Here is a 64,993-nt window from a genome sequence, read left to right as displayed (position 1 = left end):
ATAATAGTGAAGTCAGCAAAACTACAAATCAAGTTTCTCAAAAAATAAAAGCATATTAATTGTTTAGTGGCCAAAATAAACATTCTGAAAGGAATAATTGCTTAACACTTAATGAATGTTGCATGTGCAGTAGATTATATTGTATACTGCTTTCATCTTTACATTCAATTTTTGTCACATGACCTCTTATTTTGTTACTTAGTAACAATTACTTAACACTTGAAATTTAGCTTTGGCCAGTCCATACTACGATTGACACTAACATTTATACCATTTAGAAATAGTGTGAATATGCTGTGCCATTATGGATTCTGCAGTAATCTGATTAATCCAAATAAAGACTTAAAGACATTTGCTACATATACTACAATTTGAGATGGCCTGTTAGTTGTCTGTATGATTTTGTACGCATGCATGTGTTTGTCCATTTGTATGAATGTCTATGGAACTTTTTTATAGTATGTTGTATAACTTAAATTTTAAAAAGTGACTAAAAAACATTTTTAAACAGTACAGCTATTTTTATTTATGCATCATTGCATCAGCATTGTGTATATTGCATAAAGAAGTCTACAGTGCTTAGTATGTTTTGTTTGCTCTTTTAGAGCAGCAGGTTTCTTGACCCAGTATACACTAAGCGTGAGCATCAGGTCTCCATGTGCATGAAAGCAGCAGGGTGCCTCAGAGGTTAGCAGACAACCATACACCACTTCTTAACATGAACACGTTAAGCAGTCCTAATTAAATTTCTCATTTTCTTTCCCTATGGACCATTTACGCTTCCTTTTCCCTCTCTCTCCATCTTTCCCATTGCCGTTCATTCATCTGCTCTGCCCATTGGTGGAGGAGCATGGCTGAGGTGTTAGCTCATTCCCCTTCTGGGTGGCTTTCCTGCAGTATTTCACTGTCATCTACTGGCAAATTGATTTTGGCATAGAAACCAGCTGGGGTGGAAATGGGGAGGGGGTATACGTATGCACACATTTCCCACATACATACGCATTGGAACACACTGGCATACGTGTGCACGCAAATGCATGTGCACTACTTGGTCGCCCCTCGAATAAGTTTGGCTCAACAGTGAGGCCCTTTGGTTCTGGAAAAAGGATACAAGCCCACTGACGAAAGGCGAAGGGTGGAGGTGTGGGGTGATTTATAACGCAATTCAGAGCAAATGGAGAGGCAGAGCGGCACAAGTTTTGCCAGGAAAAGCACATGCGTGTGTGTGGTGCTCATGAAAGTGTGTGTGAGCAGAACTGGTCATTTATGTGACATCAATGGCTACATAGTGCTGACATCACACAACATCTTAGTCTTCCCTGTCATTAAGGATATGCTCTGGTCACTCTGTCCTAGTCTCTTGTAGTAGATCATTATTGTCCTTTTAAAGGGCAATGTTGCCGCGTCAGATTATAAAAACACCTGGTATTAACATCCATCTCTGGTGAGCCGATCACAAGTGGACAGCTGAGACAGATTGCTGTTTACACTGGGTGTTTTCATGCATCTCAAATGTGTCTCCTGTGAGCACTTGTGATCAGATTTCATTGAGGGGAGGGTCTTGGACATTTTAATATGTCAGTGTGTTGCTTCTAGTTGATAAAGCACCAAAAGCCGACAATTTGTTGCTTATCATTGTATTGTTTCAGTTGAGCACCTAGAATTTTGTATTGTAATGGATCAAAAGAGAGTGTGTTCTGTGATTGAACAAGGATCTTTGAGAAAATTTGAGATCTAGTTTCAGCAACAACAAAAAAATCCTTCAATGTAAAACCAGTCTCAAATCTGATTATCTGATCACTGACCTGCCTAATTCCATACAAGCAGTCTTTAGCCATTTTCAAGAAACAGCTAAAGACCACGTCTCTTTCGTGAACACCTGACCCATTAACACACAACCTTTACCTTTCTGAAAAGAAATCCTTGCTGTGTGCACTGCGCTAAACTTGTTTTTCCTATTCTTTAAGTCGATTTGGATAGAGTCTGCTAAATGAATAAATGTAAATGCTTTGAAATACAACTTTTCTAAATTGAGTCGTCTTATTTCCAGGAAATAGTTTTTATATTTAAAAAAAAAAATTGTTCCCCAATAAAGGAGCAAATAACCAAACCAAACAGCTCCAAGAATCGTATTTGATTATAAACTTTCATTTTAAACTAAACAATAAATCATGTTGGAACGGTCAGCGTGTTGCCGGTCGACACACAGTAAGTTGGAACACTGGTCTATAGAGCGGCCAAATGTGGCATCTATACAGACTCCATTAAGTAATTTGCAGTGCTTCATGGGAGTGGGGGGAGCTAAGGAGACCTTTTTGACACGTTTTGCTTGTTTCTACTGATTGGTGTAATTTTCTGTATAGCATCATGGGTAATGTAGTTTTTCACCGAAAATTCAAACTCTTTCCCCCCATAGACAGAAATTTCCATAATTTATGTGACGCTTCTTGCCATTGATGGAATTTTCTAGCTTTCCATGTTTCACTGTTATACGGTAGGTGGCGCTATTACGCATCTTCTGAAAGAGTATGAAACTCCTGATGAAAACACAGGCAAAAAAGAAGCAGAAACAAAATGATATCATAATGTAAGCGGATTCATAATTAAAATAATACGATCATCAACATTAAACATACCGTTTTCAGTGTTTTTTTTTAGTGTGTGTGTGTTTTGTACGCAGATATTTCTTGAGAGGACGGCGTGTTTACTTGTTGAAAAAAAAATCGGATTGGGAACGCACCGGCTTTGCGTGGACGTGGTCTGAGTGGAGGCGGGGATAATTTGCATATCCATAGAACTAAATGAGGCAAAGGTGTAGTTACATTCACGCTATTTTAAGTCATGACGAATTTATTTTCCAAGTAAAATATACGTTTTAAGGGATAAAATTATTGGCTACAGGGGGACTTTAACATTTAAATGTGATCAAAAGAAGTGACTAGTTTTATCTCATTGAATCATTTTATTACCTTTGCTTGCAGCTCAAACATAACAAAATAGTCCTACACCTCGGTAAAATGATGAGGGAACAGAATTTCCCTCTTCAGGAAGCTGCTTGGTTGGAAGAAGACTATATCCCACAGAGAACCGCTACAACTCTGCGTCTTTGTTTTGCGTGATTGGAGAACTGCACGAGCTGGTACAGGCTTTGAGGAATGATTTTAACCATCCTGTTTAACTTGGCGTGAGGAAACAGAGGAAAGCGCCTCTCGGGTCAGGTACAAGCAGACCTTTAAACCGAACCTGCTCGTTCTTTCCCTTGTAAAAGCAAACCGTATAGGGGGGTAAAATATGAATTATAATGCATCATCGCTAATAAGCTCGGGACTCATGCGAGCGATCGCGCTGGCAGCACTGCTGAGGGTGTCACATAAATAGCTATTCATCACAATCACAATATTATTAACATGCTTAATGTGACACTGATGGAGCGTGAAGTGGAGTTTTCACAGATGACGTATTCAATTTCAGACCACAAATGTAGGGTTTATTATGATTTCTGTCTTCGTACATGAAATGCCTTTATTTTGTTTTAAGTTATGGGTCTTATATAGGCCTACGACTGTTTGACTAGGGAAAGTATAATCTTGCAGATTGTTTTTGAGAAAAACAAACTAACAGATGGGAAAGACGCCCTTAAGCAAGATGTGGGAGCTGGGTCACACATATGCTGTGATGGTCATTGTAGAAATAAATATTTGTCTCTACATCACTGCTGGGACGCGGCTAAATAAAGGCAGTTATTCAAAGCCAACAACAGTGGAATCGTTCTGTGGGCGATCTAAAGACAGCTGTACACATTAACACTAGTGAATTTTCTTGTGCTCACACACTCACTAAAGACACACTCTTTTGTTTCCTTTATTTTGTCAGGTGCAGGGAATTCAATCTCAGGTTGGCCTTATAACTTTGGTTTTGGCTTTAAACGCTTGTTTGTATCTCTCTCTCTCAAATATTAATCCAGTGCATTTAGTTACCAAGCTCTTTGTGCAATCATTTAAATAAAGAGAAAGGAAGATGTCAAACACCACACACCACAGTTCAATGCCCTAAGTGTATTATCATGTCAGAAAATGAACGGGGAGATATTTTTATTGACTCAACTTTCCAAAAGGAACGCTGATTTATAGTGCAATATAAAACAGACACAAATTAATCATTTCTGTCCAGCTGATATTACAGACATCTGGCGTTTTATTCACATAAAAAGAAAATATTACTTTAAATGACGGGACTACCATTTGTGACCAGTCTTAACTGTTTTATGAAGCAAAGCTCCTCACTGGCATGGGACGACGGGTATCGAACAGACAACAGGATTAAAGCACGTGATTCCATGAGTTGAGATGAATTCCCCCCATCATGGCAGGACGGCACATCAAATCATGAGCTTGCATTACAAGGCTATTTAGTGAAACCGCACACACACTCAATTTATGAAGGATGCTAAATGTAGCATGCGTGACATTTCCCCCTCTCTCTCTTTATGTTTTGCTGTTACTTAGCTACCGTAATGTTTTTGTTTTATTTACAATATATTCAAAAAATCGCGAGATAAAAGTGTGTCAGCTTTATAAAATATTGGCGATTAAACTTCGACTTTTAACTAAAAATCATGTTAATGTGACTTTGAATTCACCATTCTGCAACATAAAAATGCATAGGCCTATAGCCATAGCTACTTTATAAATAGACCATTTTAATTTAACAAAATGTCGAATTTCTTTAAAAACTCATTTTAGGCGCCATTTCATTAACTTAATAATAATAATATAGTAGTGGTAGGAGTTAATATCAGTCAAATTCATTAATGCATACACTCAGCAAGATGTGAAGCACCGAAATAAATATTAATATATTTAGATAAACACATAGGCCTTTTAACTCCTTTCCCCCAAAGACACTCTGACCAAATTTTCTTTATTGGCTTCAGCTGGAAGTACCATGAGCTTCTTTTCTTTCCATCGCCATATGTGTACCTATGAGCAATTTGACATAATAGCCAGTCTATAGAATAAAAAGCGCATTACACTCTTAATAATAAAGGTTCCAATTTGTTTTAGCATCCAAAGCATTCATGGAACCGTCAATGCCAATAAAGAACCTTTTTTTTTTTTTTTTTTTTTTAAAGAAGTGCACATAAAATAAAATCAGCGCACAAAAAGTTGTCGTTAGTCTATTGTTTCCCGGTAGAAACTTCTTAATCATTTTGCGAATGGTGACAAAACGATTTGATCATTATGAAATCATACAACAACAAGAATATGTAAAATAATTTCAAGAAATAAAAGCAGGCCTCATGCCTCCTTTTGACTAATTCAGGACTAATAATGGACTTCCGAAAGTTGAAATTGAAAGGGGTCAAATGATTTTCCAGACTATACACCTGAGCATGCGCATATGCAGCTGTCAAGACTCTACTGAGCGTTTCGAGATGATTATTTACAGTGTGTGTTCAGATGGAAATCTGCTCATGCTCAGGAAAGATACTGTGTATTTGTAAAGTGCATTTGAGACTGATCTGGTTGATTATTTCCTTTTAACAAGCTTAAACAAATAAACCAACAGGAGAGGACACTTATTGAGATAATTTATGATGGAGAGAGGCTATAAATGAACATTCATTTAGTATAATCAGTTTGGTCAGAAATGATAAAATTTCCCCCTGAAGATGATTTTCAGAGAAATTTTACGTCTATGAGGTCGTCATTTTATCCATAGAAAACAGCATGCCATCCATTTATTTTGAACGCTAAATTAAATTAGTTCAGTGAAAGAAATTCTAAATCTAAATAATTATGGCTTACAAAATTAAATACAAAAGGTGTTGTAATGCAAAATATACCATAACAAAAACCCTCCAATAAATAATACAAACCCATATTCCATTTAACATCCCTATTTCCCCTATTAAATCATTCCTATTATTCACTTTTGATAATTGTGTTGTTAAATATATAAGGCCTGATTATAATTTTTATGAATCGAAACTGAAAGAAAAGCTCTTTGTCACTTTCTAAGCCCTGGTTTTAATTCTGATACACAATGTATTTGAAAATGTATATGCGTCTCAGAATTGCCTATTTTATGAATGAGAATTCATATTACTGAGAATGAGATTATTCATAATAAAATCGATTTCTTACCTGATACCTTTTTTGGGGGGTGACTGCTTATTTATTTGTTTGATCCTGCGTGTGACACGTCTGCAAAATAGTACAAATTTGTGTAAATTCAGCCAGTAAATCAAAATGTATTTAATCAAGAGAGAAATCACACATTTGACGTTTTGTTGATGTTTGTAGCTTATAAAGAAACATTGTCCTTGCCACATTTAATAAATAACGAATCATGACGTTTATTGTGCATTTAAAAATGTCAGTTTTATTTCCGTCAAAACTCGAAAAGGAAATTCGTCATTTAAATAGGCTATAGCTGAATCATTCGATATTTAATCATTCCAACAAAATAACATGCATCAATAATCATGTTCAGCATGTAACAGAAATACATTCACTGAATGGTTTCCTGACAGAAAATAAACTCGTTAAAAGTTCGTTAAAATGTTTGCAAACATTCGACGCGATGCTCTGGATATATGAAGTAATTCCTGAGAAAAAAATAGGCCTATAGTTTTGTGTCCAAATATGCGATGAATTAGTCATTGACGCTAGCCAGGTGTCTGTGTTTAGTGGACAAATCCACGTGGCTGTGCACATTTTGTAGTTTCTGGTACTCGTACTGAAAATTGAGGACCCGAGGATAGCCCACTGGATTAAACAGTGCTGAGGACGCGTATGGAGAGGTCGGGGCCAATGCGCAGGCGAGGCCAGGAGAGACAGGCTCGATGGCCACTGATTGGGACTGCGGGAAAGACTTGGCTGCCACAGAGTTCCTCGAGAAAAGCGTGGATAGAGCCGGTAAAATGCCGCCAACAGGTGGAACCCCGATGGGTTGATGGAAGCCAAACGGGTATATATCCAGGCCCGGTACTAAATGCGCGCAGGACGAGCTGAACCCGTACGCGCCGTAGCCGAGGTTCGGGAAAGCGCTCGGCTGCAGCGCTTGTTCTCTGAACACCCCAAATTTGAAGTGCTGCCGTTTAAATCGCTTCCTCCTCCTCAGGAAACTTCCGTTCTCAAACATATCCGATGAATTGGGATCCAGAGTCCAGTAATTCCCTTTCCCGGGATTACCCGGCTCGCGTGGCATTTTTACGAAGCAGTCGTTTAGGGAGAGATTGTGTCGGATGGAGTTCTGCCAGGCTGGGAACTTCTCTCGGTAGTACACGAACCGGTGGCTGATGAAGTCGCATATCTCGCTGAGGGTGAGACGCTTCTTTGGGCTTTGGAGAATCGCCATGGTGATCAAAGCGATGTAAGAATAGGGCGGTTTCACCGAAGGGCTTTTGCTCGAACTTGAGGGACATATGGAAGAGGGGACGTGGTCCTTATCCCCCTCGTTATGCACCTGGTCGGATGCAGAAAGAGACGAGGTCGAAAGATGTTCGTCTCCAGACTCCTTGCCACCTTCTCCAACCACGTCGACAAAAAGGTCATCCATTAAATCTGTGTCCAGGGTCATAATCCACAAGCTGGAGACGCGATACTGGTTCTAAACAAACAGATGCCACGCGCGAGTCTTAAACTCTCTCTCTCTCTCTCTCTCTCTCTCTCTCACTCACTCGGAAAGGTCTGTTCCTGGTTCCTCAGATCACTCTGGAAGATTGATTATAAAGAGACGAGCACGCTGACAACTCGAGATTGAATCCGGCCACACAGGAATCTTCAATATTCGAGCGCAGGAGGTCTGGAGAGCTGCGCGCACATGCAATGTCCATCGTCCACTCCAACGCAACTGGATTCCTGCAGCTGTTCGGGAATCAGATGACGATGATGTCATGACGAAGTTCTCAGGAAGAAGCTCCACTCCAATGAAAACAGGGCAACTTTACCAGGTTCTGCCCGCAGAAAGAACCATGATTGATATCATGTCACTGAAGTGCATTATCTGTTTAAAAAAGACAGACTCCTCTGCTCCTTTGAGCTTTGAATGCTCGACGACATCAGATATGTTAGATATCTTTTTTTCATTAGGCTACTAGAAATAAATTACAATTCACCAACACAAAAAGATGATAGTTTATGTATCTCTTTACATAGATTTTACGTAAATCGAATCAGTTTAATGAAAGATGCCGAACTCGGACAAGAAATATAACATTACAGAATAATTATACATGGTCATTTTGTATGCCATCATTCTAGGCTATACTAACGTGTCTTTTTTAGCCAAGCAGTTGACTTTACAAAATTCATAAAGTGGGATAATGTATTACATTTTTAATAGGCTAGCTACAATCAACTTGGATGCTTAAGTCATTTCAAGTTAAATTGCATTAAACTGACTTAAAAAAATTTAGTTGAATCTTTTATAACTTAAAAAAAAATAATTTGCTCAACTTATTTTTATGAGTTAAAGCCATGTAAACGCTATGTTGTTATTTATTGACCATATGTTTTACATTGTAACTGGTAGTTTAATTGTCGTAATTTGTTAGCCAATGTATTTAATGTCTGGTTTTGACAACATTAACACTTTTTTATCACAATAATTGAAAAAAAAGTGACTATAATGGAGAGCATAAAAAAGATAAATAAACAGATAAATGTTGTCTTTGAAGCAACGAGTCCAATAAGAAACAGATTTATAATAGGCTATAGCTATCATATTATCGCACATATGTTTGCTCTTTACAAATAATATCTCGCATTTCCCATGCATTGCGCTTAATGACATGGTGAAAATTAGGTAGGCCTATATCACATAAAACTGTCAGGTCGTTCAGATGAAAGAGAAACATTTTTTTTTTCGCTCGCATTTGGCTGCTGAAGGCGGTTTGTTCAATGTTGAAGCTCTTTGTTGAGGATTTCTACATTTCCTGTCCATATAATCTTATTGATACCGGAGCCCACCGAGCACAGAGATGAGGTGGGTGGGCATGATTTCACAAATCTATCACGTATGTCCTCGGATTGGAAACAGGCCCAGCGAGAGAGATGAATGAAGGATGGGTTGGACGTGAAAACGGGATATTACAAACCCGACGTCGCAGTTCCACAGATGATGTGTTTTAATGTGGTATTCGTGATGATGTGGTGTAGCCTAGAGACGACAATAGCACAGGTTGCAAATGCTACGACTTATATGCTATGTTGGGATTGCAAAAGATTTGTTCTAGGCTATATATTAATAGGCCTACGATTAATATTTTGGTTTTATATTCATAGGCTTCTATAAAAGTTTTTTTTACCCCCAAAAAGTTTTCTAGATGCTTTCTAAAGTCAGAGACAAAATTAACACCTACCTAAAAAGAATAATTTTGTCCTCCAAACTTATAGGCCTAACAATATATTTTGAAATATCTGTTGGGTAAAAACAATGAAACAAAATTCTCAGAACTCGTAGGCTATAGCCTATAAGTTGTCAACACGTTATAAATTTACTATAGCTACAGCCTAAAATCAAACATGATTTAATAAAGTTACCAGAAAGAAAATTATTTTGAAAACACACTAAAGAAATATTAATTGGACTAGAAGGTGTGATAGCTAGCATATCCATAGACAGTAAAAGAAAGATCCCACTTTAAAAATACAGATAATTCATTTTTGGTATCGGGGTGGCGGGAACCATATTATTATTATTTTTTTATAATGAAAACGAGGCTTGAAGGAAGATTATTAAATCTAGGGTGCCGACATAAACATCAGCTGACGTAAACATTATCTTTACAAAAATTAAAACCTGCTGAAAAAGCTTACATTCACGATAAAACGCCACACAACAAAAAAAGCATGGCGTCTTCCCTGGACAAGGACGTAGGCCTGTTTGTTTTATAGACTTAGTTTAGTTTAGTTAGCAGATTAGTTAACGTTTTTCTTATTAGGCCTACAACAACTACAACACGAATGACTATCATTTTTCTAGCCTAACGTTACATTTGATAAGCCAGAAATGACGGCCCATATTTTTTTTAGGCTACTTGTGTGTTAAAAACAACTTAGGCCTACTAACCGTTGGCCATGTTGCCCATTCTTGCCCTCAAAGACATGTCTGTTTGCAGATGGTGTGAATGTTGGAATAATGACTGGACTACAAGTGCTGGCTGCTGACCTCACCTTAGAGCTCGATCAGACGAGACGATCACTGCTCTTCTGTGAAGGAACTGGAAGCCTTGAATGAAAAACTCCACACAGACTGAACGCACAGCGTCACCTTGTGGTAAAATTCAGATGTTCTCCTGCTGTGGAAAATGATTTTTTATCTTATTTGAGTTATTACATAAACAAATGAACGTTATTCTTCTAAAATCTGCGTTAATGCCAAAATCTACCTCAAATTTGTTCAAATAAATGGATCTGAATAGAGACAAAAAAGTCTTATTTCTTAAGTAGTAGTACACCAAAAAATTCTGTCATCATTTACTCACCCTTAAGTTGTTCCAAACCTTTATGTTTTTTTTCTCTCCTGCTGAACACAAAAGAGAATTTTGAAGAATGTCTGTAACCAAACAGTTGACTTCCATAGGCTAGTATTTATTCATTTATTTCCTCCTGTGAAGTCAAGTCCATGTTTGTTTACCCACATTCTTCAAAATATCCTCTTTTGTGTTCAGCAGAAGAACGATGTTCATACAGGTTTGGAACAACTTGAGGGCAAGTAAGTTCTGACAGAAGTGCCATTTTTGGGGTGAACTATCCCTTTAATATAAAAACCAAGAAATGTTCACATTCATGTCATATCATGTCTCATTCTGGGCTACTGAAGATAGCAGACAAACCTGTCCAGCTTAGTCATACTGCTTCTACACCTTTTTAAAGACAAGGAAATGGGTGTAACATCACATAATGTGACCAAATAATAACAAATAATGTTAACAAGCCCTTGACATATTGAATAAACTATTATGTCTTGGGTTTTTTCTATGCAGTAGTTTATAATGTTTGGGACAAAACTGAAGATTATGAATGTGAATGATGGATATCCATTAATGCAGCTCCAGCTAAAATATCTTTACTGAAATAAAGACATAATGCATGCTATTTATTTGTTTGGTTTTCATAAACTCTCATGTTACGAAACACCCTATATTGTTACATTTACCCACAATTTTAAATCTAATGATATGGATATCAAATGTCTGCTAATGTCACTTGTATGGCCTCTTTCTCTCCATGTTCACCTCATTTTCTGGAACATTGTCATAAAAAGATTGTCACTCTTTTATTTATTTATGCTGGTATTTCCTTGAGAGAAATTTTCCTTGATTTAGAAATTTCTAACTAGTTATGATAATGTATTGCCTTTCATGTTGTTCATTAAACTCACCAGAAGGGGTCACCAAAACACCACCGTTGAAACTACTGGCCGATGTCATTAGGAGAGCACGTAGTCCTTATAAAGTCTTTTATTTTATTTATTTTATTTGGGGTACTTATTTTATTTGGGGTAGATTTATATAGGTATAATGAATGTAAAAATATACCATGAATATTCAATAATGCTGCTATAGCTAAAATACCTTGTTACCCTACTGAAACAAAGACCTTATTTTTTTTTTATAAACTCCTGTTTTATTTTAATACACATTTGTTTGTTTGTTTGTTCATTTATTTATTTCAACATTGACAATGTGCAGCAAAAAAAAATATTAATTATAGGTGCTTTGCACCAGATTTAGCTTAAGCTAGTTTCCAGCAGGTGAATTAGAATACAAAAAATACAATATAAAGTATAATAATAATATATAAAAAATAATAATGAGTCAGTTGTGCTCACTGTCGTTTAGCAATCGAAAGAAAAAAACTGTAAATAGTGTTAGAACAACAGTTTCCTTGTCATCTATCCAAAAACTTACTTGCATTTGTAAATTCTGCTCCTGGAGGATCTTGCACTAATCATTCACACATGACATATTAATCTGACCCACCCAATTCAAGGAGTGTGTTAGAGGAGGAAGACATCAATAATGCGCAATGCAGCAGTTTTCATATTTGAAAAGATGACACACAACTCCCACAGCTGTGCTTTTCACACTCACAATCAAGTGTGACAGGTGACAGTTTCAGACGGATTTTTAACCCCACCTCTTGTTAAACTACGTGCTCACGTCTTGATTTGCTGCTTCAGGCTTTCCTCATTTACCTGACAACTGTTAACAGCCCACACACGATTCACACTCAACTTCCGCTCTCGGCTGCTCTCTGAACTCTCCCATTGTTGCTCAAAGTCCTCCTGGGTTGAAGAGAGAGTTTAATCAGACATCAGTCACTATGAAATGTGGTCTTGCATTATTCTATACACACAGACACACATACACACGCACACACTCACTCACTAACTGCAGAGACACACCTTATTGTATTTAACATAAATACTAAGCACTTAATGGTATAATGGTAGAAAATAGGGCCTGGAAAATAACAGTTAAGTCATTACTGTAAAAAAAAAAAATGTTTTTTTTTTTTTTTTTTTTAAACAAAGCAGGGGTAGCCTATACTTGTGATAATCACTTTTGGGTGACAAATGAAATATTTGTAATTACTTAATACTAAATATTTTATAAGTTTAGCTATATTATTTATCATTTTGTTTCTATTTTTCGTGCAATAAAACATCAATATACATTTATATAGGCATGTATAAATATATTGGGTAACACTTTAGATCAGGTACACTTATTCACTATTAAATTAGCATGCTTATACTAACATATCGTAGAATGTAAAGCAGATATTAATGCCATATTCTTCATGACCATATTCTTCCCTTAACCCCATACCCAATATCTAAACGTAACCACTACAATAACTTAGGCCTACCATAAGCAGCTAATAAGGAGTTAATTGAGGGAAAACTCCTAGTTGATAGTGAACCAATCCAAATTGACCATCAATTTTAAATGACATTAATTCAAGAAAATTCACGAATGCAGCCAACACTACAATAATTATGTAAACACGTACTTCATTTTTGTAATGAGGCAAAATGGAGTAAAATGTGGTATGATGTCATTGTAAGACATGGGACTGTTGAGTATGCGATACAATGGTGAATTTCAGTGACAATGTGTAATTGTGATCCTGGTTCCAGAGGAAGGTCCAGGGCAATGATTATAGGATAGTGTTACCTCTGTCGATGGACAGAGCGATGTATGCATGAAATGGATGGATGGATAGTTTTAGATAGTTCTAGAGGAAGGCTCTAGGGGTTGACCTTTCAATGCATCAATAAAAATGTCCAAAATATTTTAATATTGCATAAGATTGAATAATATTGTAATTTATAATATTGTAAACTCTTTGTGAATTACTTGCCTTCAGAGAAGACATTTTTCTATAGAAATGCATACTCTATCTGTAATCTACATCCAGTGGAGTCCTATTCATCAACCCCGATCCATGTAAACCTTAAGAACATCGTTGGTGGAGCAGATTTCAAGCATCAGGGTTGTGAGTGAATGTGATAACAGCAGTTGTGGGTAGCGGTTATCAGACACGCACTCAAGATGTTGATGAACCAGATACGACAATCTGTCATGCTGGTCCGGCTGTAAGGTTTATAGACAATGGCACTATCAAAAATATATTTTGGTATTTTACCTAAAAAGTGAGCTTCGTTATTATAATATATATATATATATATATAATAAAAATATCAGTATATAAATGAATGATAACATTATTATACTATATAAATAATTTTTCATTTATATATTATACATTTTATCATAATGTAAAATATAATATAATGTTATTATTATGTATGATGGTAAATTTTGCAGATTAGCAACATTATAAAACAATATTTGCCTGTAGAATGCAGCGATTGACCAATCAGAATCAAGTATTCCAGAGAGCCCAATAACGTTTTTATGTAAGCAAATATAAAAAAAAACTAAAACTTAAAGTGTCCAACATGCATTCATTTTTTATGTAACAATTATTGTCATTGTGAGTGTGGCCAGTGCAACCCTTGACAAGGACAAGTGTCAGCTGCTATCAGTGTGTGTCAAAGGTCATGACCCCAGGGCAGGGTGGTTGAGCAGAGGTCAGTATCCGATAGTGGAGTCTGGTTGATTCTCTCCTTAGCTCAGCATAGTGTCTTTCAACATGGCCAAAACAACTGCTCCTGCCCCCCGTTCACCTGTGCTTCCATATCGCTCATACAACTGTTATCCAGCGAGAAGATCCACTCAGCAGTCCATCGCTTTAAATCACTCGTTGTGCGCTGTTTATGAGTGCATCACTGAATCTGTGCAGTCAGGTCAGGGGAATCACACATTATTAAAGTAATCAGTCTGATTCAGGGAAGGCAGATAGCCGTCAAAGTCTTGAAATGACCCTCACTGAGGAAAGTGTGTTGAGGCCTTCGGGCACTTCTGCAGTGTGAGAACATCAGTCTGTTTGGCTGTGTCTGTGATTAATTGAAGTTTACTTAGCAGCTTTTCTTGTGAGTCAGAAGGGTTGTTCTCATGCTGCCTGAGAACAAAGCAGAGAAAGCTTGAAAAAAAAAAAACTTAATTAACCTTTACATTTACTTTTGCTTAGGCAAGCATTACTATTACTATTGCTCATAGTTCAGGTTGGTGATTTGAAAAAAAAAAAACTCCTAACCGTAAGTATTAAACTCACGCAACATTTTATGATTTATGATGAACAGATGAAAACATCAGATGTATACTGAGGGAGGAACTTGTGCCTTGCCTGAGAATTTGTGATTTAATGAGGAAAGACTGAAATTTCAAAAGCAGTTCATTTCAGACATTACATTTTATACAATGGTCTCATAAATATTGCTTTTTAGCTCAATGTATGTCAAATTGGCCCAGCTAATGTATTAGAGAGAGAAAAACAGACCAAAAAGTAACTAAATTGTGAACTTGCTTATTATGGAAATGTATTTTTTAAAATATTAAAATAGTATAATATAACATAATAATATAATAATATTATATAATATAAGTTCACTTTTTTATAACACAATATAATATAATAATAGACTATAATATAAGTTAACTTTTTATAACATAATATAATAATATAATATAAGTTAACTTTTTTGTTTTTATAACATAATATAATATAATAATATATAATAATATAAGTTAACTTTTTTGTTATATAATATAACTTTTATATAATATAATCTAATATAATGTAATATAATCTAATATAATATAATATCACTTTTTATATTATAAGTTAACTTTTTTGTTTTTTTAATATATAATAATATATTATAATATAAGTTAACTTTTTGTTTTTTATAATATAATACAATATAATATAATATAATATAAGTTCACTTTTTTATAACACAATATAATAATATACTATAATATAAGTTAACTTTTTATAACATAATATAATAATATAATATAAGTTCACTTTTTTGTTTTTTATAACATAATATAATATAATAATATATTATAATATAAGTTAATGTTTTGTTATATAATCTAACTTTTATATAATATAATGTAATATAATATAATATCACTTTTTATATTATAAGTTAACTTTTTTGTTTTTTTAATATATAATAATATATTATAATATAAGTTAACTTTTTGTTTTTTAATAATATAATATAATATAATATAATATAATATAATATAATATAATATAATATAATATAATATAATATAATATAATATAATATAATATAATATAATATAATATAATATAATATAATATAATATAATCAATCTGGGTCAATCTTGATTGTGTCTTCAATGCCAACACACAATACTGCACACAACCACTTTACTTTCATAATGTAATGTATTTCCAGCTGAAACAGGATAAATAAAAAAAAGAAAAGAAATGAGGTCAGCACCTTTAGGTGAGGTTTTATTATTATTCGGCTGTTGGTTAACATTATCCACTAGCTTGCGTGGCCTATATAATGTCAGCCACAATAGAAAAGTGGAATGAATTGTTGCATTTTGCTAAGATTAGAAAGGCAAGCAGGTTTTTCTTTAGAATAATGTGCACTGGTGAATTACGAGTCAATGTTCATGCAATGTTGAAAAGCACACTGGCCACATTTCTTTAAATGTCCGTGAAATGTCAAGTTTCTCCACAAAGCAAACCTTACTTTTAATACATTTGTCATTTAAACCACAAAAGATAACAACAACAAAAGGTAATGATAAATTTAACTTCTTTACCCAGAACCCTGGGACAGGTCAGAACAAGCTAAGCACCATCTCAACCAAGGCTTTGTTTAATCAACTTGCCCTGCGACTCTATCTATTCATGGGAATTCACACAAAACCTCCTGGCAGCAGATCATGGTTATGCTAAAACAGGTTTGAAATGACACAGCTGATAGCATGTGGGAAAGTGGTTAAGTGGTAAGTGAATTGAAATGAATCAGTCAGTCATGTTGTCCTCCTACAGCCACTACTATTCAGTTTCAGTGCATCAAGGAGGCCTCTCAAAAACATCTCAAAACAGACGCAATGGACCGGCACGTCTCATCGCAGTGTTTCGATTAACCCATGCCTTCTAGCGAAGGAGAACTCGTGGAGAGATGTGTTTTACAGCTGCATGTTCACCAGCCATTCATCATGTAATTTCATGACGGCTCTGACAAGTTAACAACATGGTGAGCTCCAGAAAGCAAACAAATCATGTCATATAAATCAAGGTGTATTTTACACTGGAAAAATGTTTTGTTAGATATATAACCTTTTAATAGGTACTTCAAAGCCCAATTATTTGAATTATTCCTAAATTCCATGAAGGGATTAATTGTTTCCACCCATTTTAATTTTCCTAATGTCAGTAATTAAAGCAGCATTATGACATTTTTTAATTTTTCTCTCGGGGTCCCCCCACAGTTGGGAAACAGTATTGTCTTCAATACTACTGTCGTAAAATCTGGTTACACCAGGGAATACACGCGTGCATTTGTTGAAGCGATATCCCCGAACTCTCACATCTTGGCCAGACTCCAGTGTTGCGTGTGAAATGTCTATCCCAGGTACACGTTTACAAGCCAGCGTCTTTATAGTAACGTTAGCCTATTGGCTACTGTTTTACATAATGGATATGCTAATTCAATTCAATGTTTGTTGGTAGATAATAGCCATGTCGTCAATTTTATAATATCAAGCTGCCATAGATGAATCTGCAAATTTGAAAAATCGATTTGAATTATAGCCTCAGGCAAGACACTTTCACCAGAAAAATAAGTAACAAACATAACTTATCAGCCTGCAGACATAGGATAGTTATCCTGATCGATTATTTTGTTCGTCTAATCGTGTATTATTTACTTCCAAGAATGTAGCCCCTACCAAACTCAGTAATCAGTATATTTTCACGTATCGAGCTGGCACGAGCAACCCGTCCCGGCTCTACAGGGATGTTTAGTGTGTTAAGCACCCTCAAAAGAAAGCAATGCAGTCTACACTGGATGCGGCGAGGGGCAAAGCTACACAACATATTACCAACAGTAAACTGATCGCCCGCACGCTCTGTTTCTGACGCACTTCACATTTGGTTTTACTTGCTGCTTCAGCCATGACAACAGTCAGAGGTAAAAAAAAAAAAAACGCTCGTTGGGCTCTCGCCTCGAAATTTGAGGAAGTGGGGGAAGTGACGTATGCCGCAAAGCAGTCGAATTTTGTAGTTCTTTTTGTGCTCGGGTTCCTACCCGCTCCCCGAAGTTACAGAGTGCCAGTTAAAGCGATACAGACACCATCAGGCTATGGCAGACCTGTCATTCAACCTATTGTAAGTCGATGTACCATCTCAAGGGTTTTGGAAAAATATTATAAAGGTTGAAAAAATGACATAAAAAAGCATTTCTAATAAATTGAAATTATAAAAAAAGGTTCAACAACAATTTATTAAAGCTGCAGTCCGCAACTTTTTTGAGTTAAAAATAATCCAAAATAATTAGGCCTATTTTTATATATATATATATATTCAGCCCGTGTTCAAAACTATCTGCTTGCCGTAGCTTGATTCAAAGCGGTAAGCTTGTAATAAATGTTTTTAAATCCAGTGGTACTGGTGGATTTCCGCGGGAGATTCGAGCATGTCTTTGCGACATTACGTCACATCTGTACATGAGTCTCGGCTAGCCGGAGATTTATAGCCTTTTCTCGCAGCATATTTCTTCCGCGAATAACTGCAATTGCAGATTTTGAACAGAGATGGCGATAAAGAGGAAAAACGACGGACTGGTAGCTATAAGCTGATTAAGCTTTATTAAGCTGGCCCAATGAAATACATTTAAATTAAAATCCAAAATCTGTCTTTTCCATTTTCATTTAGATTCCATTTTAATAAATTAATTGAAAAATAATAATAATCAGAAATAATGTAAAAAAAAATCCATAGTTTTTACAAAATAAAACTTCCAGCAGTGATTGCCAGAATATTTGTGTATACAGTACAAATGTAAAGATATATTTACAGAACAACTGGTAAATTTGACAATTTAAAACTTAATTTAAGATTGTAAAACATATATACATATTTTAATCCAGGATAATTCAACATTCTTTTCTGCTGAATTAGCAAGGCCACAATGCCACTAAAATCTGTTATTTACATAAACTGACATCCACCATAATAAACTGAGGAGGTCAACAGAAACCCACATGATGAATCAAAGTTCATCAAAATAGCTTTTCCACAAGATGAGGTAAATATATAGAGGCTGCACAAAACATGGTAACATACATGACACTAAAACATTCATTAAACAACTGGAGATGGACCATAAAACCCTGACGTACATAACTAATAAGAAAAAAAAAACTATGAAGAAACAATTATTATACAACGGCATTTACGGCTTTTCTCATCCCAAGACGTCATACAACTGACACTTTTGACCATAGTCAACATCCACCATTTTAGGGTACCCTTAAACGTCGGTTAGATGACGTTATCTAATCCTAACCCTACCCCAGACCTAAACCTACCCCGTCACCTATAACTGACGTTAAAGGTAAAGCCTTTTAAGGGTCAAATCAGGCAAAATTGTCTCCTTGAGGTAAAAACTCCACACATTCACTTTACAGCATGTAAACATTTCCCTGGAAGAGCCTGAGAATTGTGGGAAGAGCTGAGTGAGTGGACCAATTCTTTGAAAGTAAATAATGAGGAGTGAACTTGCCAAAACACTTTAGCATTCTCAATAATTTCTAAATTATTCCTGACAATTGGGTCTTAAGCTTATCCACATGGATTGATCTGGCAGCAAAGTAGAAAAGAAATTTGCATAGAAGTTTTGAGATGGGCTTAAACTGTCTACAGCAGCTTTGCAATGTGCCAAATGGCAGATTTATGAGGGCAGGATATACCGCACAGTGTCTTCATTGTGTTTTGAGCATGTGTTGAGGTAGCTTAGGTTAGAGGAGAATTTCATCATGTTCGCCCTAGAGGAAAAAATTAAACCCATAACTTTCACACACTTGAAAAGCATGCAAATGCAAACAACTCTTGCTAAAGCTATTGATCATATGGCTGGTTAGTGATTGGAACAAACCCCTTATTTAGCTATTAAAGTGGTCCCATTGTGCCCTTTCATAAAGTCTTTATTTTGTTTTTTTGGGGTGTACAAGAATATGTTTTCATGCTTGATTGTTATAAAAAGCATTATTTTTCACATATTTTACATATTACAGCTCCTCTCTTCCCAGTCTGGTTGAACGCATCTTTTTCGATGAAGTCCCTCCTTACGTAATATGAAATGTGCTGTGATTGGTTAGCTGGCCCAGTGTGTTGTGGCAGTGCATAACGCGTGTTCGGAAAATGTCACACCCCTTCATAACCGAGAGCTCTACTAAGATGTGAATATCAACAATGTTAATATTCACATCTTAGGGGGAGGGTTTATGTAAATTTTAGGGGAGTTATTTTCACCAACTTTGGAAGAAGCTTTTTGTAGTCCTTACCAGCTGTTTGTTGTATCACTTCCGGGCGCTTTCCGACGCTTGCGCAGACCGAAGCGCCGTGCCTTCAGATCACTTGGACGTGGCTGTAATTACAAGAAGGCAAAACGATATAAATACTGTTTGTTTTTTCACACAAACTGCTAGTTTCGTGTCTTAGGCCATCAATGTGTTAGCCTGGATGCCAGCCCGAACTCCGCCCACAAAATTTTTTGGTCGGGAAGTTCGGTCTGGACTAGATCCATTGAGGAGTAGTTATGATCAGACAAGAAACGTTCGGGCCAATCAAATTCCCAGGGCGGGCTTTATATGGACAGGTGATCTGCAAGGACGTAACTGGTTTCCCTCAAAGATGACTGATGTCGCGTCTGTTGTAAAATAAATCGACAGCGCATTAATTTTAATAGACAAACAGAAAACTGCAATCAAGGCATTTGTCGATCGGAAAGATATTTTTGGCGTCTTTCCTACATGATTCGGCAAAAGTGTAACTTATCAGCTGGCTCTGACGGTCGCTAAGAAGATGGGACGTAATGAAAAGCCTGTGGTCGTTGTGGTTTCTCCTTTGGTGGCACTAATGGAGAAGTAAGTAAAAGAAGCAACTTAGAAGTTTAACTTCTAAAATAAGTAAGTTCTGTAGTTGAAAACTGCGCTATGCAAAGTAGTTGACTTACTGCGTTGCTCTGATTGGTTGTAGGTTTACCGACTATCCAATTGAGTGCAGAGGGTTTTTTTTTTTCCTGGTTAAGTTAAGACACGCCTCATAATCAAAGCCCTACGGAGCGGTTTCAGACTCATATTCTCACTAGAATATGAGTATGATGAAGCCAGGCTATCAATGTGTACTTACATTCACAAAGAATGCTTTCAGAACCTTGTTGAATCAATGCCACATAGAATTAAGGCAGTTCTGAAGGCGAGTATTGGTCAAAAACAGTATTAGTATGGTGTTCCTAATAATCCTTTAGGTGAGTCTATATATATAACTATAAATATATATATATACTGTATAAATATATATATACTGTATAACTCATTTTAAAACTGTGAAACCAATCTAAGATCCACCCTTATTATTAGTGATGTTAGTTTAACTTGTATAAGGCAGCCAGTAGCTCTTTTCATCACTCTTGCTGTTGCTGCTGGATCTTATGATTCTGTCTTTGAAAACAATAATTGGGATTGGTATGACAAATGATTTGAGGATTATTTTACACAGCCAAGCCTGATTCATGTGGACATGGGCGCCTGTCCTAAAGTCTGAAAACGGGGAGAAATTACATCAAAGTCTTGAGTATAATGACTGATGTTGACTAGTGAGTTTGGAGGCTTTCCTTGGCAGCTCCTCTCTCTTCTTTTCTCAGTATTTTTCTTTATTACTCTTTCCTTTTTCTTTCTCCATCCGCCCACACATCCTTTCACGGGCTTACCAGGCCTTGGCAAAAAGCAACCACTTCAAAACTAACAGCCTGGGCCTGTTTGTCTGCCCAGTAAGGTAGGAATCATATTTCCAGAAAAAATGACAGATGAAAAACTGCCTCGGATACACAAACACTCAATTCTATTGTTTTGAAAGTCTGAGGTTCAGGGCCATATCGCTCAAGGAGCTGCAAAAATATTTTAAATACCGGTGCGCCTTTGCTCCAGGGTTGGCCGGTGGTAAAGTCTGCTGTAGTGCACGATGATGGTGGTCTAGTTACTGAAATTATAGAAGATACACAGTATTTGAGCTCTGTGAATTTGAGATGTTTGTCTTTGGTTTTCAGAAATCTGAGAAAATTCCTGAACCTGCATAACAAGATTTTAATAGTTCACACAAAATGTTCATTAAAAGTTTTGTCATTTACTCACTCTCTTGTCACTCCAAAACCTTTATGACTTTCTCTCATTCATAAAACACAAATGGAGCTGTTAGATACAGTTTCTCAGTAATGGGGACAAAAAAGAAACAAAAGCATGTTAATTAAAGCAACACTATGCAGTTTTTTTCTTTTTTTTTACCTTAACTGAATAGCTTCGTAGTTATTGCAATGGTTATATGACTATTTTCGGGTTGAATGTTGGGCGTCTCCAAGAAGATAGTCTTTCACTTGGAAATATTTTACATAATGAAAATGGTATAGGCTGTCACAACATGACATCATGACTTTTGCGTAAACATACACGCTAGGGGTGGCACGGTACATGAAAAAACACCCGAACCGTTCGGTTCGCTTGTCTCGGTTCGGAGCGTGTGTGCGTCTCACGGTTCGACGCATGCGCAATGTAACCTCGTGCCCGTATGTGACGTGTGTTTTCTTTTCGCGCGACATAAGCTTGTTTGACTTGGACCGGCGCTGCACAGAGCGACCGGTAAATAACATCACACTAGAGCGGGAACGACGGCTCCGTCACTCACTTTCGCGGTATTTGATGCCATTACCGATCGCTCTGTGCAGCGCCGGTTCAAGTTAGTAAACAAGCCAGTAAAAGTGGAGTATGGAGCGCTGCAGGTCACGGCACGCGGAGAAATGGCAAGTGGGAGAGGATGCGCCAGCGTCCTATAAGTCTATAAGTCCGGTGTGTGGGGACATTTTTGATTTCATGTTATGGTATTTTAATATAACGTTACAGTGGCACTTTATGTTTAGATAAGAGCTTCAGTCAAATGTTTCCAAATCCTGCACTTTAATTTAAACTGAAAAAAAGGTACCCTCACTTTTTGGGAATAGAAGCATTGTTGATACTGTTTTTTGTGTTGAGGTTGAACTTTTCACTTTATGTTTATGGCCTTTGCTATTTCTATAGCCTAATTATAGGCAATAAGGTTTCATGTATATTGACTTATAAAAGACAGTGTAGTTCCTCTTTTTTTCTTTTAAAAGATAGAATTTTTGTAAGAGCTACAAAAGTTGTCAGTTCATAAATGCAAGTTAATTTCTTTGTGTAAATAAGATTTGTGTGATAAAAATGCACAAGTTCTTGTAGAGATAGTGATACACATTCTCCTTTTTTTTGCCAAATAAACGAAAAGCATGTCAATTTCTTCTCTCTTGCTGTATCTAAATCTCACCTAGCCTTCCTCTGAGATAGTCCCAACATGTGCTTAAAGTCAAAGAGTCAAATTCAGTTTGTGCATGATTGCATGAATATAATTTTTTTTATACTGTATCCTAAAGTGTGGATAATTAAGCTATATATCACATGCTGAAGTACATTTCTGAAGTGTTAAAGATTAAAAGAAAAAAATAACAAGAACCGTACAGAACCGAAAACCGTGACACTAAAACCGTGATACAAACCGAACCGTCGGTTTCGTGAACCGTGCCACCCCTAATACACGCCACTTTCGAGTCAGATGGCGTGTTATCTCTACGCATTTTGAGCTATCCGCGTATATGTCTACGCCATTAACGTCCGCGTCATTCCGCGTGTCTGTACACGCAGTCAAATCTCCAGTCATAAATGCCATTAACCCCAGTGACGGTTAAGTTTAGGGATGGGGTTGAGGTAAGTCATATCTTTTTTTTTCCTAGGATGGTAAGGGAACAGTCATAAATGCCATTAACCCCAGTGACGGTTAGGTTTAGGGACGGGGTTGAGGTAAGTCATATATAACGTTAAGTCAACTGCGTTCATAAACACGCTGAAAGGCGATTATGCGTCTTGATAGCACGCCAAAAATGGAAATACGAATTGGCGTGGCATACACACGCTACTTCATGAGATCAGTCTGGGCTGTCAATAGGTTGATAAAAAATGATTAGTGAAGAGGTTCAAAGATGTTGGAGCGATAGCCATCACACGTGCACACACACAATATATAATTTATTTCCAGTGATCAAAGCTGTATTTTCAGCATCAGTGTCACATGATCCTTCAGAAATCATTTTGATTTGCTGCTCAAGAAACATTTCTCATTACCGTATTATCAATATTGAAAATGGTCATAATATATTTTTGTGTAAGGAGTGATAGATTTATTCAAGGTTTTTTTGGATGAATAGAACATTTGTTTGTAACTGAAGCCTTTTGCAACATTACAATCGTGTTGACTGTCACTTTCAGCATAAAGAGGCGTAAGAATAAGATGTTAAACGCTGTTCTTTTTCCCCACAGTTATTCTATAAGTGTCCTTCTTAGTGGTCAGCGTTCCTGAACGGGGCCCCAGGCACTACACTCACATTCCTCCTGACCACACTTGGTTAAATCCTGCTGCTTCCCTTCAGCTCTGCACAGAGCAATCCCAGAAGCCAACAGCTGACCGCAACAGTGCCGTTAAAATGTGTCCGGGTTGTGCTTGGGAGGGTCAAAGGGCCAATCCAAGGCTTTAAAAAGGACACTGGTTGGCGAAAACTTTCAAATTCACACTAAAGAGAAAGCAGAAGACTAAAGTTCATTTGTCACAGTTTTTCAATGAGTATAGGCTACTCTAAATTTCTTATAAAGAGTTTAAATCATTTAAAAAGTTTGAGTTAAAAATTGATTACAACCACAAGGCCTCAAAAACTTTTGACTTAACACTTAGAGACCACCCAGAATGCCCTAGCAACCACATAGCAACCACTCAGAAGCAATGGCATAGCAACCACACACAATTCTGATAATACCATGGATGAAACTTACAAGTGCGTTTGAGGTTTTAATTAATCTCCACACTGTTTCCACTATCAGCATCACATCAGCCGGGAAATTCTGTTTATAGTCCTTACTGTAACTGCACATCATAAAAAAATAATAAAGTTTCCAGCTTAGATATTGATGTCTATCATATTTGCTTTATTATATTAAAAGTATGTTTATTAACTGTCTCTTTAGTAAGATTAGTGTTATTAATTATTTATTCAACACTGAACTGCTCATTGACTACTTGTGTTTATTGGCCAAGTGGACAAACATACCAGCTGATACAGATAACTTGATCATTTGCCATAGTCAGCATCACTTGCCATCACAGAAGGATTTGACCAGTGGTCTGAGGGTGGCAGCACCTTCTTTACTCAAGACTGAAATCTCAAGTGTGTGTTCACACACACACACTCAAATCTTTCTCATCGTCTTGTGCATGTTTCTGTTGTGTAATTATAATGCCCTTTAGTTGTGTGTGCTGCTTCTTCACCACTGCTTATTAACCTTTATAAAGTAGATCATGTAATATGGTCACTTATCTGAAACCCAGCACTTAAATCTCCCTTGTTCTGGTAAGAATTGATCACTGAAAGTTGCTTTGCGGAACCTAAAATGGTTCATCTATGGAATTTCCCTTTTAGAAAAATGTATTTTTTGTCAGTTAGTTTTAAAAATATATATAAACAGTGGTAAAAGATACACAAGGTCTGTGATGTCAAAATGGCAGGACGTGGCGGGGAAACTCAAGTGTGCTCTGGCCGTTTCCAGCAAAGCAGCTGTGTCAGATCCTGACGCTCCACACGCACTTGAGCGTCCGTTCCTGCACCCACCCCTTAACACCACCACCTCTGAGCTTATGACCTCGCCTCCACTCGCCTACAACCACAGCTGTTTCCCACAGATTGGATGAGATTGTATATTTGTGTAAAATGCAGAATAGTATGTTTCTTTTTTTACCACAGCCCTTCATGATTTGAATTACTCAGGATGCAGGGTGCACAAAACTAGAGAGAAAACAATGAAAAATAAATTCTTTCCTTATACCCAGAAGTGATGTCTACTATTTACTGTAACACCACTCACACAGATATAAAAAATTAGATATAATTTAAAATGCTGTTAAACTATATTAGAATTTTTGCATTACATAAAATTATGATTATATATTATTTTATGTGTGCACATATATACGTATGTATATGTGCACACATAAAACTTCTAATATATATATATTTATTATATATAAATATAATATATATTATATATACAATATAATATATATATAATATATATTATATATAAATATTCAAAAACTTCTAATATGTATATATATATATATATATTAGAAGTTTTTGAATGAAAGATTGAAAGGATAAACGATGCAGATTTGTTTTTTTACAGCCAGTTTGATCATATTTACCAGGGGTACCATTAATTCTGAGCACGACTGTATATATACAGTCAGTCATGTTTTATTTTTGGTGACGTCATTGGATATCAAGTCACACCTTCTAGTTCACTTTAAGCTGAAAAGTATTTACTTAATTGCAAACAGATTCAGTCATGTTTTATTTTGCCTTGCAGGACTGAAATATATAAAACAACAACTTGGTGCATGAAACCCTGTTTATATCATCAGAAGACATATATCTTATTCTCATTTGTAAGTGTGGGGACCATTTGAGGATATGAGTTTTTGATTACAAGACATGATAAGATCCGGTGGAAGGGTTTGGTTGAGCGTTCAGATATTGAAAACCCAGCTAAGGATATCTCTCTATGTTGTGACATGCCTGAGATTATTAATGATAGCCGTGTCCACGATTGCTGACAGGAGAGCTGTCCAGACAAGATTTTAGAGCATAAAGCAACATAATTATATGACCTACTACTATCTCTGCAGATAATACCTGGATTAACAACATTATGATGTTTCCTTGCGATTGTAAAAATCTAGCACGTATTATTTACACTATACATCAATATTCCTCTAAATTAAGTAACATGTAAGAATTGTCGGCTGTTTTTTTTTTGTTTGCTTAAAATAAACTCACTGCATTCACACTCACAGAAAGCCAGGTTGAATTTAAAGAGCTGCAATACCTGATCAAAGATACAACAGCCTTTCACCTCGGATCAAAGGAAGTAAACCTAAATTAAGAACAATCCAGGTGACCCCCCACCCCCAGGATCCTGTGGCAGTACAATCACACAGCTTATATCCAAAACAAGAACTTTATCAGTCTGGAAACTCATCTTTTCAACAGCACAATGCATTCTGGATTCTTACTATGTCAATTGGGGATAAGGAGCAATTTAGATAAGAGTTTCTTAGGAACTGTGGAAACAAGCAAAGGCCTTTGAAAGTTCAGGCTGATTCGATATTTACAACGTTACTTCTACTAAACAAAAGGATGAGGAAGTTGGCAGTGAAATTCACAAAGCTTTGAAGTGAGGCGTTAAATGTTTTCCATACAATGAAAGTGAATAGGGATATTTGCTGTCAAGGTTAAAAAAAACCCATCATAATTATTGTATTTCTTTATAACAAATGAACTGACCAAATTTTTACGTCATTTATGAACGTTTTATGACAAATAATTCCCTAACAGATTAAAATTTGGCCTGATTTGACATTTAACTACTATTAACATTAGTAGAAATGTAAATAAGAATTGATAACTTGTGTATTTTTTTTTCAAAGTGAAAATATTTTAACCCTCTGATGGTCTTTGTTTAGGAGTCACGTCCTGAGCCTTCCCGGTCAGAAGTGACCGGACACCTAAAAATGAATCTTCCTCCATCCCAATAAAAACCAATGCAATTTATTTTTGTTCTATAATATTTATTCTTTTTAATTTAGTATTTTGAGACAATTTGATTGAATTTATTAATATTTATGGAATATTTATGGTCTATTATTGCAATGGAAATTATATATATATATATATATATATATATATATGTATAGAAAAATATATAGAGAAAAATATATATAGAGAGAGAAAAAGCGTAGCACAATGGTATAACCACTAGATGGCATGTACAGCTTTCTATGGAGAGGCTTGTGAATTTCCCAGCTGTTTATGAACACAAATTTACTCTTTTTTTGGTGGATTTGAATATATATTTGAAACAATCTCAAAAACGATTTCTTATTAAAAAAATTGTGAAAAAAAAATTGGTGAATTTTTGTTTTTGTCAATTTCCCAATCATTTCCAATGGGGGTCAATTTTGACCGAAGACCAAAATCGTGACTATTTTGTTTTACGGCCACTTTTTTTTTTTGTGTGTTCGCATCCCTAATGCCAAAAATGTCATCAAGTTTTCTAACATTCCGATGAAGCTGTGATTTTTAAAAATTCAAAACAGATTTTTTTGTAATCTGAATTTTTTGTGTGTAGAAAAGTTTGTTTTTTATGTGTGTGTGTGTGTGTGTGTGTGTGTGGGTGGGTGTGAATTTTTTGCACTTTTGATGTTGTAGAGTGTCACCCCATACTGCGGTGTACTTTCTTTTAGAATCGTGGCCAATTTGTAGATTGTACATTTTTTTGTAAATTTCCCATTCATTTCCTATGGGTCGGTCATTTTTGACTGACGACCACGAGTGTGACTATTTTTTTTACGGGCACTTAGCATGCTCGGATCATGACCTCAATTTTTTTTGTATTCACATACCAAATGCCAGAAAAGTCACCAAGTATCATATCCTTCCGATGAAGCTGTGATTTTTTAAAATTCAAAACAGAAAATTATTCAGTCAGAAGTGACCGAGGACCATCAGAGGGTTAAAATTACATTTACCTCCCTAACATGGAGAGAAAACTAATAAACAAACTGTCGTCTGATTGCTACAAAAAATGCAAAAATTGCTGACTGAAAAATCAAAACATCTAAATGCCATAAAATGGGAGTGTTTGGGGAAACCTGTTTGAAAACAGACATTTTTGCACTTCCATTTGGTGGTGCTATTAATGGAGAAAGTATGGCATTCAGTAAAGTTTATTCTTACTTTACAAAAAAGTAAAAAACTGTCTTGGGACTTGGAATATAGTGCATGGACCACTTTTACGGCGCCATTTATTGGTCACTAAAATCTGTCATTGTACGGAAAAGAGCTTCTTAAAGGGAAATAACACTGCAATGCTGATGATAATTTTCCAATAACATGTTAAGACTAAAATATGTAGTAAAACATAAGGCTATGTACAGAAAAGCAGAAAAAAAAAAGAAACGGCACAGTAGAAAAAGTCTCTCTTCTCAGCCAGTCAAGATCTCCTTCAGATTGTGGTTCTAGAACCAAACAAAGCAAGTACAGGAATGTATGTGATGTGGAGCGTCTGTTTTTTTTTTCTCTGTGAAATGGAATAAGTTTCATTGGTAAGTAAATGTTTCCTGCGATACAAAAGCGGCACAGTCATCAAAGCAATATTTCTATAGTTATTTTCAAAAGAGCTTCCTGTCGCTCATCCAGGATTCCATATGGTTCAGAGACGTCTCAAATTTAAAGGACACAGCAGGGATTGGTTTCTTAGAGACCGTTAGACATCATGTAATGACAGGCCTCATTCTCCAACCCCCAAAACCAACAGAACAGACGCAAGGCCAAGAAAAAGGAGGAGAGAGCAAGAGGCCGAGAAAAGGGAGGAGAACAAAAGAGGGGTGAGAAGGATGGAAGGGGTGGAGAGATTTGGGAAATTGCCCCATTAAAGACAGAGATGAATCTCTGGTGGATCCTGGGATCTACTAAATTACTGGCTAGGGTTAATGCCAGAATAACGCTGAGAGAAAATGAACCGATGTGTGGTTCTCACTAGTCTAATTTCAACATTTACTGTTTGCAAGTGAAAGCGTTGACGCCTTTCTCCAACACATCTGCAGTTCACAATGCATTTTGTTTTTATAAATAACTCCATGTGTGGACACATTAAAGAGTGCCCGCATTTACAAGCACTTCTTCAAGCGATGTGACAAATGGGGCTGTGAAACATTATACACAGAATGCAAATCTATTGTATTATACTCAGAGATTGCCTACACTGAATATGATTATGCATGACTGTTTCCAAAGCTGATTCAACCATACGCAAATGATTTTCATTTGAGATTTTATCTCAGTACTGTGAGAAAAGTTTGGTTTGTGGTTACGCTCATCTTAACATCAATAGTGCCATGCTTCAGATTTTTGAAAAACACCATGAATGAAGTCAAAATGTGAGGAACATTTTACATGAACTGGAGAAAATTTGCCAACATCATGATGCTAGAGTGTTATAAATTATTTCTAGTGTTTCGTTCCAATTAAAGGTGTAGTTCACTTTTATAAAAAAAAACTTTTGCTGGTAATTTACTCTCCCCCATGTCATCCAAGATGTCCAAGTCATTTTTTCTTTATTCGAAAAGAAATGAAGGTTTTTGATGAAAACATTCCAGGATTTTCTCTATATAATGGACTTCATTGGGAACCAAACGGTTCAAGGTTCAATGCACTGAATGAGAGTTTCATTGCAGCTTCAAAAGGCTTTAAACGACACCAGACAATGAATAAGGGTCTTATCTAGAAAAACGATCGATCATTTCAAAAATGACTCGAAAAAAAGATTTGTTCATTTTGATGAACAAGTTTGAACAGGAGAGTCACGAACGCGCATCTCAGAACAGAGCAAGGCGAGCAATTGTGACTATAAAACTAAAACTTTTTCATTTGTTTTTTAAATGAGCGATCGTTTCGCTAGATGAGACCCTTACACATCGTCTGGTGTCGTTTAAAGCCCTTTGAAGCTGCAATGAAACTCTCATTTGGACCTTGAACCGTTTGGTTCCCATTGAAGTCCATTATATGGAGAAAATCCTGGAATGTTTTCATCAAAAAAACTTCATTTCTTTTCGACTGAAGAAAGAAAGACATGGTCATCTTGGATGACATGGGGGTGAATAAACTATCAGCAAAAGTTTTTTTAAAATTGAACTACTCCTTTAATATAGGTTTTTAGGGGGTTACTATGAGGTTCTCAGTGATTCGTAGCATGTTGTGGTGCAGTTGATATAGTGTTCAGGGTGGTTGTCAGGGGGTTGCTATGCAGCTGCTATGGTGCTCTAAGTGATTTCTAGCATGTTGCTGTGCATTTGAAATAGTGTTTTGGCTGGTTGTTAGGGTGTTGCTATGCAGTTGCAAAGGTGTTCAGAGTTTTTTTAGCCTGCTGTTGTATGATATACTGTTTTGGGTGGTTGTTAAGATGTTGCTATGCAGATGCTAAGGTATTCTAAGTGATTCCTAGCGTGTTGCTGTGCAGTTATTATAGTGTTTTGAGTGGTTGTTAGGGTGTTGCTATGCAGCTGCTAAGATGTGTCAAAAACAGCTGCTAAGTTACTTTTTCGCCTGTTGCTGTACAGTTGATATAGTGTTTTGGGTTGTTGTTAGGGTGTTGATCTAGTGTACTATGTGATTCCCAACATGTTTATATGCCTAAAATCGTTTGGTCTTAGTAAACACAACAATTATACAATATCGATGCAAAACTGACTGCCTTTCAGAAGAAATCCCATGGAACCATTGGACAGCCTCTAATAAGTCTTGAGGAAATAGCCTTGTATGCAGGAGCCTAAACAAGAGGTCAAAACACAATCAGCCACAGATAAAAAATAAAAAAAGGAAATACAAAAAATAGGAGAAATAACAGGATGTTCTTGATAACAGACTCGATAACAGTGGTGTATGGAGATCCTCACTGTTATCGCTATCAGCTCAGAAACTGATAGCATCTGACCCCCTGTTTCCCAAATGCTGATTAGCACATTTTTTTTAATACTTTCCAGTATTAAGGAGTAGTTTTCTACATCTTAGTGGTATTATTTTATGTTATATTAAAACACAAAACAATTCTTATGCTTTTCATATCATGTCAGTGTTGCTACAGATAAAATTCTCAAAGTCCCCGAGAATCATAACTTTCCTAGCACCTAAAATAGCCACAGAAAGGGTGCTGAAAGTCACAGCTACTCCACCCTGCAAACCACAGTTTTAAAATGCAAAAGGTTCAAGTACTCACAGCATAGCGTCGCAAACACAAATGTGAGAACTGTGCTCAATGACAGGTTGCATTTAGAGGAACACAAGAGCATTTAGCATCTAAAGCTAAGGCACTGTGACACCTATAGCACTTGTGTTGCTTTTGCTGAACAACAGCGAATTTATTTCTGTCATTATCTCTCAGAAAATGTATATGGGGGGGGACTGTTTTCCCCAAGCTTTGTACTCTCAGGGCTCACAATGCTGTCTATTTAAATCATTTACATCTGTTCATACTAAAATCTGACTGGTCAATCACTAGTCGATATTTTTAAGTTTAATATTTTCACTGATTACATATATTGCTAGGGTTGTTTCATGTCTCTCTAATCAAAATGTGGTCTTGTTCTTCTAACAAAATACAATAATGTAAAAGCAAATCATGTCCATTGATTAATTTATCTGGAGAGTATAAGCAGAATAATGTACGATTAGTTGGTCATTATCAAAAAAAAAAAAGAACAATCTAAAAAAACACGAGAGTAAATGTCCTTAATCACTTAGCAGCCTATAAGCATATGGTTTACGAAAATGTGAAGAGGAACACTGTCCAAATCTAGGCAAACATTGGCGTAGCTTTTGCAAAATATATGTTCTTGAACTAGATGTATAGATCACACCGTGTTGACATGAACAATATGGTTTGTCAGTTCCTCAGCGTGAACTAAAGGTGAGAAGGACTCTCTCATAGCACCCAACTTTCACACATGAGATAGATTTCACATCTAAGTTCACCTGTTACACCTGAGAATTGTGTTTTCTACTTGGAGCTCATTGGTCACTGCAACTAGTATTCATATACAGTACAAACTATTAATTGTTACATCCATTGGCAAAAAACCTAATGGCAGTTCCCTGAGCACAATTTCACTTTTTAACAAGGTGCCATCTAAAAAATGGCCAAAATTCATAGACAAACCTATATCTTATAAAAAAGTAGGGACAACAGACAAACTGAGAAACAAGCTGGAAAAGACATCATTAAAGTTCAGTTTCAGGTAAAGAGTGCCTATTTTTTTTAGGAAATTGACAGATTCTGTCTACAAATGCCAGTCCACAAAAACGAAAAACAACCAACTTGACCCCAGTGGATGCTGTTTCCTCAGGAAATCCTACAGGGCCACTTCTGTCTGCTCACTTTAAACATGTCTGACTGCCATTTAAATCCCCAAGGACAAAAACAATTTTGGAAAGGAAAAATTACATTTGCTTACATACTATGGCAAGGCATATACTGTGTTGCACAGAATGGACTAACTAGTATGTTTAGTGTCAATGTGTCCATTACTATTATTGCTTATTGACGGTTTATCTTTGTCACTATGGTTAGCTGTGAAGAACAATGTGAGAGTAAGGATGATCTAGATCTAACTGGTTTTGCTTCAGGACTCAGATGTTACAATAGACATCAAGTGGGAACCCAAAACAAATAATGTCATTGGTCAAACATTACGATGAAGGTCGACGTCAGGTGAACTGCTTGTGTTTGACAGATCAGTTTACATAAACATACTAGAGTTTGACTGGATGCTTGACATTCGACATCAACAACAAAAGATCTGGATTATTAATATGATTATCTCCTCTGTTTTAAAGCCTGATTATATTTATGTACAATCTATGCATGCTCATAGTTGAATAGTTTAAAAAGAAATAGTTTTTACCCTGCTGTCTGAAAACCCATGAGAACAGACATGTCACCCACCAGTTGAGAACCACTGATATGAAGATATAGTGGGTTTGAGTGATATGGTTCATAAGAAAAATATGTCATCTATTTAGAGACTCAGAAGTTTGGAGCAAGAAGAAAAAGAAAGACCAAAGTCTTGGGTTCACATTTTTGTATAAGGACCCCTGTCATCATGCACATGTGCATCTAAGCAGAGGCCAACTGGTCAATTACCTTAACACAGTCCAGATCAGCTTCGAAACCACTGGGAAAGAAAAGTTAAAAAGAAATGATAAACATGGCATGTGGCCAGAGGAAGTCTAAAACCAAGACAACATTCAGAGACATTTTGATGGTGAACATACTGTGTTTAAACTAAATTTCAGTCGGCATAACACAAAATCTTGGCTACAAAACTACCGTCCAGGAAATTTTGTAGCATTTTGTTGGCTTTTTATTTATTCGATTTTTTTTTTCTGCACAATTCAATGAATGAAATAGCATAAAATAAAATAGCTAACAAACTATCAATACTATAATTTAGGAATGTGTGACAACTCACCGCAAGCTGACATTTTCAAAAATACATATCACACAACTTCTAAAAAAATATATATTTGTGTAATTGGACTCAAAACCTTAAAATTAGTTGTGTGACAACTAGCCCCGGTCTGGTGTTCTACTAATGGAATTTATTCAAAGGAAATGTTAGCCTCTCAGCCAATTGGAATTTGTTTATATTCAATCTTAAAGCATGTTTGACATAAAGACATTATGTGGATGACTTCAGCATTCCAGTCCTGCCTGCCAGCTGAGGATATTTTCTATTTCGCCTCTGTACGAATGTAAACACTCCCACAGCAGTCACAGAAAAGCACATCTGCTCCTAATGAACTATGAAATAATATCTTTGTCTACTTTATTTGTTAGAATGAAACTGTAAGTAACATACGTGTTATGAATCAAGCATGTTAATTTAGCATGTAATTAAATTTGGTCAGTATTTTTCAAGTTAGGCTATATATTATTTTTTATTTGGCAAAGTATGCTAAGCTACTAGCATGTGTTAGCCCACACCAGCTATAGCCCAGCTAGCTAACAGGAAACATTCTCATTAGTTTAGCTAACGTTCTGACAAGGTTCTCTTAATGTTCTTCCAGTAAAGTTTACTTTAGCGAACCTTAGCCCAAAAACGTTAATTAGACATTGTTTTGTATACGTTTTTTTTTCTGAAACGTTCCAGCTCTAACATGTTTTAAAGGGTTAGTTCACCCAAAAATGAAAATTAAGTCATTAATTACTCACCCCCATGCTGCACCAACCCCGTAAGACCTTTGTTCATTTTTGATTAAATTTGAGATGTGGATCACTGCTACATAGGCACCCTAAGGGATTGAAACTTGACAGCCCAGAAAGTCATTGAAGAAAATGTTTAAATATTCCATGTGACTACAGTGGCTCAACTATAAGTTTATCAAGCGACGAGAATACTTTTTGTGCGAAAAAACAACAAAAATAACGACTTTATTTGACTATTCCTTTTCTTCGACTGTAGTCACATGGGATATTTCAACATTTTCTTTAATGACTTTCTGGGCCGTCACGTTTCAATCCCCATAGGGTGCCTATGTGGTAGTGATACAGCTCTCAAATAAAAAATAAAATAAATAAATAAATAAAAAAACATCTTCATTTGTGTTCCAAAGATGAACGAATAATTAATAATAATAATTAATAGTAATTACTGACTTTATTTTCATTTTTGGGTGAACTATCCCTTTAAATGTTACTGCTTGTTTCAGAACATTCAGAGAACATTCAAAAGTAACAATCCCATAATGTCTGCAAAATGATAAAATAGAAGGCTTCTTTAACGTTCATGCAACCAAGAAAAAATAAATGTTTTTAAAACATTTAAAAACTGGCAATTTTGATGTTCATAACATAATGGGAATGTCAGCAATGTTTTTGTTTGCTGGGAGACCACATTTAAAGTTTCCTTCCTAATTATCAAAGGAGAAACAGTAATTTTTAAGTTAAGCAACGTCACCAAAATAAATCCCTGCAATCAGCATAATCTCTGGATTTAGCACAATTTAAGACTTGGGCTTGTCTTAAAAAGTGTGCATTGTGAGTGACCTGTATATCTCCATTTAACATATGAAACAAACTTTTTTGAGATTTAGGCAGCCACGCCGGTCAGCTGGATCTCACTAGTGTAGGGCAATATTCCAGTTTTAAAGCCAAAGAAGTCTCGAAAAGGAGAGAGTAGGCCTACACCTTTTGTGTATTTTACAAAACTCCCCACATTATCCTCGCCGCATGGATTTGCCAAATAGTAAACCAGCCGAGTTATTTTTTTCTTTGTTAATGAACAGTTCACCCAGACTACAATCTTTAATGATTTCCAGAGGCACACTTGAGTCAGCCAATAACAACAACAATGCCACCAAAGGAAGAGTAATTCACTTCTTGTTTCTACAGTGCTGTTGTGACCGGATAGAGCCCTGGTCCATAGTTCGCATTGGGCGATCATGTGGTTTCTCACACAGAGTTCATATGTTCATATATGACGGCACATCCTTGTTTCCACCCAAAATTAAATGTAGAACTGGGTAATGGAGGTTGAGGTAAGCAGCTCTTTAATACTTGAACATGGACCTCCCAAACTTTTGTTTTCGTTATTCAAGAAAAGTCTGTACTTTTGCTTTACTGGGGGATTTGACTGCTTAGATTTGAAAATATTTTTAAGGCTTAGTTAAAAAATGTTATAGCCTATTTCCATCAGAATCCATTGGAAAGAAGTGTTTTAATCCGCGTTTATGTTTAGGAATATCAAGCCACCGTCTGCAAACTTTCTTTCATGAAGGGGTTCAGGGCAAATAATGAGAGACTCTTGTGTAATTGCTTAAAGCTCATCTTGTAATACTAAACCTTGACTGCAGTAAAATGCCTCTTTAATAACCATCTACACATCAAAACTAGAGAAAGGAGCGATTGAGGATCTGCACCAGTCCATTCTTTAACCTCTTAGCATTCCTAGCCTGTGGACATTGTTAGTTTCTAGTGATGTGATTATGTTAGATAATGTATGTAATGTTTATCGTTGTTAATATTGACTGATTCATGCAGTCAGTTACCACTAAGTGTTCTGAAACCAACCACTACTTACCAACCACCCCCTTTCTGCTCCATACAAGAATCTTTAACCACTTTGAAGAGGTTTTCATCTTTGAGCTGCCATCTTTTTTAAAACAAAACAGGATATTTGTATGAGAATAGTCTAAACATTGTATTTCAACTCCATCTGTGGCCCCTAATGTTGTGTGAATTTAGGTTCACAGCGCTAAAAGCTGTGAATGTTTTCTATGTCATTTTGGATCTTTGTTGTGATTCATTTCTCGTTTCTCATGAGCAAATAAACTCTAGATCACAATGTGTATATACCAGTCCTCCCAATAATGTTTATATCTGATCTCTTTACTACATCAGACCCCCCGGCTGTCTTCTCGAATTAACTATTTTTTTAGAGATATTTTTGGTCATTGGAGCTGAAACAGCCTCAAGTGCCAAATCATTTGGCGTCTGGATCTGATTATGAGGAAATTACACAAAGAACGAGAAGGACCATGTGTGAACGTGAACTTTCAAGCACTTCTGTGGGGGTGGATGGCATTACTATATATATATATATATATATATATAAAAAACATTGCGTAATGGATTTTCCCCATAGTTTGTGTCTTATTTTATTCCATAAGCAACCCCTTAAAGAGAAATTCAGAGATTAAAGGACTATAGACCACGACAAGTGTCACACACGTGACAAAAAATACAAATATCTGACACAAATTTAAAAACTAGTTGACAAGCCAGTGTCGTAAAGCATACTTCATTTTTTTCATGCGTTCAAACGCATAGCCTTTCAAAGTATACTCCACACATGCGCTCTAGAAAGTTTCATCTTTGTCCAGTGTCTGTGCTGTTTTTCACCAGAAGTTAAGACAGAAAAAATGTCTTCGTATTCTTTTCAACTAAAGTTACTGTTATCTCATAACCCCCTCACACAAGTGCTTCTCAATGTGGGCATCTCTCTACACCAATATTTTGTTGTTTTTGTTCTCTCTTTAGCTTCGTTTTCTACTGTGAAACGACGGCCCGCACTAGTGTTGCCCTCTTGTGGAACTACTGATGCGCATGTGCGATGGTTACAAAAATTGGGCGGTGCACATACAATACATGCGTACTATGCTGGTGGACCCTTGAGTATGGATAAAAACCGAAGTATGCATTGGGCTAAAGTCGCGGTCACACTAGAATTTGAGCATGCAAATTCCGACACTACAACAGTCGTGAATGATATAACGTCATACTTTGCAGCGTTATTTTATAAACACGAATTCAACATAAAACAAATAGTAATCCATTTAAAATGTAAAAATATCCAATCTACTCGACTTGCAAAAATTTGCAAAAAATGCAAAAATATACATTCTTTTAAATCAGCCAAGAGTCTTCTAGCCAATGTTCTATTGGTCGTGACAGGTCAGATTTCACCAAACGTACTTTGGAATGCAGCGAAATGCAAAACTTTCGCATGAGCTTGTATTACCGGTCTTACGCATTTGCATGCTTACTCGCTCTCGGTTTAACGTTTTGAATCAGACTCACTTAGTGAATCGTTCAAAGCCATTACTGTTCAAAACTGACTCCCTGATTGAAACGCGAGTCATTTCAAAATTAACCTTATGACTGGTTCAGATTACACGATGTTTTTTGTCTGTTACGATAGTCACTGTGTCAGATTACGCGATTTTGACTCCTAAAATCTTGTCGTGTCGTGGACAAGACACATGTCAGACTACACGTTGCTTCCTGACCAGTCATCGCATGGCGTTTTTAATGGCGTGCGTGAGGTCATCGAGAAGGCGAAACTAGTAGAGAGTGACTTCCGGAAACGAACCTAAACAAAAAATGGATGAAGCGTGAGTGTTGTATTGGCTGCTGTGTTCAGAAAAAAGTAAAAAAAGAAAGAAGAAAACCAGACAATGGACACGTTCCTGGATTGCTTGAAGAGGACAGTATGGGCTGTCAATCCTGGAAAGAGAACTTCAGGTAAAATATTGTTTTCTTATATATTTTTACTCTTAGTTTTAACGTTAGCACCATCGTCTTTCTTTCATTTCGCCATTTTTGAAAGTTGTATACGGAAAAGCTTCTGTGCTCCAATTGGTCAACCTCATACATGTGACGGAACCGTCGTGGACGACCGTTAAAAAAATTAAACATGCTAGTCTTTTTGTCGTGATGTCATGAAACATCACAGACGCGACGTAAGTTGTCGCCCACTACCGTTGTCATTTACGAATCCCCACGACACCCTACGTCAAACGGATCGTGCCAAAATCGGGCTAAAATCGTGTAATCTGAACCAGGCATTAAACCAGTGTTACCAAGTTGGGCTCCTATAATTGTGCTAACTTTAATGTGTGCCACAGCTGCGGGTTGACATTTTTCCACGGATTAAAGGTTAAAGGACGCATGGTTTTTCACATGACAACATATAAGTAAAGATGCATATTCAATCACAACAACATTTTTATTATTTTAACATACAATGTCTAAATGACTGTAAGAAAAAGTTTGTGTGGGCAACAAAGGCCTACTCAAACCATAACCCAGACATAAAATAAATACTGAAATATTCTTATAAAACAGTATGCTATTTATATGGCACAAATACAGTACAGTGACAGCATCAAACTGGAACAAATGTAAACTTAATACAGCTAGAGAAACACCATAATTTCATAAACTGCAACTTCAAGGGCAAGCATGATTTTTCAGAGGGGTTTATAGGCTTCTCAAAGAGCTTTCTCATGAGTCACAACCATCCCACTTCTGTAATCCCCCGCTTTGAATGTGGGAAAGCGAAATTTCCCTCCATCTTTCGTTCATAAGACTGAATCCCAGACTAATGACTAAATACAAAAAACAGCCTTTCATATCAGCCCCCAGATGTGTGGAGCTGTGGGGTTGCTGGACTGCACAGCGTCATAGACCACTGCATTACTGTCGTAGTTCAAGTCAACAAGCATGTAAATCCAAAATGACAATGTGGTGGAGAAACACTGGAGAATGGAAAACCATTTAGTCAATGGAGAGGGCGGTTTGTATATTGTATATTTATGGGAAAGGAATGACGCATTATCTCTAGTGAATGACTTCCAGGGCTTATCAGAGAATGTGTTAGATAGAGAACAAGGCAGAAAAGAGGAGAAAGAGAAAGAATGGGGGAAGGTGTTGAAGGAATAGTTCACCCAAAAATACAATCATGTAGTCATTTACTTACACTATTTTCCAGATAATTAAAGGGGAAAGTCCAAAATTACGTTTGGTCTTGAGAAATGCGAGAACCAATGGTGTGTGCTATTGGAATCTGTGCTGTTTTTGTACACTCTAAAAAAATGCTGGGTTGTTTTAACCCAAATTTGGGTCAAATATCGACCCAACATTGGGTTACATTTTTAAATTACATTTTACCCAATGTTTGAGTTTGTCCACATTTGACCCAAAATTGGGTTAAAACAACCCAGCATTTTTTAGAGTGTAACGCATACATAGACCATTTCAGGGAGTAACAGAATACCAACAAGGGTATGAGCAAATAAATAATGAAAGGATTTTTTGTCCCATCACTGTTGAGTCCAAGACTGTATCTTACTGTATATTTAAAATTTGAATGAAAAGCAATGGAAGTCTATAACCAACAACAGGAGGTTTATGTTGTTTCACTTCAAATCTCAAGTGGGAAGAATTGGTCAATAAGTTCATGCAGGAAATGATGAGATTTGTTGTACTATAAAGTCTATAGTATACATCTTGGCTTTGAGTATAATCAAAATGTTCCCAAATGGCCGTTTCTTCCTGTGTTTATTTGTACCAGAAGTCCCTGGTGACCACAACAGCATCCATTGCCACAAAACGCTGTCTTTAGTCTCCCTCTGTTTTGCATAAATAGAAATTCCGATTTGGCAACGAAAACTGCACATTCGGATGCATTCAACTGTAATCTAAATTTTACAGCTTGCGACCTGTCAATACAAGCCGTCGTTCTCTCGATTGCAAACTTCTCAAGAACGTTTCTTTATTAAAGCAAAGCAATTTGAGCTATACTCTAGAAAGCAGCAAACACTAAAATGACAGACTAAACAAATATATTTCCATACAGGGTTTGTTTTTGTGCATTACTGTCTGTCAAACAAAATCCCCCCCCCCCCCCCCCCCCCCCATCACCAGACGACCGTTGAGTGTCACGATAGTGGGCAAATTCGAATAACAAAGGACCCATCATTCAAAGTTGATAGGCCCACTGTGTTTAACCAGTATTCTGGCCAAGGGCTGTTTACTGAATACAACATGGTTGAGTCGCTTTGGAGACAGACAACGTGGTCTCAAAATGAGTCCCAAAAGAGCGAAAGTCAACAAGCAACGGAAGAGAAACTAATCAAGATTTTCTTTTAAATAATAACATGCCAATGCCAATCGTTGTTCTTCAGCGACACCACTGAAATAAATTTTTAAATAAAGAAAGATAACTCAAACCTATTTTGACCTCTTCCGTTCCACTTTTCAAATTCAATCTAGACATTCAAATGTTTCATCCACATATTTATTGCTTTAAAAGAACAAGTTATTCTTACTTGCAAGAACATAATAGATCAGGTCTGTTGTTATTTCTGGTATCTTAGGCTTTAGACAGTTGGGCAGGGTCAAACCCACCCCCTCATAGGACACAGGAAGTCTCATGACCTCATAGGTCCAGCCTTTCCACTAAGCCGAGGACAATAATATACGCATATAACGTCTAAACTTAACTCTCTCAAGCAGGAAACCTAAGGAAACACTTCACCTATGATAAGCATTGATTATTCATGAGATCACAGTCTTGTTCTTCTGAATTGGTAGGGCGTATCAAATGCATCATAAGTTGGAAAATCATCCGCGTCAAATAAGGCCTGCACATCTGGAATAATGCATTTACTTAATGGTCATCTAAAAGTTTGTTGGTTTGTCACAAGTTTAATAATTTTTTAGTGGTCATCCAATGAGTCTCTCTGTGCGACAACAAAGCAAGTTTAATTACTGAAATTGAATGCCTTTTTCCCACACCACCATAGCAGCATTTAATTAAGGGAGTTTCTTTCCATCACTCTCAACCACAAATAACAACAATAAAATGAATTGAAAGAGAAGGCTGAGCTGTTTAAAGTTTGTGTATTCAGCTAATGCGATTTTGCCAGAGAGAGTGAAGTTTTCATTCAAATTGATTGATTTGGCAACATCTCTGTAAGTGCCTGACAGTTCATTTGGATCTTGTGGGTTAAAACTTGTGATTTTAACACTTAACTGATGATCTGAACACTTAACTGTTGAAATTTCAGTCAATTGAGTAAGAGTAATCTCAGCAGTAAAGAACTGAATGGCCCATTGAAGTCCATGACAATGCACGAGTGATGAATAAAGGCAAAAGAAAACATAACAAACAAACAAGATTATGCATGTAGTTTAACTATACTATAGCATTGCAGTTTCACCAGATTTTTTATTATTATTATTTAATTTAAATTTAATTCAAACTAAATTTTAATTAGTTAAAAAGTAGTTCACTTTAAGAAAAAAAAAAACTTTGCTAATAATTTACTCACCCCCATGTCATCCAAGATGTCCATGTCATTCTTTCTTCAGTCAAAAAGAAATTAAGTTTTTTGATGAAAACATTCCAGGATTTTTCTCCGTATAATGGACTTCAGTGGGAACCAAATGGTTCAAGGTCCAAAAGACAGTTTCAGTGCAAATTCCAAACTGTTCAAAGGGCTTTAAATGATTCCAGACGATGAATAAGGGTCTTATCAAGCGAAATGATCGCTCATTTAAAAAAAAAATAAAGTTTAAGTTTCATAAGCTTAAATGCTCGCCTTGATCTGTTCTGTGATGCATGACTCTCCTATTCGAACTCGTTCATCAAAATGAACAAATCTTTTCCAGAGTCAATTCTTTCATTTCGTTCATTGAATGAACCAAATGACATGAAAAAAGATTTGTTCATTTTGATGAACGAGTTCAAACAGGAGAGTCACGCATCACAGAACAGATCAAGGCGAGCATTTGTGCTTATAAAACTTAAACTTTGTTATTTTTTTGTTTTAAATGAGCGATCGTTTCACTTGATAAAACCCTTACTCATCATCTGGTGTCGTTTAAAGCCCTTTGAAGATGCACTGAAACTCTCATTTGGACCTTGAACCGTTTGGTTCCCATTGAAGTCCGTTATATGGAGAATATGGATATGGATATATTGGATGACATGGGGGTGAGTAAACTATCAGCAAAAGTTTTTTTTTAAAGTGAACTACTCCTTTAAAGAGTGTGTTTTTACCTTATTATAATAAAAACTAAAACCTAAAAAATATATATTGTTTTAAGTTTTTACTTGAAGCAAATGCTGCCTGAGTTATGCATGTTTGGTAGCCTGAACAGGGGAAATGCAATTGCTGAAATGACCACGGAATGAATGGGGAAAAAAATGTATATAAACTTCCATCTGGAATTGCACCTACTTCGTCTCGGGAAACCTTCTCAATCACATCTGTATCGCAGGAGCACCAGACATTCAAGTGTCTGAAACAGGAGCCAAGAATCAGGGTGAGCCAACGGTCTCAGTGGGGAGTATCAGAGTAGAGTGCTTGATTATCAGGCCTTTGTGTGTAAATGTAGGTAACATGCTGAGCCCAAGATATCCAGACACAGCAGGAGCGATGAGTCTGTCGGCTGGCCGGAGCTTCTCACAAGGAGCCCTTCTGATAATGCCATTAGCGGACCCTGAGGGCAAGAAGCAAAAAAAAAAGGACTGATAAAGCAAGTCTCCGTTCAGGCCTGGCACTGTGGCCACCCACTGGAAAGCACCAGAATGTGCAGAGCACTGAAAATATGTGCCCTTGTTGCCCTGTGAACAGGTGAACAAGACAGACTTCTCCCACATGCTTAACTTCTGCCAGGAAAAATGAAAGAATGCAATGCTTGGAACTTTTTCCTACTTCATGTCATAAAACAAAGAATCTATCTTCCATGTGTTTTCATCATCTGTGTAAAGGCACAGTTGCATACTACAAGTTATTCTGTTTGGAAAACGAGTGGCTGTCCTATTCCATAGTTTGCAGAGGGGACACAGTGTTCCTCTCGAGTGCTTTGTTCGGCACGGACCAGTATGACCTCATAGGTGGTTCTCAAGGAAATCCCTCTCCCTTCGAGGTACAATGACAGAGTTTCCTGTTTAAGAAAGCAGGATCCGGCTTCTGACTTACTCACACTCTCTGCTGCCTTATGTAATTCCTATGCAATTGCAAGACCGCCCATGTTTAACATGCGTGTGCCTCACAATTATAATGACTAAGGTTATTTATTTAGTCATGCAACTTGTTTGTGTGCCTGTTTGCACGTCAGAGTGAAGGAAGGGAATACTGTAGAGGACAGTCAGCATCCTGCATTACAAATTCCAAGAGTTTAGTAGTTCTTAAATTAAACCAAAACAAGAATTATTCATTTTAACTTTCTATTAGCAGCAACCATCAGTAACAAGGATGCTGGCCCCAGAACACACACACAAAAAACTTTTTTAATAGAAAACTAATTTTAGGACTGCAGTCTTGAAAACCATGTATAACTCCCTCTTTCTCTCTCTACATATATATATATATATATATATATATATATATATATACACACACACACACTCTAAACAATGCTGGGTTGTTTTAACCCAAATATGGGTCAAATATGGACAAACCCAAATGTTGGGTTAAATGTAATTTAAAATTTTAACCCAACTTCCACTTTCAACTGTAAATTTTTTAAATTATATTTTTAACCCAATCTTTGGGTTTGTCCATATTTGACCCAAATTTGGGTTGAAACAACCCAGCATTTTTTAGTGTATATAGTTAACAATTATATTCATGACTTACACCGACTTTTGTCAAATCAACTTAATGTGGTTCAGATTTTACGTCTCTATTTATTAAATAAAATAATCATTTCATTTATTTATTGTCCTCCATTGTAATAAATCACATTTGTGATTTAAACTAACTAAACATTTTAGATGTGCACTATATATATAAAATCATCTCCAAGTAAAAAGTAAAAGTAATGTACTTAATTCTTGAATCATTCTTTTCAATATTTCTTTCTGCTTAACATTTATAAAGCCAAACCAAAGTATAAGTGAATGCTTTTAATTCACAAAAAGTGAATTGTGTATTATATAAAGATCTAGACAAAAGCGTCACGTCATTGACTCATTTATAATGTCAAAGTACCTCCAGGTTAGCAGAGCAGTTCATTACCCATGATAAGTGCTGCATCAGCAGCCCAGCGGCCAGAAGAAGAGAGGAGTTGAATGCCAAGACCAGCCCACTGCAAGACAAGTCTTGCTCCAAGCTTCAGCTCCCACATCAGCCTTGTCAGAGGTGCGCAGGACATGGGGGAGAGATAGAGGAGCACAGGAGGATTTGTCACTTACAGACACAGCAACGAACACAAAAGGTAGGCTACGTTTATTTACACGAATACGCGAGGTTACATGTGAACATAGATTGGCGAGACTATTAAAGTAAGTTCAGGAGAACGGAGTTGAATGTGATTAACTCGCGTGCATGGTTTTGCATGGATGCGGACTTTGCGTGCGGTCACAGAACTGTGGCTTAAAGTTTAGCCAGTTTATAAAACTGCAGTTATGGGCTATTTATAATAATTTAGAGGGAAGCTTCTGTGTACGATTGCGTAAACGAGGTCAATACGCGGAATAGTATTGCGATTATTCCGCAGAACATGTGCGGTCGTTTGATTGCTGTGTAAAAATGTTAATAATTCTAACGGTGGAAAAATGTTTCGGTAAACCTGTTAATACTTTGATAGGTTTGCATGCCATATTATTAACGATTAACTTGTAAATGCACAGAAAATATGGAGAAAATGTTTTAAAAATGTGTTTTAACCCAAAATTCTACTGTAAAATATTAAAATGATGTTTATGTATTTATCTGTAAAAAAATCAATTTAACAAAAAGCTTGGTAGGCTATAGTAATATTAAAACATATTTACTGGCAAAGTCTCTACTTGCAACAATACAATAGACATGTATGCAGACAATACTTTGCCACTGTATTAGTTTAGCGATAGTTGTAAAGCAATAGTTGTACTGTACAAATCACGATTTTATCCGTCTACTCCGACCACACATTACCGTGATACATACAATTTACTTTATTATTAAAAATAAAATAATTCTAGACTCCTAATACATTCATTTAGTTAAAAAAAAAAAAGTATCTACTGTCTACACTGAAATAAAGTACTGGCCATGAAAGGATCACAAAAATGTGAAATACAATAAATGCAAAATATTCGGTTTATCTGCATTGTTTTATCTACGACTGTTAAAATATGTTTACCACATTTATTTTTATTTTCTAATGTCATAATGATTTAACATTATTTTCTAATGCTTTATTTTAGTTCCCTCTGGTGGCCTTGGAAGATATAGCAAAGCTGTGATTTGACCATCACAAAGTAAAAGAAGTGAATATTTCAACACAAATGAGCCTGCCACACTTTCAGGAAATATTACGGCTATGTTAAACCCTCCTGAGAGTTGTTTTATGTGCTTCGATGGAATATGGCAATAAGAGGGACTACATGCTTAACAGAGATCCTTAAGGAACGTTTTTAAGGACAGCAAAAGAAGTAGGAAGAATGGAAGCTTCATACGCAGCCAGCGCTGCCGTTGCTCCGACTCTGCCGCCGATGACCCCGTCTCCAGGTTACCTGTTCCGAAGGTTTCGGGAGTATCAGAGCAACGACGTCATCGTGGCCCATTACAACTTCACGGGAAAGCTGAAAGGGAGCAAATACCAGGATGGACTGAAACCCGAGGCCATTGCGTTTCTCATCATTTGTCTTCTCATTGTGGTGGAAAATGCCATCGTTCTGGTGGCAATATGGAAGAACAAAAAATTCCACATGCCCATGTACTACTTGCTGGGCAACTTAACGCTGTCTGACTTGCTAGCAGGCTTCACCTACATGGTGAACATCATAACTTCGGGGGCAAACACTCTCAAAATGACTCCAGTACTGTGGTTTCTTAGAGAAGGCGGTGTGTTTATCACTCTTTCTGCGTCTGTCATCAGTCTCCTGGCTATAGCTATCGAGCGGCATGTCACGATGGTCCGGATGAAGCCGTATCAAGGGGCCAAGCGTGGCCGAATGTTCGGTTTGATTGGTGCAAGTTGGGTCCTGTCAGTGCTCCTCGGCATTCTCCCCATCACGGGCTGGAATTGCATAGGAAACCTGGACGAATGCTCCACCATCCTGCCTCTTTACGCCAAGAGCTTCATCCTCTTCTGCATCACCGTGTTTACCCTGGTGCTGCTGGCCATCGTGGTGCTCTACGTGCGCATCTTCCGCATAGTGAAGTCCAACACCCAGCGCTTGGGCTGCGCTCCTCAGCGCAAAGGCATGGCGAGGAAGTCCCAAAAGTATCTGGCTCTGCTGAAGACGGTCACCATCGTTCTCGGCGTCTTCATCGCCTGTTGGCTGCCGCTCTTTGTGCTCCTTCTGCTGGACTTCTGCTGCCCCGCTCAACGATGCGAGGTGCTGCTCAAGGCGGACTACTTTCTGGGCATTGCCATGATCAACTCGCTTCTTAACCCCATCATTTACACCCTAACTAGTAAAGACATGCGGAGAGCCATTCTGAGACTTGTCTGCAGCTACTGTCTGCTAACAAAAGACGGACAAGTGAAGAAATTCGGCTTGCCTTTCCTGGACTGTAGCACCAGTAAGGCAGAGGTGCCGTCACACAGACTTGAGGGCCTGGAGACAACGGTCTCCTCTGGGAACATCACACCATCCACTATTAAAGCCATCTACCCCAGGATATTAAAGAGCTGAGGAACTTCTTGTTCGGTTTGAATATTTATAAAGCTGCCTAGTAATCAAGTCCGAGGTGCTTAGAAATGAAAGCAGGAGAAGTTGGAGAGATGGAACTCAAGAATGTCATTTTGAGACTTGGTTTCCTTCACATGCATTAAAGCAAAACATGCGTGACAAGTGGAATTTTCTTACTGTGACAAATACCAATGTTTAAAATGGACGTTCTGCACGACAAGAGCTACGGTCGGCCTGTTGTTCAAAATAGGATTTTAAACAGCAAATTACAAAGAGTTATACAGCGAACTGAGCAAAAAACACAAAAATCCTTTGAAAAGAACTCTTGTGATGTTTTACAAGTCTCGTATGTGCCATTACAGAAATAATGAGCTTGGGTAACGAGTCATGTTCAAATGTTCAGAGACTGTGGTGAAAAGACGCAAAGAAAATGACAGGTTGATGCCTCCACACACGAGGACGTTAGTTCTCGGGAACTTTACGAATACATATCCACACAAATAAAAACTGCAAGGCATGTGACTATTTTTAATCTGTAAGGTCATGTTTCCTCTTACAATCCTATTTTTTGGGAAATACACTTTTAGAAGAAAAGGTTCTATATAGAACCTAAAAAGGTTCTGTCGGGCGCTTCATATATAGAACCTTTTAGGAGTTCTTATCATGGGATCATTTGAATTACTTTTGTACTTAAATTCATTTTTAACTTCAAGTTAAATTTTATGAATTTAACAGCTCAAGCAGACTTTATTAGTAGAAATAGTGAAACATCCCTTTAAACAATTGTTTTCTCCTTATTTAGAACCTTTTTTGTCATAAATGTTTCTTTAAAATTAAGTCAAGATCCCTATTGTTCTATACTGAAGCCCACTGAACCGTTTCTGTTTTCATGTCAAAGCTCTCTTTAACCAGTGTGCTATACTTGTCTATATTTTCCTATACAGTAAATTGGAACAAGCTATATGAATATTGAATATTTTATAAATATTGTATCAAAGTTTTGTATGTTAGTGTTAGGAATGCCAACATTAATGTGTAGCAGTCGGACTCTGCAGTGATACAAACAGCACTGACATTCAAGCAATATTGCATTTCTGTAAAAACTTGTCTGTTTACGGAAAACGACGCATTAGTATGTATAAATGTATTTTTTTTTCTTGATTCTAAATTATGAGCCTTAAAAAATCTTTTATAAGTGCATTAATTAAAAGCTTAGTGTTTTCTTGAATGTTTGTGATTTGTCTTTTGTTTAGTGATGAAACATATTTACACAAATGTGACTTGCACTACATAGATTTGAATTTACTTCTAAATATTTTATTAGGTAACACTTTATTTTGTTGGTCCCCCAACAGACATTCAACTGACTATAAGTAACTTGGCGACTACAAGTAAACTTATTCTCCTAACCCAAAGCCTAACACCTAACCATAACCTAACAGTCTACTATAATATACTAATACTCTAATGAGAGTTAGTTGACACGTAGTTGAAAAGTTACTCACAATTAGTAGAACGTCTAAAGTGACTATCGAAATAAAGTGTAACCATTTATTGTTTCCCATGAAGAATAAAACTAAAGTGTGACAAAATATAGATAAGTAGGTGTATGTGAATACAAAAATGCTGCTCAAATGCAATGATAAAAGTTTCTCAAAGTGACTCGAGCTGATTTCCAGTTGGCTACAATCACACCCACACCACATGTTAACCAAGCATAAACTAAACTATATTGAGGTTTTGTCTTTTCACAAGGCATGAGCCACACACCAAATGTTCTCTTTGCAGAAAACCCCTACAGAAAAAAGGCCATAAGCTCGTGCCAGTCCGGATGTTTACTGAAGCTGAAAAGGCTCATCTCTGCAACTCAAGGGTTGAGTGTGACTCATTTTCGAAGTTAGACAAGTAAAGGTTCAATTACTCACACAAACAAAGTAGGGCGGCTAGGCTTTTGAAAGAATACCCATCCATAGGCACTGACAGAAATTAAATACCCCAAAATGATATTTCAATAGAGTGAAAGTAGTATAGTGAAGGTAAAGTAAAGATGAGGGGGGGGAAATTACTTGCACAAAGCTCTGCAATACTATATAAAATCATTTTGGATGAAAATGAAACCTTCTCTGAATAGATGCTATATATCCTACATTCTCAAACATTATATTATATTTAATAAGAAAATTTATTTTTCGATATATGTGTAGAATTTCTGTCTCTGAAAACAGGATTATACAAGCTTTAGCCCATAGTAATTTTAGCTCTGTTAGGTTTACATCTAGACTGTGGAGACATTGGCGCACCTGTTTGTATATTGCAAATGAAAGGTAATGAACTTTGTATTTTATATTTATTTATTGCTTGTTGTAACTGTTTTTTTGTTTTGTTTTTTGTACTATGGACCTTTCTTTTTGAGTCCTGAATAAAGTAATATTATTATATTATTATTATATATTAAAAAATATACATTAAAATATTTAAATTATATTTAAGCAGGAGCTTTATAAAATGACTAATCTTTTTTTAAAAAAAATAATTATCTACAACAATGTGCAATAAAAACACTTTTTAAGGAGTGTTTAAACTTTTTCAGTCTGAATCACAAACAAAATGCCTATTCACACCGAGAGAAACTAAAAATACCTCCCTCTCATGTTAATGCCATATACAACCCATCTACACCTGTGTTTTTAAACATGTTGCATGTCCTTGACAATTATTTTGTATCAATTTTGTGTTTCTTCTTCTTAATACTTTTCGGTGTAATGTTTCCACCAGTGCGGTGCAACATCAAGATTTAAAATTTTATAGGATCACGTACTCTGGTCTATGGAATTAGCAGGATATCCACATAACAAGTGATGAATAAAAAAATCATCATAAACTGCCACTCTGGGCATGCGAAAAGAGCTTTTTCAGTCTGTGGGTGGTAATTTGTGAATGCATAGTGACATCTTGTGGTGTGTGACGCAAAAGGTAGCGATTGAGGCCAATTTATTATCAGACTTAAAAGACATATCTATAGACACACATATATACAGTTACACACACATAAAAACAAACACTAAATTAGCAAACACGGTTCATGTGCACCAGGTCTACCATTCAGTATTGACCAGGCTCCACAGGTCATCACTGACCTCACAGGGGGTACGGGTGGACGTGTCTATGTTGATCGGGGTTGCCACGTCCGCACCGTAGTGAACTGCCAAGAGACAAAAGGGATTACAGTCTTGAATATAAAGCTACTATGTTCATCATCTGCATATATATTAAATGTGTCAGGATTACCTCCCCTGAGTATGTGCGGGTCTGGGTCCACCTCCAGCTTTATCTTGGTTACTTTATTATAGAGCTGAGCAATATATCTAAATCAAATGGGAAGGGAAAAAAATACAAAACAGAATGTTTTTAGTGGACATGATTTCAAAGCAGTCTGGTAATACAGACTTCACCATATCACTGTAGGGCTAGCCTACCACACAATCGGACCAATGACTTCTGCATTCGTTCGTGTCTTGATAAAATAATAAAAAAAAAGATTGCTTAAGATTGCAAAATGTCTGACTTTTTTGAGCCTGGAAATTCCCATGACCATGTGAACCTGGTCACTATCATAATAATATACAATACCGTTCAAAAGTTTGAGGTCCGTAAGATTTTATTTTGTGCAAAAAAATGTATATCTTTTTTAGCAAGGTGGATGCATTGCATTGATAAAAAGTGACAGTAAAGACATTTATAATGTTGAAAAAATAAATTGTTTCAAATAAACGCAGTTCTATTCATCAAAGAAAGTTTCCACAAGAATTTTAAAATCGTCATGAAATGGAAGTTGTGAGTTATTTAGTATCAAATCATACTAGACTGCTTTCTGAAGGATCATGTGACACAGAAGACTGGAGTAATGGTGCTGAAAACTCAGATTTTAAAACAGAAAGTAGTTCTTTTAAACAGTAATAGTAATGATTATTTTTACCGTATTTTTGGTCAAATCAAAGCAGCGTCTGTGAACATTAGAAAACTTACCGACCCCAAACTTTTGAAGGGTAGAGAACTGGAAAATTTCAGCAGGTTGAGGACATACTATCTAGTCCTTTGTCATTATAAACACACATCTTTAAGACGATTACCCTTTTTGTCCCAACTATTGAGAGATACACTCTCCAAAGGTGAACTAAAGCCAGTCCAGTTCTTACATAGCTGAAGGAATGACCTCAGTTGTGTCCTCGTCCACTTCCTGTTGCAGGGTTTGAATTTCTTGCTCAGCATCTCTTAGTTTTTCCAACTCTTTCTGTAAGAATCTGATCCACCAGTTAAGGGAAAAAACACAGTGAACAAACAAACAACAATGTGCATGATCGAAAAGTAACTGAAACAACACTCACGCTTTACTAAAGGGATAGATAGCCCCAAAATTAATGTCATCATTCACTCACCCTCAAGTTGTTCCAAACCTGTATTAAGATTAATTTTCTGTTGAACAGAAAAGAAGATATTTTTTAAAAATATGGGTCACCAAATAACCCAGGGCCCCTTTGACTTCCAAAGTATGGAAAATAATAATAATATGGAAGCCAATGGGGTCCATTCAAATATCGTATTTTGTGTTCAGCAGAAGAAAGAAACTGATATGGTTTGAAACAACTTGTGATTGGTGATGCGCTAGAATTACACATTCAGCAACCAGAAAGTCTGTGTGCATCAAATGTACAATGTTTCTTGGTCACCTGACATCTACAGTAATGTAAATAAATATGGCCAGAGGTTATACTAAGAGCAGGTTCTGGTTCAGGTCTTGGGAAGGATACTCCTGCTCCGAGTCCAGGATTTGGCTTTTGGGCAGACTCCGCTGCACTTCCTGCTCTATCCTCTCGATCTCCTGCACCATCTGACTCTTCTGCCGCTCTAAATCCAGAAGCTTGTTGCTGACCACTTCCTCTGCATGCACAAGATCTTAAAGACAGAGAGAAACGTTTCAAGTTCAACATTAATATCCAAATATTTAGTGTGCATTAAAAAACACGATTAATGCCTACATTTGCCAAAATGTTCAATTGCCCAATACAGTATCCCACAATGCAACATTCCTAAACCTTCTAGTGAGGTGTAATATTAGCAGCATGACTTTTATCGTCTTTTGCTCGATTTGAGTGGCTATAATAAATGCTTTTTAATGCTAGTTGCATCAGTTAATAGTTAATATTGATTAGCAGGTTAAAAGATAATATTACTACTGAAGTTATACCATTTAAAATCTCGGTTGTAGTCTTCTTGGTCTTGACGTGGTGGTCAAAGAACTCCTGCAGTTTTTCTCTTGCTCCTCGAAGTACGTTCTCTGCCTTGCTGCTCTTAATGAACTCTATCAATGTTTCCCCGGATATCCCAAGGTCGTCATCTTGCATCTCTTCGTTCTGTGCCATGTCTGCATTAATTATATTTCTGCAGAAAAAAAGAAGAGGTGAAGGTATAGGATGCCATGATAACAGAACATTTATACATTTAACAGACACTTTCATCCAAAGCAACTTACATATGAGAAAAAAAACAAGCAACTTGACATTGAGTCAATTATACTCATAGTATGCAATTAATGTCATGTAAAAAAAGATTAAACACTAGAACAGAGATGATATAGAAAAAAGATACCGGTTATAGTTTTAATAAAAAATAACTAAGTTTGAGTGATAGTGAATTTATAAACAATTAAACAGTTTTGCTCGTAAACAGTATTATTCGGGGATCAACAATTTTTGTTTGTTGATCCCTAAATTTTGTTTCTGGGATTTTATGTTTGTTTTGTTTTTACAGTTCATGGCATTACCACAATATTAATGTTTTTTTTTCTAGAATATATATATATATATATATATATATATATATATATATATATATATATATATTCTAGCCTGTCGAGGTTTCATCATGAAATTGGCAACATGTTGGAAATTCTACAAAACGGCATACAGAGCTCTCAAATTCCTCTTATTGATGCTTTCAGTGTCATATTGTTTTACAAATACATCACAACCATGCTTATAAATAAGCAGAATTTACAAATCAATGTAACGTTAGTGTAGCCTGCTCTACACCACACAAAACCAAACATTTAAGTTAGCAAGGCATTAAAAATGGATGTACAACATCAGTGATCGGTTATAACACGGTAAATCAGTAGTTAGTAGCTCTGTTAATTGTTAAAATATATAGTCTAATACGAAAGGAGTATAATTTATATTAAACTCACCCACTGTTATTTTGCAAACACAAACAATAACTCAAAAACTAACCTGCCAAAAACAACGCGTTAATAAACACATCGTTTTCTTTATTCAGTCAGTCTAGCGTTTTAAACACTGGTCAAAAAAACCGAATATCAATGAAAATGTACAATATAGCGATGTTCTGCAATGTTTTTCAGGATAAATAGTCTCACCCAATGCACGCGCTGGTTATCCCGTTTATCCGGATTTCAAACTGGCGTCTGTTAGCGCGCGCTTTCCCAAGCCGCGCCTGATTAAAAACTGGCCTCAATATCTCAATAATTTGTTTCCCCTCATAACGATCATTATTTTAATATAGCACATACTATATAAAATTAATGTGCCATTCTAAACCGTTTAAAGTGATTTTACAGAGCGACCTTAGAATTTCAGTCAGGCAACTGTGTGCGACAACTAACTATGGCTTCTCAAGTCAAAACCAGTCTTGCATCGTTTTCCCCTGCCCTAACCAAAATTGTTTTATTTTTCATTTTGACCACCAAAAAAGCTTCATTAAATTAAATTCATTAAATAAAAATTTATCTTTGAAATTTTATTTTAAATGGGGTCTGGAATAAGTCAGAATTTATAAACTAGAATGAAGACTAAAGTGCAATATTTATTTATTTTTTTGGCAAAAGTAAAGTGGTAAAAGCAAAACATGAAAAAACAAATATGAAAAGAACTGTCTTTATTTCCACAACAACTCCCTGTTATACATTTTTAATAATATAGATAAAACATTTAGGTAACAATGATGAACTGAAAACTTTACAGATTAAAGCAGTGTTGAGATTAGAAAGACAGTTTCTGGTCCCACTCATTAACACGTTTTTTTCATGAACAACTAAAACTTAAAATACCATTTATTGCCAGCCTCATGGTTTGCTCTTTTTCTGCTGCTTTTCCTTTTTTTCTCGTTCTTTCCGTTTCTGTCTGTACAGCTCTCTAAAGTAGAGTCTCTTTGGATTCAGCCCGTAGGCTTGGAGTCTCTGTCTGCTGAACTCTCGGCCAGCCATCTTCACCGTCATGGGTCTGGAAAGCAGACGTCCACCTGGCCGCCTTGCTTTCTTATTAGGCCATTTAGGTTTCTCAGTCCTTTTCCTGTCCACCTCCTGTTTCGGGGTTACTGCAGTCTCGGCCGGCTTCATCTTTTTCTTAGGAACCAGGAACTCCTCATCATCATCCTCTTCATCCTTTACAGTGACTTCTTTGAGGTCCTTTATGTCTGCTTGCTCTGGAAGGCTTTCAGATGTCTCATCTGTCAGATCTCTCTTCTCAATCATGACCTCTGCCTCCTTTGGACGATCCCTCGTCTTCTTACCCACCTTCCCCTTAGACTCCATCAGCTCCTCCTCACCAGTGTTCCTGAGCAATAAAAGACAAATACACTAAAACACAAGGGATGGGAGGAGAACATGGTTCTCAGAAAAGCATTTTCAAATGTAAATTGGTGCAATACTCAGTATAATTTGTATGAGGTTCACGGCTTTTTACACTAAGGATTTTTTCTACCGGCACAGTGGTTCATATTTTTACTTGCCCAGACAAAATTTTCACTAGTCTCTCTCAAAACACAAAAGTTGTAATAAAAGAAATAAAATAGTTACTGTCTTCGTTGTTTTGACCCATAACCTTAATGAATAAGGTTGTGACACCAAAAACTACTAGCCTAACTTCTATACATTTCAAATATTGTTAAAGACAAGTAAATGGTAAGTAATAAGAACAAATAATCAAATTACTAGAAATAGCACAAATAGAACAAAAACACAAATAAATAAAAACACTGCTTTCCAGGCAAGTCTAATAGTAATTTTCAGGTAGAGAAAATGAATAATCAAATGTAAAATAGTACTGCATACAGTCTTCACTGTGTAAATGTAGAAATGTAAAAATGTTAAATGTAGATTAATTCATTAAATGTAGATTAACTACATTTAATTAATTAATGAATCAATCAATTAAATGTAGATTACCATTTCTACATCTACATTTATATAGTGAAGACTGTATGCAGTACTATTTTACATTTGATTATTCATTTTCTTATTTAAGTTACTCAGTCAAGAGCAGTGAGTGATTTTTTTTTTATCTTTGTCTTTTGTCATTTGATTAACATTAAAACAAAGACAGCAGCAGATTTATTAGGCTACTGTCACTTTAAGAGCTGCATGGATCCAATATAATGTTACACATGCATTATATTCCGTGTTTGTTCACTTAAGACATAACAGACTACGTTTACTTGGATACTTGCCAAGTCCGGTGTTTTTTTAAGCAATTTTGTGTGAATGTCAATCACAAGACGACAGCATTCGCATTTCGCACGATGTCTGAGAAGTGTGAGCTTCGAATATGTGCACAAGCAAAACTTCTCACACTATTCAATTGAGCTCTCTTGAATTAGTTCTCAGTTTCGCATCTTCTTGCGCTTGAATATTTAAATCGGAAAGGCTTAAAAACACGTAAAAAATGATAAACTATCGTGATGCAGCACTGGCCCAATCAGGCAAGCCACAGTAGCGTCAACTGTCCCGAGTGACGTATATATGCTTGCCCTGGGCTACCGAGCTGTCCTTATTGTCGTCTCGAGCCTGAAGGTTCTGGATGTTTTACTAGGATATTTAAAGGGACACTCACTCATTATACAGAGACACAAACACTTGCTGTTTCTTCTTGACATTCCGTCCTTTGATCTGGAAGTTCTTCACGTCACAAAGTTCATCCCTCTCGGACCTAAAAAAGGAAAAATAAAGCAAAGTGCATCAATTTATTCCAGGGCAGAGGAAAATAATTGGAAAATGCACTCAAAATGTTTATGACCTATTTATTTAGCTGAAGGCATTTCCCTCACGTGACGTTATTATCACTATATATTCCAAAACATCACAACAGTTTTATTAATGATAGAAAGTACTGTACGCTACCTGTACATGCAGGTCTTTCTCAGTGAGCACCAGCGGTTCAACTCCTTTTCATCTGCTTTCAGGACCTATAGAAAGAGGTTCAGGTGAGAATAACATGGAAATATCAGCCAGATGATTTCAATAAGATCAATAAGATGCTAGTAAATAAGTCACAAAAAAAATAATTTATGATAAGTGACCTATATTAAATCAGACACAATTATGTGCCTCATAATAATTATTTTCATGTTTATTGCCGATAAATGAGATATTTTTTTAAAAAATCCATTAATACTTCCGTTCAATGTTTCTCCGTTTCCGTTCAGAGTCTCTTTTGCTCAGTGCCACATGATCCTTCAGAAATCATCTAATATGCTGACTTGATCAGGAGACATTTCTTATTATCAGAAATGTAAAAATGTTTTATTTTATTTATAAAATTATTTTATTTATTTTTTAAATTGCTGCTTAATATTGTTGTGGAAAACGTGATACATTTTTAGGAGTGTTTGTTCAATAGAAATAAAAAAAAATTCTTCATAAAAAAAAAATCTTACTGACCCCACTTTTTTGGTAGTACGTGTGTGTGTGTGTATATACATTAGTAATAAGTAATACAACACCGTAATTATTAATTATTTTTAAATCAATAGTTTTGTCAATGTCAATTGACCATATGGACCATATAAATTGTGCATTCTTCATCAAAATCCATATAAAGCTCCAGCACCAGCAATGATAGATTTCCTTGAAGCTCAAACATACAGCTCTCAAATCCTCTACGGTCTAAATGCGAGACAAACGCTAATCTACACTGGTGGTCTTTAATGGAGATCTGCTCAGAGAGAAGATTACAGTCCTCAGACCCTGGTCAGAGTTATTCCCGAAGGAACAGCAATACCAGGTCAGACACAATCGCAGCTCATCAGCACAGAACTCAGAGTCAATCATCATCCAGGCATTACCGCTTGCTCGTAGCTCCTCACCTCATCAGTGGACAGGCCGAAGTCATTCGGTACAACTTCTCTGTAGCGAAACCTGCATGGCAAGTCATCAATGATGTCCTCATAGTCCAGTTTATAGTACTCGTCCAAATACTGCTCAAAGGTCTTCTCCTCTGGGAACATGACCAGGAAAAACATGGTTTTAGGATTACACCTTGGATTATGAATGAATACATTTTTTGGCGGGATTTTTGTTTTTTGTTCGATCAATGACAGTGTCCTGTTTAAAAAAAACTAGACATTACATCAGTTTTAAACATCTCACTTGGATCAAAGACGGGCTTGTTTTTGTTGATGATCTCAGAAAAGTGGGACTTCTTCCTCTTCTTTCCCATGAGAGGGGCGTCCTCTTTGGTCTTCTTTTTCTTCTCCTCTCTCACTTTCTTTCTCTTCTTTTTAGAAACAGGCTGTTGACTTGGGTCATAGTCAGCATCCATCTATTAAAAAAAATAAAAATTCAAGTGTGATTAGAAGTGGACGCCAAAAGTTTGCTGTTGCATTTGTGCTTCAATGAGAAACAATCTTACTATAAAGTCAGGATCTTCACAGTTGGGCTGATAATCTTCCTCCATAGTGTTCTCTTCCTCTTCCTCATTCTCCTCTTTTCCCACCCATGTATCCCAGTTCCAATTTTCTAACAAAACACAACATTCACACACAACAAAAGTGTCATCAAAACAGTTTCAAAAGTTTGAGGTCAGTAAGATTTTTTAAAATATTTTTGAAACAAGACTTTTATGCTCACTAATGCTGCATTTATTTGATCAAAATACTGTAATAACAGTAATTTATGAAATATTTATTTAAAATGACCGTTTTAAAGCTACACTGTGTAATTTTTACCCCCATCTAGCGGTGAAAAGGTATAGGACCATCCAGTGAATATTAGTTTCTGTTCATCTCAATTCCGATTTCATTTTAACTCCTACGGTGGCCAATGTAGTCCAAGATTAACATGGCTTCCATTTCAACCTCGCCCATGAGTGTTAACTCAAACGTAAACGTGAAAGGCGAAGCTTGAATTAACGGGTATGTCCCTCTTTGATTAACGTACTTTCAAGATGGAGGGGCAACATGGCGACCGACATTAGAACCCCTTACCCGTATGTATTTTCAATGGCGTATTATACACTCACGAAATTACTTTATTACTTGAACGAAGTAAATATACATTAATGAGCATGTATATTTTTGAAAGATCTAAGTGTTTTTAGCTAAGAATAAACTAAAAGAGTTACACAGTGTAGATTTAAATTTTAATATTATGTAAAATTTAACTTATTCCTCTGATGGTAACGCTGAATTTTCAGTCACATGATCCTTCAGAAATCATTCTAATATGATGATTTGATGCTCAAGAAACGTATTATTATCATCAATGTTGAAAACAATTTTTTTTGGAAACCGTGATAAATTTTTTCAGTATTCTTAAAAAAATCGAAATTACATAAACCTTTATGAAAAGTTATGAATCTGTTTTTTTACTGAAAAATTTACTGTCAGTAGCACTTTAGATCAATCAATAGTGTAATAGCTGAATAAAAGTATTACTTTATTTAAAAAAAGAAATATGTATGTGAACACAATCATCCATCAAAGAGACACAATGTTACCTTCTAAATCATCGTCGGCATCAAACTGTGGCTTCTCTTCCTCTTCCTGCCCATAGTATTCATCCCCAAAGAACTTCTGCAGATGAGAATGAAGAATGTGAGAATTCAAGTCCATGAAAGTACATGCAGCTCAATGTAAATATCAAATAGCTAAATCCAAATTATCTTCATCATAAGCGCTGACTTTGGATGACTCTTGACATGCAGTCATGTTCCAGACCTACAGTCTAGTTAATGGGTCATTTCTGCCCCACCTGCATAAGTTGGTCATGTTTCTGGGGGTCAAAGTCTCCCTGCAGGTCAACGTCATTGAAGGCCAGCTGCTCATTTCCTGTCAGTTCCTGCAGATGCTTCAGTTTGTCCATGATCTCTGCTCGCTTCAGGTTCTTCAGTTCCTTCAGCTGTTGATGCTTCTGTTCCTTCTCCTACAGGATGTTAGGAATGGGAATTGTATGGAATTAAACAAATCTGATTCTGAATCTACTTAAAAGATTTGAGTAATGATGCAGAAAATTCAGCTTTGACATCACAGGAATAAATTACATTTGAAAAGATAATCAAATAGGAAACAGTTATTATAAATTATAAAAATATTACTGTTTTTAATGTATTTTTGATCAAATAGATGATGGCTTGGTAAGCGTGAGACTTTTCTATGATTAAAATAAACTTAAAATAAACCCTAAAGTTTCAAATGGTAGTGCACTTACTTAGTCACATTTTCAAAATGATAGTTTACCTTTTTCTTCCTCTCTTTAACCTCCTCCCTCTTCCTCTTTCTTCTGTCATCTTTGCTTCGGACAGATGTGGCAATGTTGCGTGGATATGTTTTGACCTGTGGAGGAATAGAGGGTTGATGGGTAATGACCATAAAAAAGAGCTTTGAAGACACGCACATAGGCATTTAACAGAACATAAGGACAAATCAGGCTGACGTGGACATCCTTTTACCTTTCCAGCATCAGGCTCCTCAAAGCGGAAGTTGTATTGCCTCTCAAAATCTTCCTGTTTATGCAGGAATGATTCTCCTTCATCCTCTGAGTCATCCATATCATCCTGCATCAGCTCATTGTAGGTGGGGATCCTAAAAACATTCACAGATAGAGATACTTACACTACCATTCAAACCTTTGTGAACAGCACAATAAAAAATAAATACTTTTATTCAGAAATTATACATTAAATTGATTAAAATTAGAAGTGAAGACCTTTATAATTATATATATATATATATACACACACACACACATATATATTTTAAATGCTGTTCTTTTGAACTCAATTTATTAAAAAATATGAATTATTGATTATTCAACATTGATAATAAGAAGAAATGTTGTTGGAGAAAATCATATTATTCAAATGATTTTAAAGGATCATGTGAAACTGAAGTATTAAAGTAATGATGCTGATAATCATAGAAATAAATTACATTTTAAAACACTAATTAGTTAGTTTTAGTTAATTTTTCACAATAGTAGTGTTTTTACTGTATTTATTATCAAATAAATGCAGCCTTGATGAGCAGAAGGATTATTTAGTCAAACATTTTTAAAAAATCGTATCGACCACAAACGCTTGAACAGAAGTAAGTGGACTGTACATTTACATGGAATTACACAGTCATAAAGCTCACATCTGATTGGCTATTTGTTCATGTATTTGCATTACTTACTGACTCAATTCTGTAATACTACAAACAAAACCCACCTCTCGTCGTCTTCGTCCTCCTCCAGGTATCTCTTGTTGAGCATGTAGTCTCGCAGGAAAGACTCTTTCTCATCCAGCTGGGGGTTGTTCCAGTAATCTCGCAGGTATTCCTTGATATATATCAAAATTAGCCCAGGCAACATCCAATAAAACAAAAGAGCAAGAGTGAGTAAAGCCTATAGTTCAACGATTACATCCTAAAACCACATTCAATCCAGAACAAGAGACTGACCATGTCCTTAACTTCTTCCGGCCCCTCCAGCTCTGCCTGACCCTTCAGCCATTCCACATAGTCGGCATCCTCTTTGTCCTTAAGAGAGCAGCAAGAGACAAGCACAAATAAGTGTATGATTGGATACGGTTTTATTTTACACAATTATCCAACATCCGACTTTTAACATCCAGAAAACCAGCTACAGCGCGTAAATGAATTTCAGTTCCAGCACCTTCTCATCTTGTGTTTTGGTTCTCCGCGTCAGCAGCTGTCCGTCACCATCACTGTCCTCTTCATCACTGTCATGCACAAACTTTCGCAAACTGCCAAATGAAAGTAAAGACTCAAGTAAAACATATTGTACGAATCTGTCATTATTTACTCACTCTCATGTAGTTTTAATCAATATGCCTTTCTTTTCTCCATTTCTATATAGGAAATATTGTGTACAGGTTTGGAACAACTTGAGGTTAAGTAAATGCTAACCAGTGTTGGGGAAAGTTACTATTAAAAGATTAAAAGTAATGTTACAATGTTGCTTTACTTCCAAAAAAAGCAATCAATTGTGCTACTTAGTTACTTTTATGAAAAGTAATGCTGTATCTCACTTGTTTGTAACTTTTTCTCACCTGGGTTGGGCTTGCTTATTTTTTAAATGAAATGAATAAGCCTCAGTCTGAAAGAAATGCACATCTGTACAGTAGAGGGCACAGCTATATATATATATATATATATATATATATAGTTGCGTAATATTCTGAGTTTGCATTTCACCGTTTTTATTCATTTTGATGAATACTGAATCTATTTTTGTACAAGTGAGATGAGTAAATGCTCTCATTTAGTCAAGAATCTAAACCTACAATAACCATCATGCTCACACAGCACACACAATTTCTCTGTCAGTCGATAAATGGGAAAGCAAAGGGACTTGCATAACTTATTTAAAAAAGTAACAGCTATCTTGTTGCAATCTCATTATGTAACCCACGTTACTTGTAATGCGTTACCCTAAAACACTGATGGTGACAGAATTTTCACTTTGACTGAACCCCTCTTTCTGAAAATTGATAAATGACACATAGACAGCCAAGTAATTGTATATGTATACATTAAGCAACTTTAACCAAACAGACAATGGTTCAAAGACAATCTCTAATCTACCTTTCCTGCAGATCCTTCTGTTCTTGGATATAGGTGGGAGATGCAGCTCTCTGTAACACAAACACATTCACTTTTTAATTATTTGTTAGACATCAAGATGGTTTAGATATTGAACAAGCAACATGCATGAGTGGGGGGGGGGGGGAACTTAAAGGAATAGTTCACTAAAAATGATAATTCTGTCATCATTTACTCACCTTCAAGTCATTTCAAACCTGAATGAATTTCTTTACAAGTGAGACAAGTTCTTTACAAGTTCTGCTGAACACAAAAGAAGTTATATTGTAAAATGTCAGTAACCAGACAGGACCCCATTTACTTCCATAGTATCCAAGTCAATGGGCTCCATCAACTGTTTGGTTACCGATATTCTTCATAATATCTTCCTTTGAGTTCAGCAGGAGAAAGAAACTCAAACAGGTTTGAAGCAACTTGAGGGTGAGTTAATGACGAATTTTAATTGGATTTTAACATAGTATGTCTTAAGTATAATTACCTCCTGCATCTGTTTGGAGACTTCTTCATCAGCACTGTCATCCTCATCATCATCATCATATTTTCTAAAAATGAATTATTTTCAATCAAATTTATTATATAAACCCAATCAGAACATGAAAAAAGGATATCCGTTATCTGCATACTATACTTGATTGTCATAATGCTTTCACCATTTGCACTTTTATTGAAATATTGAAAGATCTATAAATAAAGCCACAGCTTTTTAATCATTTACAAACGCATGATTTCTTACCCTCCTCTCTCCAGGATGATCTTCCTCTCATAGTCCTTCAAGAACATGGGTTTCTCTGACTTTTTCGAAGTGGACGGTTGCTCATCGCTGCCTAATCCAGATGCTGTTTAAAAATCACAGTGTGCTGAAATCAGTACAGTCTCCTTTAACCAGAGTAGAAAATCATAAAGTGAAGATACTTTACATACTATCTTCAGTGTAGAACTTTGCATCTTTCTGATAGATTTTTGGATCTTTCTTCTTCAGAAGTGAGAGCGTTCTGTAAAAATCCCTGTCCAACTTTGGGTCCAGCTCCTATATTATTATTTATCAGAGTATTAGACATGAAAACCTGGGTATGGTTTTGAAAAAGGAGTTTCAAACTAGAAAGTGCTGAATATTTTACCACTTCGCTCTCATCAGAGTCCGAGTCGGACGAGCCAGATGAATTCTCCTCATCTTGGTCTCCGTAACGGTCCTTCACTGGAACATTCAAAATAAACACACAGATTTAAACTTTATTTGAATTAATTAACAGAATAAAATGCACAGTTAACTACAAAATTTAAACGTATGACTGCCTGTATGACACAAAAGGAGATATGTAGCGTAAGTCCAAGTTAAGTCTCTCAGTTTCTGTGAAAATACTACCAACATTGTTCGTTGTTACTGTAAAATTATGATATATAAAATAAATATTTAATATATAAAGCAAGCTTTCAAAATAAATAGTACCTAGTTTATTAACATTCGTGGGTAACTTACCATAGTATGACTGTAGCTTTATGGTTACCATGGTGAATTTTAGTATTTGAAAAGTCAAAAGAATTGTCTACTTAGATTATATTTATTAAGATAAACAAACGTTAATATTAATAGTTATAAACATAACTGAAGCTACTCAACAACAATACGGAGACAAAAATAGACAGCTTCATATAGGGAGTGTTCATCATATTCAACATATAATATACCGTTATATATAATAAAATGCAGATTATGAATATCTAAAAGTCTAATAAACAGCCCTTTAGATTTACTGGACTTTCCGGAGGATTTTTACGTTAGATGACTTACGTCTCTGCAGTTCTTCTTTCTGACGATATTTCTCATATTTTTCAGCGAACTTCTTATTAATCTTGAGGTCCGACATGATCATTTACACCTGTATTAATATCTTCTTTTTTGAGATCAGATTAATATCTCAATAAATCGAGTAACTTAATTCTCACGTTAAACATGTTGCTCTGTTGAACAGCATGGGCACGTGACCTATAACCCTCCAACGTCATTGAGTTCAGCGTTCAAATATGTTCTCCGATCGTGGATTTTTTTTTGTTTGTTTTTTTTACTAACAATTAATTTTTCGTAGAAATTAAACCATCTATTTTGTCACAGATTTAAGAAGTATATTTTGGATTTTGGCTAAAAACGTGCGTCTTTGTTCTTCCGGTGGCTTCGCTGGCTGCATCCGGCTCTGATCCGTCTGCATCCTGCGGTGGACATCCAACCCCGCCCACATCCAAGTGTGATGTCAAAAGCCACGCCCATGCCTAATGGAAAAGGGTTTTCGGCATGGTTTCAGTGGGTTTCGGTGTGTATGTTCAAGGGTCCAGTGGTTTAGGGATCAGTGTTTGGTTCAGACCTATAGAGGGCAGTATATAATGTGAAATAATAACTAGTCTGACATAAATGTTGGTCTATGACAGAACTTGTTTTTCCGAATCTGATTTTGTATAATCCTCATATATAGCCTATATTAAGGGTGGAATAGCATATGCTTAGGTCACAAGCCACTGTGTCCCTGATAGCATGCGTACATCACAGAGACATCTATTTGATGTGCGTATTCGCTCATCTGCAATACGTCTATAGGACGTTTCCTGTGAGATGTTAAATAGACATTTAGAAGATGTCTTTAATATTATGATTTAGAATGTACGTTAAACTAACATCTTAAAGATGTCTATCAGATGTTAGTAAACAGCAGATTCTTTTCAGATAAAGTTATATTTAACAGACATCTTGCAGACGTACATTTGCTACA

At 36.2% G+C, this 64,993-nt stretch overlaps 4 protein-coding genes and 1 non-coding gene across 7 annotated transcripts; 1 reads left to right on the top strand and 4 right to left on the bottom strand.

Moving 5' to 3' along the window:
* Window positions 1-6,281: 6,281 nt before the first annotated feature.
* On the bottom strand, window positions 6,282-44,868 carry foxd7 (forkhead box D7). 2 transcript variants are annotated; one of them, XM_039686818.2, is made up of 6 exons: window positions 44,737-44,868; window positions 42,952-43,213; window positions 19,988-20,070; window positions 12,208-12,297; window positions 10,182-10,306; window positions 6,282-7,960 (listed from the first exon to the last, which is right to left on the bottom strand). In XM_039686818.2, exon 6 carries the CDS (start codon window positions 7,582-7,584, stop codon window positions 6,658-6,660), a length of 927 nt encoding a protein of 308 aa, XP_039542752.1. In that variant the 5' UTR covers window positions 7,585-7,960; window positions 10,182-10,306; window positions 12,208-12,297; window positions 19,988-20,070; window positions 42,952-43,213; window positions 44,737-44,868; the 3' UTR covers window positions 6,282-6,657. The 2 variants fall into 2 exon arrangements, with proteins under 2 accessions (XP_039542752.1, XP_039542751.1); XM_039686817.2 differs by having other exon boundaries at window positions 44,710-44,850.
* On the top strand, window positions 44,807-48,570 carry s1pr5a (sphingosine-1-phosphate receptor 5a). The gene is made up of 2 exons (XM_039686815.2): window positions 44,807-44,935; window positions 45,909-48,570. Exon 2 carries the CDS (start codon window positions 46,146-46,148, stop codon window positions 47,343-47,345), a length of 1,200 nt encoding a protein of 399 aa, XP_039542749.2. The 5' UTR covers window positions 44,807-44,935; window positions 45,909-46,145; the 3' UTR covers window positions 47,346-48,570.
* Window positions 48,571-50,316: 1,746 nt separating this feature from the next.
* Window positions 50,317-53,926, bottom strand: spc24 (SPC24 component of NDC80 kinetochore complex). 2 transcript variants are annotated; one of them, XM_039685709.2, is made up of 6 exons: window positions 53,776-53,926; window positions 52,588-52,781; window positions 52,151-52,295; window positions 51,539-51,643; window positions 50,631-50,707; window positions 50,317-50,544 (listed from the first exon to the last, which is right to left on the bottom strand). In XM_039685709.2, exons 2-6 carry the CDS (start codon window positions 52,760-52,762, stop codon window positions 50,438-50,440), a joined length of 609 nt encoding a protein of 202 aa, XP_039541643.2. In that variant the 5' UTR covers window positions 52,763-52,781; window positions 53,776-53,926; the 3' UTR covers window positions 50,317-50,437. The 2 variants fall into 2 exon arrangements, with proteins under 2 accessions (XP_039541643.2, XP_039541642.2); XM_039685708.2 differs by lacking the exon at window positions 53,776-53,926 and adding an exon at window positions 53,630-53,769.
* Window positions 53,927-54,276: 350 nt separating this feature from the next.
* On the bottom strand, window positions 54,277-64,405 carry kri1 (KRI1 homolog). Its single transcript, XM_039685862.2, has 19 exons — window positions 64,024-64,405; window positions 63,353-63,429; window positions 63,156-63,261; window positions 62,968-63,070; window positions 62,713-62,776; window positions 62,217-62,266; window positions 61,285-61,375; window positions 61,071-61,148; window positions 60,839-60,948; window positions 60,080-60,212; window positions 59,868-59,963; window positions 59,383-59,553; window positions 59,129-59,204; window positions 58,043-58,149; window positions 57,781-57,952; window positions 57,498-57,628; window positions 56,533-56,597; window positions 56,246-56,341; window positions 54,277-54,970 (listed from the first exon to the last, which is right to left on the bottom strand). Exons 1-19 carry the CDS (start codon window positions 64,103-64,105, stop codon window positions 54,481-54,483), a joined length of 2,298 nt encoding a protein of 765 aa, XP_039541796.2. The 5' UTR covers window positions 64,106-64,405; the 3' UTR covers window positions 54,277-54,480.
* LOC120490530 (Z30 small nucleolar RNA) lies at window positions 57,347-57,445 on the bottom strand. Its single transcript, XR_005625056.1, has one exon. It is a non-coding gene; the product is annotated as a Z30 small nucleolar RNA (small nucleolar RNA).
* Window positions 64,406-64,993: the final 588 nt, after the last annotated feature.

Source organism: Pimephales promelas, chromosome 3 (genome assembly GCF_988280905.1).
Source record: "Pimephales promelas chromosome 3, fPimPro1.hap1.1, whole genome shotgun sequence".
Taxonomy (NCBI): domain Eukaryota; kingdom Metazoa; phylum Chordata; class Actinopteri; order Cypriniformes; family Leuciscidae; genus Pimephales; species Pimephales promelas.
The sequence above is the reverse complement of the archived record's forward strand: the minus strand, read 5'-3'. Positions and strand labels throughout refer to the sequence as shown.

Bases quoted from the DNA above. Each gene is read 5' to 3' on its own strand.
- foxd7 (XM_039686818.2), bottom strand. From the start codon at position 7,584: ATGACCCTGGACACAGATTTAATGGATGACCTTTTTGTCGACGTGGTT.
- s1pr5a (XM_039686815.2), top strand. From the start codon at position 46,146: ATGGAAGCTTCATACGCAGCCAGCGCTGCCGTTGCTCCGACTCTGCCG.
- spc24 (XM_039685709.2), bottom strand. From the start codon at position 52,762: ATGGCACAGAACGAAGAGATGCAAGATGACGACCTTGGGATATCCGGG. The intron at 52,296-52,587 runs GTATAACTTCAG...TCTGTCTTTAAG, and splicing joins TACAACCGAGATTTTAAATG to ATCTTGTGCATGCAGAGGAA. The intron at 51,644-52,150 runs GTATCCTTCCCA...CTGGTGGATCAG, and splicing joins ATCCTGGACTCGGAGCAGGA to ATTCTTACAGAAAGAGTTGG.
- kri1 (XM_039685862.2), bottom strand. From the start codon at position 64,105: ATGATCATGTCGGACCTCAAGATTAATAAGAAGTTCGCTGAAAAATAT. The intron at 61,376-62,216 runs GTAGATTAGAGA...TTCATTTGGCAG, and splicing joins CAGAAGGATCTGCAGGAAAG to TTTGCGAAAGTTTGTGCATG. The intron at 59,554-59,867 runs GTAAACTATCAT...AACATCCTGTAG, and splicing joins TTAAAGAGAGGAAGAAAAAG to GAGAAGGAACAGAAGCATCA.